We start from the raw sequence: 72089 nt of genomic DNA on the forward strand, positions 1-72089 counted from the left end.
CATAGAAAGTGGTAGAAGTAATTCTTAATGCAGAGATCACTTTTGTTCTATTATGCATTGATGAGGGAATTTGCATGATCATTAGGGGATGACTGAAGTTTGGAATCTTTTTAATGAATATTACATTCCCATCTATTAATGGGAGGAACGACAGTAAATTCTTCTTGTAGCAAATTTCTGCCATCTGTGTAACTTTTCCCTAGAGCATTACTGGGAACTAAGTCAAAGGCGGCACCTAAATAGTGCAAAGGAAGGAATTTTAGCAGAGTACAAAGTAAGACCTAACCAATTTTTCATGTAACTGGTATCTTCTCTCTTTGGCAGTTTTTCTTTTCTTTATTCTTTTTCCTTCTCTTTTTTTTTTTTTTTTCCTTTTTTGTTTTGCAAATTGCCCTATAGTTCATAAAGTTCAACTGACCTGTCTTCACACTCTTTTTGTTTCTGCCTTTCTGAAATATCATCAAACACAAACTTCTTTTATTATATTCACAGAAGCATATTTGACAGAAAAGTTTGCATAGGTAAGTAGGTAAAGAAAATCCAGTCAGTTTTGCAATAGTCTTCTACTTAGGCTCACAATTTTCCAATATCTTTATAGTTTAATTAAAGGCAGGCCAGATGGACTACTTGCCTAATTTTCAAGAGCATGGTTACAGTTTTAACCAGAATTTAATGTATATGAAAAAAAACGCAAAGTTTTTTCTTAACTGAAGTATATATTTTGAAAAGATCACTGGTCTTGATTAAGAAGGGTCTGAGCAACAAGTACTTAATGACAGCATGTGCCAACTAGACCTGTTTAGAAAATGTTTCCCTCCCTTTAATTATTCTGAATCCTGAAATCAGTGTTCTTCTCAGAATGCTTCTGAAAGCAGCTCCCAGTACAGTAGTTGTGATTTGCTTGAATTTACCTGTGGTGGGTTGACCCTGGCTGGATGGGCTGCTCTGTCACTCCCCCCCCTCAGCTGGACAGGGAACAGAAAATACAATAAAAGGCTCCTGGGTCGAGATAAGGACAGGGAGAGATCACTCAGCAATTACCATCATGGGCAAAACAGACTTGACGTGGGGAAAATTAACTTAATTTATTACCAATCAAAATCAGAGTGGGATAATAAGAAATAAAACTAAATCTTAAAACACCTTCCCCCCACGCCTCCCTTCTTCCCAGCTCAGCTCCACTCCCGGTTGTCTCTACCTACCCCTCCACAGCGGCACAGGGGGACGGGGAATGGGGGTTGGGGTCAGTTCATCACACGTTGTCTCCGCTGCTCCTTCCCCCTCAGAGGGAGGAGGACTCACACTCTTCCCCTGCTCCAGTGTGGGGTCCCTCTCACAGGAGACAGTCCTCCACGGACTTCTCCAACATGAGTCCTTCCCACAGGCTGCAGTTCTTCACGAACTGCTCCGGTGTGGGTCCTTTCCACAGGCTGTAGTCTTTCAGGAACAGACTGCTCCAGTGTGGGTCCCCCCCAGGGTCACAAGTCCTGCCACAAAACCTGTTCCAGTGTGGGCTCCTCTCTCCATGGGTCCACAGGACCTGCCAGGAGCCTGCTCTGGTGTGGTCTTTCCCATGGAGTTACAGCCATCTTCAGGGGCATCCCCCTGCTTTGGCGTGGGGTCCTCCCAGGGCTGCAGGTGGAGATCTGCTCCACCGTCGACCTCCCTGGGCTGCAGGGGGACAGCCTGCCTCACCAGGGTCTTCCCCACGGGCTGCAGGGGAATCTCTGCTCTGGCGCCTGGAGACCCTCCTCCTCCTCCTTCTTCACTGGCCTGGGGGTCTGCAGGGTTCTTTCACTCACATTCCACTCCCCTCTCCGCCGCAGGTTCCCCTTCTTAAATCTGTTCTCCCAGAGGCGCTACCACCATCGCTGATGGGCTCAGCCTTGGCCAGCGGTGGGTCTGTCTTGGAGCCAGCTGGCATTGGCTCCATGGGACTTAAGGGAAGCTTCTAGAAGCTTCTCACAGGAGCCATCCCCGTAGACCCCTGCTACCAAAACCTTGCCATGAAAACCCAATTCATTACCATAATCAAATCTGCTTAATTTATGTCTTTCTTGTTGAAATAGTCCCTCCCTTTTTATTGAGAAGCTATGTACATCATAAGACCTTTTTGTAAAGGAACATAAAGCAAGATGTAATCTTTGTAACAACAGGGCAACATGGTAGTAAGTAGAACCACAAAGGCATATTCACACCGAAAATCAGTCTTGGCTGAAAATTGAGTATTTGGAGTATTAGATGATTTTGGTAGAAAACATTAAAATTTCCATAGAGAAAACTTTTTGTTTGCAAAGTCATTTCTTTAGAAAACAAATGGAATTACTCTATTTTCAATTATTTTAACTGGCAGTTTAATTAATTCTTCAATTTATTTTCGAAATTCAGCCTCCAGCCTTTCGACATTGTTGTTACAGAATGACTTCCTATTTCTTTAGAAATCTTGCTGTTATCTGATATCTTTGTCTTTTAGATATCTTTAACCATTCTGCAATATTCTTTGGCTTTCAAAGGCTAAGTAAGTTAATCTCCTTTGGTTTCCTCTCTCCAGGTCACAAATCCTTCCAGGTCACAAATCCTTCCTGCAGTTTCCCTCTGAATTCTTTTTAACTTTCAGAATTCCTTATGGACTGTTTTCTGTGAGAGTTTTTCAAAACTTGGCTTTCCTTTTCAAGCATACTTCTAACACAGTCTTTCTTATAATGTCAATGTGCAGGTTCAATAAGACAGGAATACATCTGACTACTTACTTAAAATGGCTCACCACCCCCTCATGCACCAGAAACAGCTGTCCTCCTCAGGTCTGATGTCAAAACCGCACCAAGCCTGTCTGTCCCTTGGGCCTATGAAAATGACTGAAGTTTCAAATCCTTGCAATTCAAAGGATCAGAGCTAAGCAGGATCATGAAGCAGGCTCACCAGGTCTCCATTGATATGTACGATGGAGGGCAGACAGCATTCCTCAGACAACAAAAGTGCTCTACAATGTGGGTGCGTGAAGCTCAATACCAGTCATGCCACAGCCAAAAGACCTGTGAACATTGCCTGAAAACGTGCTGCATATTCCTACACAACATGTTTTTCATCTCTTTGGCTACTCCCCATCTTCTGGAGATGGAAGAAGTGAGCTTTGCATGACCTTGCTTTTCCTGATTCATGGAGCGACCACCACTCCCACCGGAGATTTGCTACTAACCAAACCCAAAGTGCTTTAAGCACACATTGCATAAATGCACACATTGGCTCACCACTACATTAAGGAGAAATATGCCTGCATGGAAGGCTCAGAGGAGAGAGGCCATTTCTTCTGGAAATTCATTCATACAGTGAGACAGATGGCTACTAAGATACTGGTTTCAATGCTTCTACCACAAAAACCTCCTTGGAAGAAAGGGTGATGGGATTGTTCCTTTAGCCATTCTTCCTGCACTAGGTGTGGGAGAACTGGTCACCGTGACCTCTTCCTTCAGACTGTGGCTGCTCTTGGGAAAAAAAATGAAGCAGCAAATTAAGTAAAGGAAGCAGTTGCTGTCTTCTCCTTTCTTTTGCTGATAGAGAAAATTGAAGCAACTAGTATGAATTCTGACTCGGGGCAAGACAAACTCAACAACCCACGCCAGTGGAGAGCTGGTTGACTGCAACTTCTCAGCTCTGGTGGAGAAAAGAGCCCAGGTGAAGTCTGTTTTAAGCCCAATCAGGCTGAAACTGGGGACTCCACTGTCACTGGGGACTTATCAAGATTTACAACAGAGCTCAAAAGTAGAAAACAATCTAAAAAGGAGTAGAAGATACTGTTAAAGCAGTAAGAATGGTATAACAATTCAACAAACCCAGTGCATTTCCTTGTCTATCTGAGCCATGACCCAGTAGAGGTTAAGTACTGAATTGTACTGCCAAAATGTTTATTAATCAGAGTAATTATCTATCTTGCCACTTCCAGGAATCCCAGACATGGTTTTCTTCTATTTCCGTGGTAATATTTTATGGAAACCACTAAAGTTAACAAAATGTTCAATTTAGGCTGAAGTACCTGAATCCATATGTAGCTGTCAAAATCAATGAACTAATTTTCAGACATGCTAATTATCTCTGAGTTCCTATGAGAAAAGGGAGCCCATAGCTGTCTGGAATTTGAATAGACATTTCCTATTTTTATTTGTCTTGCTCCAGTAAATCTTTATTCACTAAGAATATGTTGGTTCTTAGCTGTTAATTATTATGCTAACAGTATTCTGCTAAAGGTGGTCTGGAAACCTGTTTTCCCACTTGCTGATTCATCTAAATTTTTAAAAATTTATTAAGACTGTTTAAAATAACTGTGGCATTGATATTTTATCTAATGCCTAGTCTAACAGAAACAGTCAATATCTTCTCTTTGCGTGAGCAGATGAAACTGTATATTGCCACTCTTGATTCCCCAGTTCTGTGATTGGATTTCTTTAACCACTTAAGCTTAACAGCAGTGCTTTCTACATGGAAAGATTTAGTATCCATAAGGATCATCCCCATAATCTGGTGTTACAGGGGGAATACCTACCTCCCTCCAAGGAACATGTGATTCTTGCAGACTTCTTCAGTGATTAAAGGTAACTCAGATAAAAAAATCCTTTGTATGCAGGACAAGCATTCAGCTCAAGACTGAGGCACCTAAATTCTTCCATCCAAGAGTACTGAGGGAGCTGGCGGAGGAACTTGCCAAGCCACTCTCCATCATTTATCAGCAATCCTGGTCAACAGGGGAGGTCCCAGATGACTGGAGGCTTGCCAATGTGATGCCCATTTACAAGAAGGGTCGGAGGGAGGATCTGGGCAACTATGGGCCTGTCATCCTGACCTCAGTACCAGGGAAGATTATGGAACGGTTCAGCTTGAGTGTGCTCACTTGGCATGTACAGGACAACCAGGGGATCAGGCCGAGCCCAGCATGGGTTCATGAAAGGCAGGTCCTGCTTAACCAGCTTGATCTCCTTCTATGACCAGGTGACCCGCCTAGTGGATGAGGGAAAGGCTGTGGCTGTTGTCTACCTGGACTTCAGCAAGGCCTTTGACACTGTCTCTCATGGCATACTCCTTGAGAAGCTGGCGGCTCATGGCTTAGACCATGTGTACTCTTCGCTGGGTAAAAAACTGGCTGGATGGCTGAGCCCAGAGGGTTGTGGTGAATGGGGTGAAATCCAGTTGGTGGTGGGTCACAAGTGGTGTTCCCCAGGGTTCAGTATTTGGGCCAGTTCTGTTCAATATCTTTATCAATGATCTGGATGAGGAGATTGAGTATATGTTCAGTAAGTTTGCAGACAGCACCAAGTTGGGTGGGAGTGTTGATCTGCTTGAGGGTAGGGAGGCTCCACAGAGGGATCTGGACAAGCTAGATCAATGGGCTGAGACCAATTGTATGAGGTTCAACAAGGCCAAGTGCCAGGTCCTGCTCTTGGGTCACAGCAACCCCACGCAGCGCTACGGGCTTGGGGAAGAGTGGCTGGAAAGCTGCCCGGCAGAGAAAGACCTGGGTGTGCTGGTTGACAGCCGGCTGAATATGAGACAGCAGTGTGCCCAGGTGGCCAAGAAGGCCAACGGCATCCTGGTCTGTGTCAGAAATAGTGTGGCCAGCAGGAGCAGGGAGGTGATTGTTCTCCTGTACTGGGCACTGGTGAGGCTGCACCTCGAGTCCTGTGTTCAGTTTTGGGCCCCTCACTACAGGAAAGACATTGGGGTGCTGGAGCATGTCCAGAGAAGGGCAACCAAGCTGGTGAGGGGCCTGGAGCACAAGTCTTATGAGGAACAGCTAAGGGAACTGGGGCTGGTTAGTCTGGAGAAGAGGAGGCTGAGGGGAGACCTTATCGCTCTCTACAGCTGCCTGAAGGGGGGTTGTAGCGAGGTGGGTGTTGGTCTCCTCTGTCAGATGGCTGGAGATAGGATGAGAGGAAATGGCCTCAAGTTGTGGCAGGGGAGGTTTAGGTTGGATATTAGGAAAAAAAATCTTTACTGAAAGGGTTGTCAGGCATTGGAACAGGCTGTCCAGGGAAGTGGTTGAGTCACCATCCCTGGAGGTATTCAAAAAGCGCGTAGACAAGGCACTTCAGGATATGGTTTAGTGGGCATCCTTGATGGTTGGACTCAGTGATCTTGAAGGTCTTTTCCAACCTAAATGATTCTATGATTCTATGATTAAGGTGTCTAAATGTAAGGGCTTGATTCAGGTGCCTAAACATAGGTGCCTACTGCTTTTCAAGATGCTCCTGTGATCCCTTTGAGATGCTTGTTTGGCCTTCAGTTACAAGTCCAGAAGAGCATGGGTGTCCTGTAGGTCCTGTGCTGTATCTGCTAGTTCTGTGTAGATATCTTAGGTCCTTTCAAATGGCACTAGACACCTATGTTTACTAATTGAATAGAACCCTAATTCCTATTAGAATGAGGAACATAGAGAGAGTCAGTAGAGAGATTCAGCACTCACCAGGTTGGCAGCTGGATTGCCCTAACCCTCACTAGAGGGTACTGGCTATATAGTTTAGGCACCAAGGTCACATATAGACCTTTACTTGCAGACACCTAATTTTAGGGGTTTTTTATCCCAAACTGAGACCCACCCATGAAGTCTTTGGTATAACAAAGGATGAGTTCAGAAATGGAGGGCAGAATGTGTGAAAAGGGGGAAACCTCTGTGTGTATGCCTTTATCAGGAACTCAACAACTGATAAAAATTCTAGCCCGTACTACTCTTCCCCTGAATGTTTCAGTGGGTGCTATGTCTATAACAAAGGTGACTATGAAAGGATAACTTTCTCTTTTTGCCTTCTGCTGTCTGAGATTAAACCGTGCCTCCCCTATGGAAATTCTCAGACTTATATCAGTGAGCAGCTGTAGTCCAGAAATGATTATGTGTTTTTTTCAGTGCTGTCCTTTTATTAACACAATTGGCTTAAGCACCAATCACTGCATTAAAAATAATATGAACTTGATTGTGCCCTTCTGTTTCAATCAGGAATATCTACCATATGCTTGACAGAAAGGGACAATATTGAATGGTAGAATATTTGAAAGGCTTCCAAAATTCACCTTCCAGTTTCTTATACTATTAAAAACAATTCTCTCCTGCCACTCAATGCAATTTGCACAAGGTGCTTGGAAGAGAACAACCTTGAATTGTCTTATGACACGAACTTCCATTATGATAAATCTCAAGGTGAGAGCAAACAGGAAGATATGAGCCTCTCTTACAACCATGCTTCTGAATGACATTATAGTAAGAGATGTTCTTTATAGTCTCTGTTGCACAAAATACGCAGAATTTTATTGGCAGCATCTCTCTGACAGATGCTACTACTGTCCTTGTTTAAACCAGCATTAAAACATTAAACATGACTTGAACAAAACAGCTGTTATCAGAGTTTGTATTTAATGAAATACAAAAGTAAAAAAAATAGAATCCAGAAACTAAAAATGAAATGGGAATTTATTAAAATACAAATTCTGCATTAAAGGTGTGTTGTGTGGGATGCTGAATTCCAGATACTAATCCAAATAGATGTAAAATTGACAAAAGAAGTACTAACCATGCATGCCAAAACCCCACTTCCTTTCTTAACCACTCGCTGAGTTTAACTTGTTTAATATCTACTTTTAGTACTGTTCTTTAGAAGCATAGATAACTATTTAGAAAGAGTTTCCCAAGCCAGTGCCATACCAATAGCATGAGATATCACTAAATAGCTCCTTCCTAAGGACTACAGTCCTGGAAACAGAAGACACACTCTTAGTTTTAAGAGCAGAAAATGGTGCCCTATCTGACCTGTCACCTCTGCATGCATCAAGATAATTATCACAGCTTATTCTGTGATCTAGAACAAGAACCCCAAATATTCCCTGGTACACATGGCCAGCCAAGTGTTATTCCAAGTGCTTCAGATTCTTGCTTTACTTTCTGCATTCATTCCTCCTATGATAGCATAACTGAGATTTTCTGTGGTGATGTGCTGGGTCCTCCAGAAGCCTGATCATAGTTTTCCAAGACATCATCTTGCAATCAGGACCTCCCACACAGCTAATTGCACCAGCAACGACACTATGGGCAAGTAGTGAGAAGCTGTGGAAATTGCTGTAGAGCTGCTCCTGTGGAACTCGCTTCTGTGAAAGATAACAGCCTTCTACAAACCACCAAATCAGTGACCTGATTAGGAATAGCTTTAGATATCACAGACCCAATTCTTGCCTTACCTGATCTAACGGAGAATTCTGTAAAGTCAGTGGAGCTGCGCAGTAGGTACAACAGGAGCCATGTGTGGTCATGAAATTGGGTCCTGTTTTACGCTTGTCTCATTTGTAATGCTGTTATTAACACTGAGTTCCAACAGTGAACATCACAAGCATAAAGCAGCGTATATTACTTGTGTAACATGTTTTTAGCACATTCAGTATTGACATGCTCACTCATTATGAACTCAAGCACACTAAGGGAATGGATCCGTCTGGTCATTTGGGAACAAATGTTTCAGAATGTTTCTATTGTTGCTTTACAGAATATGAAAAATGTCTGACATATCAGTTTGTGGAGGATGGTAAAAGTGTTGCCTAAACAGATCCAATTACTATCATTCTGAAACCTCTTGTTTTAAAAATTGTCTGAATTTTGATATCTCTTGGGACAGTAATTTCCATTTTTTATTATTTGCATATTTTATTATTAGAATTAAAAGCCTACAATGAACATGTATCTTGTTTGTGCTCTGACACTTTCTATTTTCATTTGTTATATATATCATAGGTCATTGTCACTGATTGGAGTTTAGCTTGGATGCCTGGTTGTCATTAGTCAGTTATGTATATTTTCAGGTGTTTCCATACTTTTACAATCTTGTCCTTAGTAATTCTTAAGTATTCTGGCCTCCACCATCTCGTGAGGTATTCAGTAGATCTGAAGTAGAATCAAGAAAATTATACCAGAGCCTAGCTCTTACCACAAAGTATTTCTTCTGATACTCCATTAAAGACCCATACATAAACACCTCCAAGACAATAAGAGACAGAAAGCAAGTGCTTGCATCAATAAGTAGTTAGCAGCAATTAGGACAAAATAAAATTGACATCTTGCTATTTCAGATGATGATAGAAGACAAGCATAATTGTAAAAACTGTAAGAATGTAAAGAGATATTGGAAATCCATACTCAGTGAACTAATGCAGGCAGCATGAGCACAAGCTATAGAAGTCACTAAAATTTGGCAAGCCTTTTTGAGAAACACAGTTCTGAAAGTAGAAATAAGGCATATGAAGTGTGCAATGCTCTGTAAGTTAATAGCTGATAGACTGCCTAGTCTTTTCCCAGGTTCCTTTACTAGGTCTAAATAGTCAGCAGCAGAGTGAGTATAAACACAACCAGTTTCCTCTTGCACCTGTGTTACTGCACTGATGTCAGGTGAGACGCATTTTGTTAGAGTAAAATTTGGTCTATAATGAGAAAGCAAAGCACAGAGGAAATGCCATTTGACAAAATATGGCAAAGCAAGTAACAGAGGGTGGCGTTGATACAGCTCACAAATGCAAGCAGGTGGGAACTGCAGGAAAAGGGACAGGCTACCTACTCCGACATAACATAGTTCAAATAATCTCTATACTGAATTTGTGTCCCTTCCTACTAGGAATTATTTGCAATAATTCAGGCTGATTTAGACACCCAGCCATGAGTGCATGGATCTCCTGCACATATCCTGCATGCATGAAGTGGCCAAAATCCTTAAATCTGGTTGCTATCCATGGGGAGTTATTTCCCCTCTCAAAATCCGATAACTGGGGAAAACAACATGGCTTTTTTTCTGCTATGTAAATATCAACACTGGTATTTTTGTGCTTATAAAAATCTAGCAGTTTTACATGTGCAGCAAAGATGCTGGATATCTAAACTTGACATCCAAAATACTCTGAAAATCCACTAAAGTGACTGCTAATGAATATAGCTCACCAAGTCTAACATTTTAGTCTGTGTCTGGTATGAAGTTCTTCTGCTGTGACCACCCCTGATGGGTTGAAAGACAGATGCCTGTGTGGCTGGAGGCACATTATTACCTTCAAGTGCTTTCATGCAGGTTGTTAACCCATTTCTCTGCCAATCCTTATTGGAACTATAAGCATCTATCAGTCATGCATCGTGGCTGTAGCGTTACACAAGTCCTACATACAGAATTTTTTATTAATAGCATCATGTGAGGTCTAAAGCACTGTAGATTCAACATGAAGGTCAAACGATGGCATAACAAAAAAGGGATCTGCTTCAGCTCAAGCAGTCTGTGCCCTTCTGGTCTGATTTGGAGGCCACCGAAGTGGCTGGAATAAGTATAGTCATTTCCAGCAGGCTTTGGAGCTCTCTTCTGGTTGCGTCTGTGAAGTCCTGAGCGTGCAGCAGAGGAGTGTTTGTGCGGCTCTTTGTGTTTATGACTATAAATATAATCCCTCATTCAGATGCTGTGATGCTGAAAGCTGTACAAATACCCTAGGCTCATATAAAGAGTAAGGCTGTTCAGTAAAAAGGAAATTTTTTTTTCCCTTTAAAATACTGCAAAAATACATTATTTCCATTTATTTAAAAACAGCTTCTCAGCAGTCAATGGATATTGATGGATTATCCACTTGAGTATAGCAACTTCATGATTCCCAGTTGGTTTTTCTTCTACAATGCTATCAGGTTCCTTTTATCTCAAAATGTTTTCCAGAGAAGACCAGTGCCATTATTCTGCTTTTACAGCTAGAGAAACTAAAATCCTCAGAAATTCATCCCCATGGGCTATGCATGGACCTACTATATTTCAGTTTGAAAAGTTCTTTGCTGTACACCCTTGTCTCACCACACTTCCCAGTGGATGCATATGAAATGAATTCCTTTAGGTGCTTTATCTCTTCAGAAGAGCTGTAGCTGATGTCCTTGGTGATGTGTTATCTGGCCTCAAACTCTTAGTAGGTTCACACTGTAGCAGTGGGGAATTGTATCCTTGTTTGTAAGTGAAAAATTAATTCCAGGAAAGTCATAGCCACTATTTAGCTTGCTGTCTAACTGGGGAAAAATAATGAAGAAGTTAGCTTATTTTATGTCCAAAGTAGAGCATTACTTGATCTTTGATTCTCTAAATTTTCCTCAGTGTGGATCTTTTTCCTTCATTCAGAGCTTCCATTCTGTGTCTAGCCAAGAACTGGATGAAGAGGGTGATCATGGACCCCAAAATCTATTGTTACCTCCTTGGAGTAGACATTTCTATATTTGCTTATGTTATAGGCACATTTCTTCTCTCCCCCAACTCAAAATATCTTTCATCTTATTTTTTTCCCCACAAAACCTCCAAAATAAAGTGTGGCCATTTATTCTGAAACTACCAGTCACAATATGTAACCATTTCATGTGTAATTTATTTAACTTAGTTTCACAGGTGATGCTAAGAGAAGTATCAAAGGTCTCATGAGGCTTGCGGAGTTGCAAAGGGGGACCTGCAACGTTCTGAACGGAATTTTGTACCATTATTGTGTTCTCTACACTAAATATGTAGGAAAAGGCATGGGGAAAGAACCTTCAAGGATGTAGTAAAATGTACAGTTCCCCAGTCTGGGAAATGCGTGTCAGAATTAAATACAAGCAGGACTTTGTGCTTATTGCAGACAGCCATTATTGTTGGGTCAGGAAGTTTAGTTTGCATACAGGAGATGAAGTGTCTTATCTACCAGTCCTGAAACAGCCATTTATACTACAACATCTCTATTACTGCCTGATGCAGGCTGGCCATTATTAATTTGCTATCTCATCAGGTTTATGTACTTCTAAATTTGTCTAGCAAGTGAAGGTTTTAACAAAGAGCTTCAGTACTACAATGACAAGTAGAGAAAGCATAGAGGATGCCTTCTTTTAGGGAAGAGTAAAAGCACTGCCATGGAAGCTAATAAGGTGATAATTGGTGCAGAGGATGCTTGGCAGACGCAGGGCTTTGCTCTGGAGCTTAGCGAGTACCCTTTGCTCTGTGAATGTGTGTGTGGCAAAAGCCATGGAATTTCAGTCACAAGAGAGATCTCGGGCTGAAATTCAAGTTGTCCTACAGCCATAACTGTGGTGTAGCTGGGGATCAGGCCTGTGCCTGGGTGTGCACCCAGCACACTTCATCCTTAATTCCTGGTTCCAGAGCTCCCAGCCGGTCTCTGCATGCATGAAACAAGGGACCCACGCAAGACAAGAGACTGCCTTGTGACAAGGTGATTGCCTGAGCGCCCAGCTCCTGCACAGCAAAGCTGTTGGGCATCTGCTGCAGGAGCCCTCCAGGTGGAGTTTCAGCCTGGCCTGGAGATTCCCCTGGACAGCTCCTGCTGTGCCTGGATGGATTGACCGACAAGCACTATTTATGTGTTAGATGTGTTGATTAACCTGGCCAAGAACCTGGCCATCCAAGGGACTCACCCAGGCAGTTCCTGCTACAGAACTGACCAGACTGCACATAGGTAAGGTACCTGTAAATAGTGGAAACTGTTCTCGCAGATGCAGAAATGGGCACATAGCACAGCCTTTTGTTCACAGTCAAGATAGTTAGATATTTTGTGCATAATTTAGTACTATCAATAGAAACAGACCATGCATGTGCTGGAGTGGTCATGTAGGATCATGGCCGAGCTGGATCATAACAAGTGAGCAGAGTCTGGGGAGTCTCACCAGGTCTAGCTGAAGATGCTGCGGCAATGACCCTCACAACAGAGACTCCCATCACCACCTGGACAGTAAACAACCATGGTGTTTGAGGGATTGGATCATTACCCTATGGAAACAACCCCTCAAATCTATTTATTTTTAACAAAAGCTCTGTCTGTGAGTGTCTGTGCAACAAGTATACTAGTGGTGCAATGCTCCTGGGGCATTGAAAGAATGTGCATAGCAGCACCCACTGACACACTCAAGAGACAGAAAAGAGAAACATGATTTCACCTCCCTTGGAGCAGCCCTCCTTTGGTGTAGATAGCAAATAGAGCCTGTATCTTACTCTTGAAACTCCTGTTTTGGACTTCAGCTCTTTTGCTAATGCGTATTTTGTTATTTTACTGAAAGTGGGATGTCTTTAACAAAGATCTTCTGCCATCTTATAGGTATCATGGTGATTAGACAGTCTCCTGACTGGGAGAATTGAATCAGATCTTTTGATGGGTAATTAAACATGGGTCCTTCATATCCCAGGAGTCTGTTGTGACTTTGAGTAAGATCTGCAATCTCCTCTGCCATCTTGCTGGGACTTCCCTTAGCTACTACTGGGAGTCTGCTTAAGAGTTAGGAACTCATGGCTTCCTTTATAGGGTACATTTTGAAGGAGCAACTAATATCCGTTTTAAACATTTAACAAAACCTTTACTGTCAGAGGATTTGTGCCCTTGGTTAATTGTTCCATTGATTAACTATTCTTCTACCTAACCAATTTTCTTGCCCAGCTTTCTCTTTTGCTGCAAATTATCTTAATCCACTGCTTGTCCTTCTCGTCTTCCATCCCACTGTACAACCTCTGCAATATCACCTTTCTTCTGCCTTCCCACCAGTCTGCTAAGCTAAGTCAAACCCATTTCACTTCAGTTATCCCCTACAAAAACTATTTTCTAAGTGCCACTTTTCTTAACATCAATCAGAGAGTCTTCATCTCTGTGGATGTGTAACATCTAAACCAGGACATGACACTCCTTGTCAAACTTCAGAAGTGCTGATGAGAGGAGAACTACTGTCCAGTTTCCAGGATAGAAGATGCCTTTCTGGCAACAGCATGACATCTGTTCTGTCATGTTTAGAGTATGATTCCCCACAACCATCTTTTCTGCTGTGCGGCTGCCCAGTTCTTTTTCCTTTTTCGATTTGTTCCTCTTTCCAAGTGTAGAACTTTTTGTCCTTGTCTATGCTGCACTTCATCTTCCCGACTTCAGATCATTTCTCCAATGTATTGTTTTAAATTCTAACCCCCTCAAGTGCTTCAGTTCCCCTTTGCTCATTATTTTCACATTTGAGGACGTCCATGCTTTTCCATTATCCAGGTCATTAATGGGGATATCGGACAGTACACCTAATTGTGCAGGACACAGCCTGTTCTGAGTTATTGAAAATTGAGTGCAATCTTACAGCAATTTGTGCATTCACCTTTAGAGTGTTTTAATCCACTCAATTCATGCTTATTTCATAAACTTCATTAAAAAAACAGAGCTACACAGACTAGGCAGTTAAAACCAAACTGTGGTTGTGAGGAACTGGATGGCTAAAGTACCCATTTAGTCAGATTTTTAGCAATAAAACAAGTCAAGACTTTTCTAGAAATATCCCCAAATCTTTGGCAAAATGTCAGGTTTCAGCGGTGGAAAATCTATGGGAAAATAGGACTGACCTCCTCATACTTTGCTTACAACATTCTATGCCCCAAAAGCCATTACTCAGTATCACTGCTAAGGTTATGTTTTGAGTTCTCCAGAATGTCTTTTACTTTTTATTTATTTTCATAACATCTACTACAAATGAGCATCTCTCTGGACATCAGCGTAATAGAAAGAGCTGTTATCCACATACTTGTGTGAATAGTCCAAAAAAGTTTGGCTCAGTAAAATCTGGGACTCTGGCTACTGTTAAAGTTATTGCTGGCTCAGGTTACTAAATTTTTTAACTCCTTGATAAGTCATTCGAAACATAAGCTTCCCAGACTGTTTCAGTTTATTACTCTTCTTAAGTGAACTGATCTAAATTAGAATCTCCTGAGATCAATAGCTCATTTTTATCACAGAACAGTTGAACTGTACCATATAGATCAGATAAATCATCTTTCACTGCACTCGAAAGTTTTAAACTGCAAATCTGTGGTGTAAAACTACTGTAGATTTAGTGCTGGGAAAATGATATATTATGACTGTTTCTACTTACCTATGGCTCTTCCTGAATAAATGCCATGTTCCAGCACAGCAATTATTTTAATTGCAGATGTTTCCTCAGACTGCATGACATATTTCTCTCTCTTAAAGCAGGCTGTTTACTTCTACAATACAACCTGTGTCTCCTCGCTGGGTGACATAGGTGCTGTTCAGCTTATCTACACTGTGAGAAACACTAAGTAATGTATGTGACTACATGTGTGATCCAGAGGTAAAGGCGTGAGTAGATTCAAAGTGGAAGTTCAGACCACTACCATGGCCTGTCCTGGTCAGCGTACGAATAACAGGATCATGGAAAATTCATGCTGGGAGGGACCTCAAGAGGTCTCTCACCCAGCCTCCTGCTCAAAGCAGGGTCAGCTCTGAGGTCAGACAGGTTGCTCAGGGCTGTACCCAGTTGGGGCTTGAAATGCTTCCAGGATGGAGATGCTCTGACCTCACCAGGCAACCTGCTCCAGTGCCCGACTGTCCTCATGGGGAGAAAGATTCTCCTTATATCCAGCCTGAATTTCTCTTTTTTCATTTTATGTTTATTGTCGCTCATCGTCCCACCAGGCACGGCTGAGAAGAGCCTGGCTCCACCTCCTCGATGACCTCCTTGTGGGCACTGGGGGCTGCTGTTAGGTCCCCCCCACGCTGTCTCTTCTCCGGGCTGAACCAGCCCAGCTGCCTCAGCCCCTCCTCACAGGGCAGCTGCTCCCACCCTGAGCATCTCGGTGGCTCTCAGCTGAACTCGCTCCCATTGATTGATGCCTTCCTTGTGACATTTTGCCTTCCAAAGATGATTGCTCTTTGATTTTGATACAGCTTCAGTTCGTGTATTAAGCCATTATATGCTGTCTACTAATCAAGAACTGCCACAGCAGAGGTCATTACAGGGATTTCAGAGGCAGATGACATGACATTGCATAGAACCACTTGGAATTTTTTCTGAAAGGATTTTTTTCCAAAGAAAAATAACCTTGCAACCAAAACAGATGTGGTTTTCATAGCAATTTTTAATTTGTTGTTTGTTTGGTTTTTTTTTTTTTCTCCTTCACTTCTTTGAACAGAAAAAGTTCTTAAATGTGTAGGAGAGATTTTTTTTCCCCTCATTTTGCCTAATTCATGTTATGTAAAAATAAATACTGGATTTTTAATGTCAGTTTAAAGTGTAATCCTTTCAAAATAAATAAATCTCACTGCAGACCCTGTAGAAAAGGTGAAGGATCCTGTGAGTTTCAGGGCAGAAAGAAGCCTGATGTAAAAGGGAGCCCTGCGGGGCCACGCGAGCAGGAACCTGTGCTCGCTACCAGGCAGGTTACTCATGCAGAGCTGGAGCCACCGACTCCCCACAATTAATCCACTCTCGAGGCCTTGACCTAAGTCTTTGTATGTGGCAATGTGAAGGGCAAAGTTTCAGACAAATATCAGATACAGACCAGCATTTTCCCATGTTCTTGGGCACAGGTGTTAAAGAAAATCCTGAGGACTTTTTCCAGGACATCATCTATTACCCTGGCCAAAGCATGGTACCAGAAAGCATTTATACTCCTGGTAGAAAATAAGGATAACTTCCAAAGGTCTTCACTGTGGTATCATCGCTTCTGCCAGGCTTGCAGCTATAGATTACCATATTACAGCATCGCCATAGCGATCACAGGAAATGCAGGTAGGTATCCACGTCTGTGAGTTCAATGCTAAATCAATTGCATATTGTGTACTTTAATGCACTTTAATTCATTAACTCGGGGTTTCATTGTGGTCTGTCCTTCACCAGCATTATTCAGTATTTTTATTATTGCTATGGACAAAGGCATAGAGAACATGTTTATTAATTTTTCAGATGACCCCAATCTGGAAAGGGTTACCTGCAGAACTGAAAAATAGGATTAGAATACTTTTGACAAATTGAATAAATGATTAAAACAAAGAAAGAGGATGCAGTTCAATCAGAGCAAGTGAAAAGTGTTTATACACAGTTAGTGATAATCATCAACACAAATATGCAATAGCCAAAGTGGGGTAAGCACCAGTGTAACAGGAGAAGATTTGGCTGGGGCGGGGGAGGGCACTTAGTAAATCACAAGGTGAGCCAAAATCAGTAACATTATACTGTTTCCAGAGAAGTATCTATTGCCATGAGATATAGAAGCAGGATTTTGTCTATGTATGTGACACATAGTGGAAATCTTTCTTCTTTCAGCGCTGGCATGGCCCCAGCTGGAGCATGTGCTCGGCCAATGCAGCTCAGAAGCAACGCAGCCTCTGGTGAGTGTCCAGGGTAGAACAGTCCAAAACCACAGCCCAAAGGAACTGGAGCTGATTGCTAAAAGGAAAAAAACAGCGAGGCACGACTGCGGCTTTTAAAACATAAAAGGTAGCTGTAGAGAGGGAAGGAATTAATTCTCCATTATGAAATAATGGCTTAAATTACAGTGAGGTTTAAGTTAGGCATTAGGAAAAGCTTGCTAATAGCAAGAGTAATTAAACACAGAAATAGATTACATGAGGAATATCCATCATGGGAGGCTTTTAAGAGGAGGCTAGAAAAACTTGTTTAAGCTGTACAGAAATGGGCAGTCCAGCCTCGGGGCTGAAAAGGGGGAAGAGCTGTTCTGATTTTGGTGCTAGCAAGTGGAGATTTACATTTCCTAAACGCAAATCTCATGCCTGTGATATGCTGTTGTCTGTGTAGCACTAGCACACAGATGACCTGGAGCCAGTGTTTCATTACCCCAATAGAAGGCCTGTTTTTACAGATGGAACCTCAAAATGTTAGGAACACACAGAACAGGGCATCAAGGCAAACCCTCTGATTCACCCCTTGGTATGAGGGTAGCCCAGATGTTCTGCAGGAATTGGGGTCCAGCTGACACTGCAATGTACTAGTATTTATATGCAGGAAAAAGCCTAGCAGAAGAGTGCAACCAACATTTGTAATAATCAGCATGCTCTTACTTAGATGCCTTCCTGCCAGATTTTGCTTAGATCAAATTTTTAATCGGTGTTTGAAAACTCTAGACAGTGGGCGAGTGCAGAGGGAGGCTGGGGAAGTTTTTTTATAGTAGGAACACTAACTTGTATTTTACCAAATCAGCTCATATGTTGGTATCCTAAAGATATCTACAAACCCCAGATACTTTTAAAAGAGGAAACTAGATCCAAATATGTCATCAGGCTTTTAATATTAGAAAAAGCAAGAGCCAGGCTCTTTAAATGTCATATTAAATGCAAACTTATCAGTATTTACCAGCTTCATGCTACTCCTGGTATCATCAGGTAGCTCAGGGACTTGATTACAGTCATCATGACAATGCTATAATAAAAGATTATGAATAGCTTGTTGCTGACTTGGGAGCAATCTGGAAATCGCATATCATAAAACCAGCATTCAGTCTCTTTAACTTTATTATATTAAAAAAGTTATAAAAACTTACTGCGTAATTTTTACTGTGCTCCATACACAAGAGAGCCATTATTTAACTCTTCATTTAATTTCCAGATGCTGTATATGCACCATATAAAAGGTATCCAGAGAACTCAGGCAGGAAACAGGCTTATGGTAGGCAGCTCAGAAGTATGCACGTGTGGAAAATGCCATTAAAATTATAGCTTATCTAGTGTGTTTTGCTTCCCTAGAAGCCTTTCAACCAGATTGAGCTTAAGGCTGCAAAGTCGATGACCCTTCAACCTGGCTGCAAGTCCGGGTGGGCGCTGCCTGGGGATCACCGTCGTGGTTTAACCCCAGCTGGCAACTAAGCCCCACACAGCCACTCACTCACTCCTCCCCGGTGGGGTGAGGGAGAGAATCAGAAGGGTAAAAGTGAGAAAACTCATGGGTTGAGATAAAGACAGTTTAATAGGCAAAGCAAAAGCCACACACGCACACAAAGCAAGGAATTCGTTCACCACTTCCCATCGGCAGGCAGGTGTTCAGACATCTCCAGGAAAGCAGGGCTCCATCACACGTATCGGTTACTTGGGAAGACAAACGCCATTGCTCCAAATGTCCCCCCCCTTCCTTCTTCTTCCTCCAGCTTTGTATGCTGAATGTGACGTCCTATGGTCTGGAATATCCCTGTGGTCAGTTGGGTCACCTGTCCCGGCTGTGTCCCCTCCCAATTCTTGTGCACCCCCAGCCTGCTCGCTGGTGGGGTCGGGTGAGAAGCAGAAAAGGCCTCGGCTCTGGGTAAGCACTGCTCAATAATAATGAAAACATCTCTGTATTATCAACACTGTTTCCAGCACAAATCCAAAATCATAGCCCCATACCAGCTACTATGAAGAAAATTAACTCTACCAGCCAAAACCAGCACAATCACGTATGTGCTGCCCCTCTGCGATGCGGTGTCCGGGATCCTGTGGTGCTGTCTGCCTTGAAACACAGCCGGTGTGACCCGTTTGGATCCCTTACATGGGTACATTCCTACATGCCATAATGCAGTGCAAGAGGGACGGTCTTTGAAGTCCCAGCCCCGGACTTATACTGAACTTTCCACTTTTTCTTTAGCAGAAAAGAGAGAGAAAATATGTACTGCAGAGAAAACCTTACTCAGGTAACAATTTGCAGGAGAGAAGAGCAATGTGGGCTGCATTTCACCAAGAAGTTTTAGGCATGCCATCCCTGTGCGGTGACACAGGTATGCTCGTGTGCCTGGGAGCCCCCGCGCTGCAGCTGGGCTGCACCCTGCTCTGGTGCCCGAGCACATTGTACATACCCAGAAACTGGAAAGGGAGTAAAGAAAACTAGCTCACTTTTCCAAAGTCTCACCGTTCTTGAATGTTTGAATTTCCAGCTCTGGTGTCCTGACCTCCCAGTAATATTGTGCATTATTGCAAAGAAGAGTTTAGAAGTCCTGGAGGAAAGAAAAAGTGCTTGAGCAATAGCCAGTGCCTGCATGGCACGAGCAAGAAGGATGTGAGCACTGTTTAAACAGAACTGCAGTTCGACAGGTTTGAGAAATCCTGGTTGCTGGGAAGCCTTTATGCAGGATGTCCCTGCAAATGCATTTACCAGGTTGCTCTGTCCTTCTCCTAATTCAAACTGCAATTACAGGCATGATAAAATGGAAAACAAATATATATGCAGTAGCTGAGAAAAACCAATTAGTTTTGCACAGGTGAGAAATAATGCAGAACTCCTGTGTCTTTAACAAACTGGCTCTCAATATATATTGTAATGTATCTTCATGACCCAACTACACTTCGGAAGAACATGACAACAAAATGTATGTTGGAAGTGTAATAAAGGAACTAATGCAGTAAAGTTACTATATTTTATTAGAAGAAGAAAACAATTAAAATGATATCCAGGTAGTAACTTAGGAACCAAATGTCATAGCTGTCTCTTTTGCTGCCAAAATATGTGTACTCTCTTCCTAACAGTCTCTTTCCCCAAGGAAAAATAAATGTATCTGAGAAATACTTGTTAGCAATGCAATTACAGGCTTAATTCCCCAACCAACTTCAGACATCATAAAAACAAAAACAAGCAGAAGCCCTTTGCAACAGCGATGGAAAAGAGACAGAAAAACACTAAGTGTTCAGAGAAAGATAATAATATATTTTTATAACAAAAGCTGACACACTCTTTGACAATAACATTTGAGAAGTCATTAGCATTTGTTTTTCAACTGTACTGTCTTTTTCTTTTAAGCTACAGCCTAGAATGAAAAACTTCTTCTAAGGGTAGACTCTGTGCTACTCCTGAACAGGACTTTAGGGATACTCAGACAGCAAAGTAGCTTGCCAGACTCTCAGAAAAGCAAAGCAGCTGTATCAAAATAACATTTCTTGGCATTACTTACTTCTGAAGGTCTGGTCCCTCCAAGGAACTTAATGAGAGCTGAGTTATTTGGACAATGTGGATTCAGCCATGAGAGCTGAGAAGCTGGGAATCACTTCCAAAATGTTGGCCCTAAGAAAATAAGATTAAAAAAAAAGGTTTGAGTAAATAAAATAAAAAAGGACAAAAAGCGCTAAACCTTCCTTTTTTCTGTGACCGTACAGATTAGACTCATATTCATATCACACCTTGGAGAAAGAAAACCTTCAAGAAGCCTGGCACAGGCCGTGTGAAGTTTGTAGCTGTGCAAGGCTCACGTCTCTGGTGTCCTTAAGGACTCCCATGCTGCGGTCTAGATTCACTCCACATCTCCTCACATACTTACCAGTGTGCTCCCTGCCCAGCCTGGGCAGCCTGGGCTCTCTGGCTGTCCATAGCAAGGTCTTGAGCTCCTCCAGAGACACCTGTCTCGGGGAGGGCTGTCTCACACTGTTGGCTTCACCAGAAGAAATGCTGAGCTTGGACACTTCCCCACGTGGGCAGTAGACATCTGACACTCCTGACCTGAGGCTCCAGCCTCCATAGAAGCATTCCCACTTGATTTGGTAGCGGCATAGACTTTTACTGTTGGAGGTAGTGGTGTACACCACAAAATGGTACCATGCTATGTGCCTGCTAGATCTCCACTCCTAATGCAAATTTGAATTTCTTTGACAAGGGCCTGAGAAGTAAAAAGTCTTTTTTCTCCCCAACTACTTCGTGTGATTTGAAATAGCCACCTAAGACACTGCAGAGGACTTCTACCCCTCAGCAGAGACATAGTCAGTGGCTATCAAAAGTCTCAATTCTTTTGAAATATTGGTGTCAAACCCAAGATAAAAATACTGAAGTTTAAAAATTCAGTATTTTAAAATATTGAACATTAACATCCTTTTAATGATTTTTAAATTGGCTCTAAATCAGGGTAGATATTTTCCTTTTGGCAGTCACTTATAAAAGGTTACTGCCTTACTAGTTTCACAAGAAGAGGGAAGTGCTTTTTCTCTCAGTTTGTCTTGTGTCCAGCTGTGGATCCCAAAATGACAGGTGGCTGGAGAGGTTCCAGTCCAAGGCACTGGAGCTTCACTGGGTGAAAAAGCATATTGTCACTATAAATACAAAAACTGTAATAATCAAGCCCCAGAAATCACAAATGCCTGGAACCCCAGGTTGCAGGCAATGCAGTACAGAGATACTCAAGCTGATGCCAGAGGAAGGTGGAGAAGAACTTTGCAGATGACCTCTAAGAAGTCTCATGCCTGGTAAAATTGCCCGACTTCACTGGCATTTTCAATTAATAGATGCAGCGAATTTCCCTCTGTACATTTAAGCTGTCAGTATCTACTCCCATAATGACAGGATGGGAAGTCTGGGCGGGTTTTTTTTTCATATCTAAAGTGTGGCTGATTAAAGTTGAAATAGGATCAAGGATACGCTTTTTTTACTGATGGAGATTCTGGATAATAATGACGAGGAGCTTTCATTTGCAAAAGCCAGTGTGATGCCTCACATGTCTGCATTGGATGCAAATCTTGAGAAATGTCCTTGACTGGGGTCATTAGAACCAGTAGGTTTGGATATGTGACATTTTTAATGTAGACTCAGAAACAAACCGCATTATTATTGAAAGCCGAAGATGAATTTATTGAGATGGTCTGAATAATTCCTCTGAAGCAGAAATTCCACAGACAGCTGCTGTCTCTCTCTTAATGAGTTTCAGTCTGTATAAAGAGGAAACCCAAGTCTTTGTGGAAAGCGCTGAAGAGATTTCTTTCTATCCTGCCTCACAGGCTGTCTCCTGAGAAGCACTACCATCAGCACTGACTACAATAAACACAAAACAAAGGTCTAGATTAAATGCTGGGAATGATCTATGGCTTTGTTTTGCTGGTATGCACCTGAGGCTCAAGACCCTTTTGCAAAATGATGGAAACTCATCTATCTCACTAACAAGTTACATGCTTCCAGTGATGTGAAAGAGAAACAGGCTTTATCTGCAATCTTCTGAGGTGGATTTTAAATTTTCCTGAAGTTGAGGGTGCTTAGACCTGATACTTTGGCTTAGCACCTTAAAAAGACTGAGATCCATTGTGAATCTGGTCCCAGGCAAAGTTTATTTTTCAGGCATCCCCGGTCTGTGACAGGGTGTTGGTGTTCCGTAATTTCTAGAGGAAGGATGAGTTGAGAAGCACACAGAGGCACTGCAGTAACGGTGGTATTTATGGGATGGGGAGCCAGGAGAAGCCCTTGTTGAGTATGAATTGTAAGCCTGTGTCAGGTTCCAGGGTGCACAAGGCTGTCTTCCTTGTCCTTCCTTCCTCCCTCTTGGTGGCAGAATAAAATTGCTGCTTAATGGCATGTCTGGGCTGGTAAGTAATGCGGCAATCCTGTTTTGTAAGGTTTCTGCAAATGCCCTGGGTCCAAACTATTCATCCTTGGACCTAAGTCTCTTCTCAAACCAGCCTTGCCAGCCATCCACATTAAGTGTCAGGTCCAGTATGTGGCTGCAACTTTAAAAAACATTAAAGAGCAACTTTTTAATGTCCAGAAAAAGCTAGGAAGTCCCAGGAATGAGTCAGAAAATCAATCTCTTCCACCAAAGGGGCTTATAAGGGTGCGTAGGTGGGTATAAGCACCTAGGAAAAGGGTCTTGAGAAAAGGACATTAGAGAGGCAGAGGTGACAGTGCATTGTGGAAAAAACATGTATTTCTGCTGCTTGCCAGCTGCTGTTCAGAAAGGTGTTTGAGATACCATCAGCTCCTTCACTCACAGGTTCCAGGGAAGTGTTTGCACAGCTGACATAAGGGAGGCAATGTGTGGATCTCTGATGGCATAAACCCATTTTTTTTTTCATTTATATGATGTACAAATGTGCCCCCCTGCCCCCATGAATCTCATACAGAGTATGTGTTCTGCAAGCCAGGAGAAGGGAGGGGAGATTGCAGCTCATCATATACATATTAGGCTACTCATGGTAAAAAAAAGCTGCAGAATTTAAATGCAGCACCCAGCATTTGTTCACTGCCCTATTTCTAATCTCTCCTGCGAAGGCAGTGCACAGGTAGGAATCTCAATCACAGTCTGCTTCTGCCCAGAATATGGTAAAACACAGACAGCACGGGTGCAAAATTTCCCATTAGCACCGAAGAGCGTGTCTGAGGCCAGGCTATGAGAGACGTGAGGCTGGAGGTCTTCTCCCCTTCAGGGACCGTGGCTGTCGACAGAATGAACAAACTGAATAAAGCAGAAATAACAACCTGCAGTCCTTCCTGGTGAGATGAAGATTTCAATAACCTGTGTTGCAAATGGCAATAATAAGCAGTCTCTTCTGGTTTGAACCATTAGGAGAAAATATGCCAGGGCTAGCAATAAGTCTTTAGAGTGATGGCTTAGATTAAAGACGCTTGCACTGAGCTGGGGTGACGGAGGTGTACTTTCCTCCCAAGCCGAGGAAGCAGAAAGGCAAACAGTGGTTTGACTGTTTCCAGGCAAATCGGGCTGTTTTAATCACCTTCGTGCTCTCTCACATCGGTGTGCGCACTGCTGCGCTTGACCCAAGCCAGCAAGCAGGAGAGCACGCACCCGCTGCGTGACCAAAGAGCGTATCACAGCATCTAACATGGAGGGGAAAAAAAGAAAAACAGGGAAGGAGGCCCGCAACCTCCAATCTGACACGCTCAGCAAGTTGCTGGTTGGCATGTTAGTGACGCCACCAGCACTAGGAAATCAGCTTTCTCTCGCAGTGGGTTTATTGAGAAGATTATTAAAACCTTTTCATTTAAAAATATTTGGCAGAGACTTCTGCCTAAGTCGGGAGGATGTTTTTACCCAAATCCGCTTCCAACAGGGAAAAGAGAGTTTAAGGGAGGAAAAAACCCAAGCAAAACCTCACCGACTTTCCTCATGGCTGCCAAAAAGGGTCTTGAAAGAGCTTGCCTTGTGAGTGAGAGGGACACCAAGAAGTACTCCTTGGTCCTAGACAGGTAACACAACTCTCCGTTTCCTTCACTGCCACTGCTTTGTCTTTGAGAGCGATACGAGATCACCAATCTGCCGACGGGCTGCAGAATTCAACGTACGGGGACTTTCATAGTGTGCACAGGGAACATCTTTCAAAATGTTTTCTTTGATTTTTTCCTTCCCAAACTTTCTTATTAAATGTTTGATGCATTTACTAGACAGCAGCCTGATGTGTCTGCATCTGTGATGGATTGAACCAATCTAGTGTTGAAGCAAGTGTCTCCTGCTATGTATTTTATAAGCTTAGTAGATTTATTGTAGGATGCAAAACCTCATGGATTATGCTGCAGTTTTAGACTGAATTATACTAGTGCTATTGACACCATGTTTGATGTTTCATACTTCAATGTCTAAATTATCTGTTTGGTCGGAAAGAAATGCGCTTCTGTTAAGGACTTGGTCCCGCAAAACTTTATTCATGTGGATAGTCTATCAGACTTGGAGCTGATGTACCTCTGATGTGCCAGAGGTCCTGTAAGTAACTGCTTGCCTGAGTGAGGAAAGACCCTCTGAAAACATATGATATGCTGTAGCTTGGGTTAAAAAATGAGTATAAATGTCTATTACAAAATGGTTTTGCAGTTGAACTTATTTTCATTCTTCCTCCTGACTCAGACCAGCAAGTATTTTTAAAAGAAAATAGCTGCTCAGTAACAGCTTAGCACCTCTTGACATTTCCATTATCTCACTGGTTTTCAGTTTATTTATTGCTTGGCTCTCTTAAAACGCGTGGGACAGAAACTTGGCGTAAACACTGTCAGTTCAAATGGAAATCTGTGTCTCCATGTTCTTATACTGGGGTCACTGCCATCGTATTTTAGTCATTTGAGTGTCTGGGTTATTATTTAAATATTATTACATGGCTCCATAAATATACATGGCACTGTCCAAAATGACTTTTGTGGTAATATTTATATTTTAAAAAGATCCCATATAATTCTGCAATTCGTTTTAGTTACTGAAGACTCTCAGAGCTTTTTTGATAGTTTGCAATTTTGTGGGCACAGCTTCAGTGCTTGAGGTCCTTTGGCCCCTTGCCACTTCTGGACACAAGGACATCTCTGGACAAACCCTTTACACAGTGCGGGGAAGGGTGCCCTGAGACAGGGATAGTTGTTAGGCTGCCTCGTGAAGAAGCCCTCGTTTTCCCTGCATCACCGGCAACAGGGAATATCCCCAGTGAGAAGAGGGGTGGGATGCGCACTGGGGGCAAGAATCCTTCGCAGCTGATCCTCCCCTCTGAGAGCTGACTCACCTTCTAGAGGGGTTGGTTTCTTTCCGATAATTATTTCTGAATTTAGGATTGAAGTTAGTTGGGGTGAATCGCTCCAGCAACTGCAATTGTGGGGCCGACGGCTGCAGGTACGTCCAACGGGCCCCGAGCTTGAGGGCCAGTCCCAGGAGGGCTCGGTAGCAGAGGTGCTGAGGCGGCTGAGTGATGGCAGCGGTAACGCAGGGAGGAGGACGACTTGTCGTCCGGGCACGTGGCTTTTGGGCTGCACCTCCTCTCCGCTTATTTTTGCCAGGTGAAATTTGATGAACTGATCAGGTTTTCTTCCTGTTCGAAGAGCTGGCAGCCCAGGGGAAGCCCTCGCCCCGCTGCCCCTCGCAGCCCAGCGACCCGGGGTGCCAGCGGGGTGGGGGGGATGCAGCCCGCTGGGCTTGGGCTTGCACAGACCAGCTGCGTGCACAACTTCAGGTGTCTTAAGCCGATCAGTAGCAATAAGCTCATCTTAGCCTTTGGTATAAATTACCACATTTTTCCATTCCCTGTGTGTAGGCTTAATGAACAGCTCTAATGCTTTCAGCAGAATTTATTTTGCACATAGATTGCCTATTTCTTTGCTATCCCCCAGGCTCTTTGTGTTTAATAAATGCCATTATTACAATACACGGGGAACAAAACTGTTTTTATCTTAACCATGTGAGTCGGAAGTCTGAAAACAGACCCCTTTCCCTGCACACAAGGCTGTGTGGGAGAGTGTTTTGTACATGCCAGGCCTGTCTGTCGTCACTGGCGGGTTTGGATGCGTGGAGGTTTCTCATGCCAAACTTGAAGTGCTTACAAGGGCGTGGGCTTTAACTGAGCTCTCTGAAAACCAGGTCAGCTGTAGGCTTGTAGGGTAATTCAGGTTGGAAGGGACCTCAGGAGGTCTTTGGTCCAACCTCCCCCTCAAAGCAGGGTCAGCCAAAAGTTCAAACAGAGTTGCTCAGGGCTTTATCCAGTCTAGTCTTGAAAAAAATCTCTCAGGATGGAGACTGCACCACCTCTCTGGGCAATCTGCTCCAATACTGAGTTATCCTCACAGTCAGTGTTTTTTCCTTATATTCAGTCTGAACCTCTCTTGCTTCAATTTATGACCATTGTCCTCATCCTTCCTCCATGCACAGCAATAAAGCTCCGTCTTCTCAGTAGCCTCCTCAAAAATAACTGGCAGGCTGCTGCTAGGTGCTCACGAACGGGTGCTCAGGCCGGAGAAGTCCAGTTCCTACGAAGAAGTGCACCAGCCCTCAACTGTCCTGGTCACCCTCTGCTGAACCTGTGCCAGTTTATTGATCCTTCCTGTACTGGGGACTCCAAAACTGGACACAATATTCTAGATGTCCTCTCAAAAGTCTGTCCCAGGTGCAGGACTTTGCATTCGTCCTTGTCGAATTTCAGAAGGCTTCTGTTGATCCCTTCCTCCAACCTGCTTATGGCAGCCTTGCCTTCCAATGTATCAGCTGCACCCCCAGGTTGGCATCATCTGCCAACTTGATCAGGGTGCACTCCACCTCCTCCTCCACGTAACAAAGGTATTACACAGGACTGGTCCAAGGTAAGACACCACTTCTCACCAGCCTCCAGGAAGGGTATGAACCATAATGGTAACAGGTTTTGAAGCCGAGCACTCAGAACCTCGTGCTTTATGCAAAAAGTGTTGTCTGTAAGTCATAGCAAGAGAGCTTCATATAATCTCTCTTTAAACTAGGTTTGAATTAGGTGTCTAAGATAGTTTTCTATGGTCTTTCTACAGTCAATGGTGGTGATGGGAGAGGATAAGTTCTTCAGATGGTTAATCATTTGTTATGTTATTTTTTATTTGTTATTACCTATCTAGTGATCTAGATAACCACTTATCAAAGTCTAGGGAATGTCTTGGCCAAATTCCTGAAGATTCCATTAATGAAGACAGGCCAGATGATTTTATTTCTTCCTGACAAAAAACCTGTGTAATATTCACCAGAAATATTCAAAATCCCACTTCATAAATCACTGGATATGCATCAGATTGTATCAGCTACACTGTGAACTAGATTTTGGCTTGATCCAGCATGGATTTCTGGATTTCTGATTATGTTCTTTATATGTCATTATAGTAGGATTTTGAATACCATCACACAAGTGAAACTCAAGGTTTCTAGTCTCAAGGTTTTTGTCTTTATTTTGTCTCTGAGACAAGAGACAAGAAAAAAAAAGGGCGGGGGGGGGCAATGCTGAAAGCAGGAAAGATGTGTAAAAACCTTAGGGTTTATCTTCATATAAAAATTTTTAACACGGGACATTAACGTGACCCGTAGTTATTCCTATCTATCAGTGAAGCCCTAGACTTGTAACTGATTCCTGTCTGCCAGGCTTATACCATAGGCAAAAAGTTTGAAGTGAGCCTGGCAGATGATTTCTTCAGGTGGAGATTGATTTTCTGTAACAAGGGTGTAGGGAGTATTTTCTTCTTTCTTCTGCTTTCCTGCAGGCAATATGAAAACTCTTATGAGATCAAAGAGTCCTCATCAAATAAAGGCTTTCCACCACTCCTTGTGCTTTGCAGAAGTCAATGCTTGGGAAAACTGCAGGTGTTTCTTGTGACTTCTGAAGGGTTTCAGCTGTGGGCCCTGTGGTTAAGTCTCCTTCGTACTGGCTTGCCAGCTGGTCCCAGGAGCACACAGTATGTTAGGGGACTCAGGAAAACCCATCCCATTGCTTTTGCCCTCTTTGTAGGTGACATTAGGATCCTGTAGAAAGGACCGTGTCTGCCCAGTACTGGCCATACACTATCTCCATTACGCCCACTTCAGTTATGCCCACTTCATCTCAGAAAGAAAATTAGAACCGAGACAGTAGGAGGTGTGAAACAGAAAATGAATAACTAGGATACCAGCTCAGAAAATTGATGGTTCAGGGGTATAACAATGATACATAAAATCATGAATGATGTGATGAAGGTAAACAGGGAATGGTCATACATTATTTCTAACAGTACAAGAACTAATTGAAATATCAGGCAGACAGCTTAACAGTAACAAAGGATGCATTATTTTTACACAAATCATAATTAAGCTGTGGAACGCAACCCTTTCAGGGATTGTGGAAGAAAGATCTGTAAAGGGCTATTAGACACAAGCTCTGGTTCAGACACCTTCCAGCCTCCAGATAGCCAGGTTATAAACAGGGTCTTAAATGACTTGGAAATATTCAAGATTTGTACATCAGGTGAAATCGGAGTGGTGCCAGCATAAGGGAGGTGACTATGGCTTTGATAAATTTTTCTCTGAAGGCAGATTCATTATCCTTTCAGCACCAAAAAATGACTATTTTCCCTTGTGAAGGAGATGATCTCCTGTGGGAAGTGCAGTGATTCCACATTTCCACATTTTGCTCTTTTGACTGGGGATCTCATAATGGTCTAGGAGGACAGCAATTATTCCCATCAGCATGCAGATCAAGGCACCCAACAGATCAAGTGAAAACAAGCAAAAGGAAGTTGTAATCAAAAGCTCTTGCTAATGATTTGTGTGGAATCTGCGATATGTATTAATATTTTCTACTTCCCCCCTTCCAGGCATGACTCAGTAGGAGCCTTTCTGTGACATTCCCCTGACTATCTTTTTTACAAAGGAAAGAGAATTTGAAATGGAGAAAAGATTATTTTTTAATCTGGGAGTCTGCATGCAGTGTGCTGGTGCAGAGATCTGATGCTCAAAGGCTACATCTTGCTCTAACACACTCAAAAGGGGTTTATGGTTTGACAGAGCTGATCTCTGCACGTTAAGCTTTTGATTCACACATTTATAAATCTGTCTCTTAGATTCTTTTAATTAGTGGCAGGTTTCTCTTGGAAGAAAAAAATAATGGTTACGCACAACAACTGGCAGGAGTCTTCCTAACTCATCGGGCCAGATGCTGCTCTGCGAATTCAAAGGGAGCAGCAAATGCTTGCCACCTCTGACAACCAGGCCACTTTTATTTAGGTACCCTTTAGACAGACAACTGTGACATTTGTGGGTTTACGCTGTCTCTGTTTGCTTTTGCATCTGTTCAACAAGATCTGTGGACAGTGCTTTCCTACCCCTCAGTGGTACTCTGAGGTTTTGTTAGACGATGGAGAGACCTGAAGATTAAAAAAGAGAGGGGGATCACAAAGCGACCTATTTTGTTAACAGCAAGGAAAGGATTTGGTGGCTCAGAAATCTGCAGGGGTAATTTTGGCATCCCTGCCCTGACAGGCTGTTGAGCTGATCATGACTCATGTCGTTAAGATGATTTTAACGTTCAATGCCAGCTGATGAAACTTGAGTTAAAGGGAAATTAATTTTACATGCAAACTATAGAAAAGCATTGGAAGTTAACTCCAGAGAGGGATCACAAGAAAGAAAATCTTGCATGCCCTGATCTCCAGGGGAGAGTGAGAGAACTACAGTATTTTACTCAGCCATCTGGAAGGAATCAGTTTGTGGTACCTTCTGAGTCTAATTCATCAGGAAAATATTGTGCATAAGTGACACAGTGCACATGAGGAGCCCGATGAATGTAAAACTAAAGGACTGGAGAAGGACTGGCTAGCAGGGACCCCGGCTGCCAGATGGGCAGCCCATTCCCCAGACGGCCCAGCTCCCATGTATTTCTTTTTGTGGGGATAATAAAGGAAAACACTGACAAAAGAACTAAGAAAACTCTCTGTCTCCAGGCGTCAGGCATTCAATCTGACCAGTTGCTCTTTCACGCAAGCTCCTCACATACAGTCACCTCCACTGAGCACACAGAGACCACACGCTAACCTGCCTGAGAAACAGGCTGACTCAGGGAGCACGTCGCATCCTTGGAACGTCTCAATAATATTTACAAAACCAAACCCACACTGGTTATCTACAGTTGCAAGGCTTGGCTGCCAAGGTGGGTCGGCTCTTCTCCTTTCCCCAGTACCTCCGCAGTGCCGATGAACGCGAGGGACCGAGGCATCTGCAGCTCTGGGGCTGCCTTCGCCTCTTGCCCATCGACGAGGGGTGCGGGCCTGAGGGGACTTTGGGCCCACTGACCAGCTGCAGCCCACGCAGGCTGCCCAAAAAGGCACCTGGAAAAAGCTTGTGATTCCGGTGCAGTTTTTTTCTTGACATTGACTGCTGCAGATTGTCAGCCACCAGCGTGATTTCTTTCTAGTGAGATTTTAGGCATCTTGACACTTCCATAAACAGTGCAGAAACGCTACAGAAAGTCACCAAGATCCATGCACTTCCCGGAGCATGGGTCTCCTTCACGCAACTGAAGAAACAGTTCTTCCTGGTGGCAAAGGAAAGTCCTTAGTCAGAAGGGAGAAAAGGGGCTGGCATTACTGCGGTAGCGAAGCCCAGCCCCACATCATGCCCCCAGGCTAATTTCAGAAACAGCAGTGGAGTTTGCTGCGTGCCTGGGTAGGCTTGCGGGCTACAGCCCTGCACACCCAGGCCTTAAATAGCTGTAACACATGGTTATATGCAGGTTATGTATGTGCATCTGGGCAGAATTCACCTTTTGATGCCACAGGGCACTCCCACAACTCTCAGTACACGGCAGGGGATGTTTTACCAGCAGGGTTATCACATTCGGAGCAGCTGTGGCAACAAATGTTCTGTCTGGAGAGACATAATGGTTTTCAGTCAAGACTCCTGGGACAGGGTTTAGGGTTTAGGGGTGTTTTTTTTTCCATTTAAGCTCATCTCAGTTGAGAGATAAGGAGGAGGGAACATCCTTGGTTACCAAACTACCTTAGTCTCTCTTCTGGGGGAGTCTCTGGGATGCTGTAGTGAAAGCACCAGATGTCAGGGTCATGCAGGAGCTCCTGCAGTTGCAATGCAATGTGCTCGGCCCCAGACCTCTCTACCCCCATCCCATATTTTCTACGCAGGAGCCCTGAGAAGGACAGCACTGAGGTTTTGTGGCAGAGCAGATCTGGCTGGGAAATCACCTTGTGATGGAGTGATGCTCAATGAGCCACTTCTGCTGAACATCTCACCTTTCTATGAAATCAGTGGCACAAGGGGGTCAGCATACTACGGAGAATTGATTTCTTTGATTTTTTAAGTTCCTTTGAAACTTTTGGGTTAATATTTTCTATGCTCAGGCCATGCTGGAAAATTGATAAGTTTTGTACATATGTGGAAATTTGAGATAAATAGTTCTGCATGCAAAGAGAGGTGAGAAATATCTTTATTCAATTATATTTGAGAAAAAGAAGATATTTTTTTTTTCCCAATAGTCTTCCTGACAAAGCTGTTGGGAATAAAAAACTGGGGGGGGTTTGGTAGAATTGTCTCCATGCTATGCTGAATTTTGTTACTATTTGCATGAGGTGCGACTTTCTGAAAATCGTATGGTGTGCATAAAATACACAGCCTAAGAAAGTCACCCTATGCTTCATAGACTGCTTCATAGACTGATGTAGGAGAGCCCAAAGAGCTGGGAAACACAGCCAGAGCTGTCATTTCATGTGCAGCCCCCCCCCCGCAGAGCCCTGCTTGTGCAAGCAAGCCTCTTCTATGACCTGCTCCACTGTTCCTAACGCTGCTTTTATCCTTCAAAAGCATTAATTACATAGTTTCTGGGGCTGCAGGGCTAGACGCGCATATAACCAGGGTTTTTCTTTTTTAACCTTCTGTTTCTTTCGATCCCGAAGGATGAGGTGGCATCAGAAGAATTTAAATGAAGAGAAGCAGCAGCAGGAAGCAGAAGTTACTGAAGCTAATCCAGCGTATCACTGTCACGGCTACTCACAGGCCTATGAGAACAGAAAAAGGGAACAGCACCAAGCCAGGAGGAAGCTCTGTGTAGCATCAGTAATTTGCATCTTCTTCATGATTGCTGAGATTACAGGGGAGTATGTTTGCTCAAGGAGATCTCAGTTTGGTGCCCAGCACAGCCGCATTCATGCCCTTTTGTACGCACTCTGACAGCAGGGCCCACGACGCACTGAGGTGAACCCACCTGGGATAAAATAACTCTCCTTTCTCTCCAGCCTTTAAAAGAATTGTGGGTTTTTTTTAAAGTGAAATTATCAAAATATTTTTATATATCCATTTAAGGATTGCGTCTGGGTAGGAATACAAAGATCAGTTAATGGTCTGAACTGTTCTCCCAGGTCTTTAAGCTCAGCTAAAAGTGGTTAGCATGTCTTAGCATCATGTCACAAAAGGTTTCTAATAAATTGGGTTACATTTTTTTGGAAAAGATTAAAAGATTTTACATGTTTATCCAGGCCAATGAGACCTCGGCACTGATGAAGGCTGCTAGCAGCAGGATCTGATATTAAATGCAACAGTCTTTACAAAATCCAGGGAAATCCAGGGCCAGATTCACCATCTGCTTTTCTTCAGCTAAGTCAATGTATTTATATCAGGGCACGTTTATCTTTTAAACTGGCCTGCTGGTGTGTCTCTGGATCAATGGAAGATTATCCCCCTGTCTAATTAGCTTTCACTTCTGGACCCATCCTACAATATCCAATTTAAGTATTTGGCTTGCTTATAGAGCATTAGCTTTCATTTTGTCCCGCTGATCTGTTCTCTGCATGGCTTCTGTCATATTTATACCCACCTGGCTCTTTAATTTCCCCTCCTCCGCAGTGAGGTGAGGTGAGGTGAGGTAAGGTAAGGCATGAGGAATCCCACAGACTTTTGCCGCGTGTCCCCCAGGGGAGGTAACAAAAATCAGCCAGGAAGGCCTCTGAAACCCAGGTTTTCCCAGTTAAGCATCTCGGGAGCCCCATGAAAATGAAATAGAAAGGTTTTGTCTTCCCCACAGGTAAGAAGCGGAGGCATCGAAAGAGCCGCTGCATATCTGCCTCCTTCCCTGCCTGGCAAACCCAGCAGGGACTTCTCCAGCTCTTCCCTCCCACACAATTCGCCTGCATGAAGCCCCCTTGTTTGTAGGTCACGTGCATTTCCCCCATGAAAACCGGTGCATACCACTAATCTCCATGCAGTAATTTCCAGTGCCAGAAGTAATGCATTATTAACAGAACCATATAATCAGTAGGCTTAAGTTTGGTGAATGCGGCAATGCTAGAGGATAATTGGAAGGACAGATGATATGTTAACTAAATGTTTCATTTTGCTTAATGAATCATACAGCTCTTTTGCAGTGACAGCTTAAGTAACAGGCTTGAAGACCATTTTGCTTCAGACCATTAAACTTTGACAAACCAGTTATTAACTGCAGTTACAGACAGCAGTCTATGGAGATTTTTGTAATTATGAACCATACATTTAATTTTTTTAATCGTTAGGCTAGACTGCCTGTGCCTGATGATTGACCGTTGAGTGACTGACAATTTCTACCGTTTTGTGGTATACAAAGCTATAAACATCCATTGTGGGTAACAGTAAGTCATAAAGGCCTCTTGTTGGGACTATTGATACAAAACAAGAAAAGCCAATAACTATTACACAAGCTTTACTGTTGAAAATAAAGAATATGCCCCCCTTCCTTCTCCTCTTAAGGGCAAACAGCTTCCATGGGCTTTGTTATGCTAAACAGAAGAAACAAAGCTGCACCACTCTCAAAGAGGTTGAAAAGTTGTGCTGCTTTGAATCCCTAGAATTTTCCTGTGATATTTTTGCTCAAACCATCTGTGCTGGCCCTTACTGCTCTCCCAAAAGGGGCACTGTTGGCTGAGCCTAGTGCACCAACTGCCTCCGAAAGACAATTATCTTCTCTTCTTCTAATGCAGATCCATCACAGTCTCCATAGGTTTGGAGATATCAGTCAAACTGATGACACCCTGTGTACAACCCTGATATAAAAGTGCTTTCCAACGATTTTTAGTGGCTAAGAACCAAATGTGGATTTCAAAGTACTTTATATCCATTTAGGCACTAGAAAGAGAGACAAAACCCTGCATGTGTCCTCATGTCAAAAAGGAATGTAAAGACTTCACTGGGTTGCTAAGATAAGCAGACTGATATCTCAGAAACTCACCCAAGGCATTAGTTATGCCAGCAATACACAAAATAATAATTTGCCAACATTATTCAAAGACAGCAGGCTAGAAGCAAGCTTTTGTAATGCTGTCCCGCAGAACATGGAAATACAGTATCTAAAATGCAATAGGGTTTTGCAGGCAGCTTGTGCCCCACATATTTGTTTGTTGAAAGATAGCTGATGCCTTGGTTGTTAACATCTGTGCACTGTCAGACAAGCCTGCTTCCCTCTGCTATGCAAAATTGCTTCCAACTTGAGAAACAGCTACCCTGCAAACAGTGAAAGTCTAAGAACTGTGTCACGACCAAAAAGTTTATATGCATTTACACATGCACATGCTCTGGGAAATCCCTATTCTGTTGAATTTTTCATTTTACTGCAAGGAATGAGATGCACCCAAATTCTGCAGTCAGGCTTAATCCCTTTTGGGAAGTAAGTTTCAGGCAGCTGTAAATGGGATGTATAGGGAGGCAACAGAGGAAAATAATATATGCCCTATATGTGCAATATATGTTCTCTTGCGGTGACAAATCATACAGTATTAGGTATTCTAATCTAAATTCTGCATATGGGAGGAAATTAAACAGACAGTCCATCCTGCTGGCATGAAGACTTTCCATCTATAAGGAAACAAGAGATATGTCCCTTTGGCTGTGGTATCTTGTCAAAGGTTTGAATGAGGCATTTTACAATGTTTTTCAGGATTCGTTGACTCTCATACGGGTTGTGGTCAGGAGAAACAGGTGAGCTGAAATTAATTAAACAACTGATGAAGGATGGAAATGTATTTCCAAATGCAGGAACTAGATGTTTTGGCTCTATTATTTCACATGTCCATTTTTCTACATATCCACTCTGATGAAAAGATTCCCCTGCTCTAACAAGTTGGCAGGACAGCTTCCTGTCTGTGGTCCTCGTCTTCTACAGCCACCAGCAGCTGGGGTAGTTTAAAGCAATCTTTTAGTTTCTTTGGATTTGCCTTTAGCCCTGAGACATGGTTAGAAGAATTTGGCAAATTAATGATATTTGGCTTACTGGGTAAAACAAATGTGGTTTCAGATAGCCTAAAATGGTTAGGGTTTGGGTTTTTTTTCAGAATTCACATGAAACCAAAACCCCTCAAAGTAAAATGACATTCAGACTCAGTTTTTCCAGCTCTAGCAGGAAAATTAAATCATGCATTACAGATGCAAAATAATAGATTAGTCCTGTGAACAGAACATTTTTCTCTATGCTCTCACCAAAATGGTCAGTTATCACAACTCTTCTACTGGGACCTTTCCTTTTATACTTGTTTTAGTGTTGCCTGTGACAAATAAACAGTTTATCATCCAGCTATCCAAAACTCAGGAAGAACATGAATATTTTCCTATAACAAACAGGAAATTAATCCCATAAGCTAAGTCTCTGAGTTTCTGCACATACATAAAATATCAGTGATCCATGAAAAGATAGTGGGAGTATACTGGAAATGTGATCCCTAATACTGCTTTTCACGAAGAAATCTGATATTAAAATAGTCACAGTAAACCAGTCCAATAGTAATATAACCACAGCACTAATGTATCACAGCTCTTATTGTCCTTAGGACTGTCTTTCTTTCAGACAAAGAAATTTAGCTTATTTCTTTCTATTAATTCATACCTTTCACTGCATGAACGAGGTACAAAATGAAACTATCTTTAAAGAAGACTTTTGAGTTGTGTGTATGATCACTGAAAATTGAGTGTCGCCTTTGATTCACAGCAAAGCAGGTCTCGAGTTTGATCTAGTCGACTCAAACTTTTGACCAGAGCCATGATACGGACGGGTGTTTCCCACAGGTGGGCAGATTGCCGGGAGCCTGGCGGTGATCACCGATGCGGCACACATCCTGGTGGACCTGACAAGCTTCCTGATCAGCCTCTTCTCACTGTGGCTTGCCTCCAAACCTCCCACCAAACAGTTAACTTTTGGGTGGCACCGAGCAGGTAGCAAATGTGTCACAGTATGAACATGTGGAATGGGAAAGGGAAGTCATCATAGCCAGGGACTGGAAAACTGCTGAAGTCCAACAAAGGTCTGCAGATAGTTAGAGACAGCGCACTATTGCACTCAAAGCCCCCAGGATACAGGACAAATAGAGCAAGCCAGTGAGCTTCAAAGAAGTAAAGAGCACAGTCATCTATTAGCCCCAAATGTCTCTTTCAGTTCATAATTTAATATAGTTTTGGGCTGGTGCTAGCTTTGGTTGAGATAACAGCAACTTCCCTCAGTGACCCGAGTGTGAGGAGGACCAAGTCCTCAATCTACTATGAAACACAAGTTTCTATAAAAGCAGCAATACCCATAAAAATGAGGGTCTACTCAATTTATAGAATGATAAAGCAAATAATTAATTTAAAAAAAAATTACGTTATTCTTGTAGAAAAGTAAGATCCTTTAACATTTACCATTTTCTAAATCCTCTTCCTGCATATCTCTTTATCACTGCTGTTTTTTATCAGATGGAAGTACTGGCAGGTTTTTAAAGTTCTCTGTCCTCAACCAAAATCAATATATTTACAGATGACACCCAATACCAAAAGCCTTACAATCAAACACAGGTGCTTTTACAAAAGACAAGACACCAGCAAAATACTAACTATGAGAAAAATTTTCTGGGTTTGTGTTTCCGTTCAAGATTTAGACACCTAAGTATCAATGTCTAAACATACATGAACACATATAAGCACAGGGTCCAAGTTTCTGATAGGTTCAACAGAAATCTAGACTCCATTCAGCTACCTAAACATAAAAGTCCAGTGCTACATCCCTAGGGTGTCTGAGACTTACACATGGGAATGGCAGCTATTGCACGAGACCCACAGGAGGCCGCACAGGATGCCAAGCACAAGACCAGGGCATCTCAAATGCCACCAGACACTCCGTGTTACTAAACTAGGATGTGTTCCCAGTCAGTGAATGGAACAGGGAGCTGTGTGAATCACCATTAATTTGATGTCCATTGTCCAGAAAGGGAGCTTAGACACTTAGTTCGCACCTACATGTAGGCATGTTAATTTAGTTGTCTCGGTCTGGAAATGAATCCCGTGCTGGGTGTCTTAGGGCTCAATTTAGTTGCATATATGTAAGTGATTAATGCTGTTTGAAATGCCCTAACGTGTTCCACAAAGTCTCCAGCTGCCACTCTGGAAGTCTGTGGGTCATCCATACACCTTGTATCAAGCCATACATGGTAGTACCAGTGAATCTCAAATGGCTCTAGACACCTATGCAGCTGAACTGAGGACTCAGGTGATAAATGCTTCAAGGATGTTCAATGTGAAGGTCCAGAAGCAGCTTCTGACTCAGGATGTCTGTAGGCCAAGGTTGCTTGTAGCTGCAGATTGTACCGGGAAGACAGATGCCATACTCATCCTATCTTTATATCGCTCCCTAAGTATATTCTACCAGCTTTGCTGGAAACAGGCTGCTGGGTGAGGGGGAGGTTTAGTATGACTGAAGCATGGCTGGAATTATGTAGACAACACACAGCTGAATTTTGCAGCCTTAGCAAACTACTTACCATCAGTTGTTCCATAATTACTTTTTGTGCTTATGGTCTCTTAGCCTGGGAAGAAAGGAAAGTGAAAGAGAGGCTTCTCTCTTGCCATGTTGGCAGGTTCAAGGTCATGTAGCTTCACCCTCAGTCTGTTAGATTTTTTTAGGTTTTTGTCATTGCAGTGCAGAACTTCAAACCCAATCATTTATTGCCTTTTTATGCTGGTAGCAAAGAGATCCTTGCATCGAATGTCAGTGGCTATTTAATTGCATTCCATGATAGTTATGCTGCTACTTGCTTATTTTCCCAGCTACATTTCCAGTTTAATATGCAGGTGGGTGCCTTAATAGAGTAGCTGAGGGCAGTCAGGTGGGTGGCAGAGTCACTGCGCACTGACTACCAAGGTCTTGCAGCTGCAGCCCTCCATGACATTGGAAGCTGTTTTTTCACTGCCTTGCTTAGACTGATAGATAGGGTTTGTCACACAAAGACTGTGTACGACAGGGCTTAGGTTTAGCAGAAGCCATTTGAATGCCTCCTGTCCTCTAAGCCAGAACCAGGCAGCAGAACCAGTCGAGACAGCAGTTCAACGCAATCCCTTGGGTGTGCAGCTTACTTTCAGCAGCATGGCTTGAAGCACAATATTGAATGAGAGTGATAGTGTGAGCCAGACCTACTTCCATGTAGGAAAGCTCTCTTCAACCTCAATTTCTTTATCATCTCAGGTATGACTCAGAGATTCCCAAACAATCCTACACTATTATTTGCTCCACTGTGTTAGTGCTCGTGGTTCCGAAGAAATGTAACCGAGAACATCTTGAGTTAAACATTTAGGACTACTGAACTGGTCTGTAAGCTTAGCTAAATTTTTGCTAAGATATGACATTGAAAAGTAATATGTATTTTCACCTATGTAGGTAAAGATGACCTCTTACATATTCCATTGTGGAGTATGCGCACACATGCATGCAGAAATTCATACAGGTGTTCAGAAAAGCTGTTGGCTCCTTTCACGCCAATGATAGCATAGCCATCAACACATTCAGCTGGGCCAAGCTTGCAGGGTTTCAACCTGTAACTTGCAGAAAATATAAACACCAGGTATGCTTTATGTTAGCTTCTCTCTACTTTTAAGCAAAACTAGATTTCCCTGACAGTGCACTTCCATTTGTTATTTGTCAGCTTCACATAAAATGTTTATTTTGATAAGCATCTGAAGCCTGAACTGCTGCAAAAGCTGGGACCCTCATAAAAATATATTCAAAATCATACGTTGAGTTTCAGCTGCTTTCATGGACTGACAGTAGAGGTCTGTGCTTTGCTCTTTCTGGCTATCTACCGCCTTTCACTTTACTGTGAGCTTTCATTTTCCTTGGTATTGTCTCAGTTGTGCTCATAAAGTGCCACATTTACCCAGTCAAGTCACATGGCAATTACTAGTCCCACATCCTATTAAAAGTATGCTGCACGTTCATAAGAACGTCCTCGGACCTCTCCTATGGCAATGCAATAAAAGGTGGCCTTGAGGACTGGATTTATTTGAGCCCAACTCAGAGCCAATAGAGACAAAATTAAATTTTGCTGCCCCAGGGAAAAAATAACTTCTTTCATCCTCATCACTGCTGGTGGCACAAAAATGATTTTGTGGCATTGGCAGGATGAGTCCCAGGAGAGAGAAAAGAGAGTTTTTGCTGGCAGGACCTCACTGGGGGCTGTCACCGTCTGTCTGAAGTGTGAAGGGATAAGAGGTGTGCAGGAACAAGGGAGCCTATTGGAGGGGCTTATGTCTGCCGGTGGGTTTGGGTGAGCTGTGCCTCTCTCCTATCCTCCAACCTGTGCTCCTGTGACCAAGATAATGTTGTTGGGGAAGGAGGGCTGGTTCCTGGGGTCTTCACACCATACTGGCAGAGTCAGGCAATTACATAAGATGTAAAAGAATTGCTCTTTTATGCTCTCTTCCCATTACAGCTCCTTTTGCTCCTCCCAAAACTCCCCAAATGATCTTTTCCATCTCTCCAATTTCTCCAAATGCCACATGAACTCAAGACTGGAAAGTAGGAGCAGGTAGAACAGGGTCAGGCCACCACACGCAGAGGGCTGCCCTGGGCAGCCACTGGATTTGCTATGACCAGAAAGGGGTTTGGCCCATTCTTTGTGAGCATCAAGGCTGCCAACACACAAGAAGTAAATATCCTGGCTATAAAGCTCACAAACCTGGAACTATTACCATCAGTCTCTTAAAATTTCTTGCATTTCTGTTATGACTCCTGTTAAAATCAGATTGTTTTAATTCCTAGAAATTCTGGGAGCTTTGATGTCTATGGTAATCATTTGGATGGTGACTGGTGTGTTGACATATTTGGCTAGCATGAGGCTGCTACACCCTGATTATGATATTGATGCTACAGTGATGCTCATTACCTCTGCTTGTGCCGTGCTGGCCAACATCCTGTAAGTTACATTGGTTTCCTCTCCATACAAATTTTGAACCTTGAACCTGCTGCTATATTTCTATAAAAAATTATAGAGAGATATTGGCCTCAAAAATATTGTGTTTATGAGTTTCATGAGGATATAGAAAGGGGGAGAGAAAAGAGATCCTGCTTCTCATTGAAGGTTGCAGTTGCTCTCTTCCTTTCTGGCAGCTGCCACACTGGGAAGGGAAATTATGAATGCACGAACTGCAGGAAAAGATTAATTTCCATCTCACTTTTTATCAAATGTCAGAACATTCAAGAACTCTATAGAAAATGAGGCCTCATTAATTCCCCTGTTCACAGACTTTCTTGTTTGTGTAAAAAACACTGAATCACCTAGGAATTATCTGCTTATCCACTCTTTTTTTACCTAATTTGCCTGCTTTTACTGTTCAGCATTCAGAAGTGAAAGAATTGATGACATGTGTGACATCGCTGCTTTCAGAGATGCAGCAACCCTGCTGATATTTGCAGCTTTACATCTCTTGCAGATTAAGCCTGATCCTGCACCAGACTGGCCACGGGCACAGCCATGGGGCACAAGCCAGGGAACGTGTGGCGGCCCCTCCAGAAAAGGCAGCTCTGAGCAATGCCAGTCTGCGGGCAGCCTTTGTGCACGCCATCGGAGATCTGTTCCAGAGTATTAGTGTGCTAATTAGCGCACTTATCATCTTCTTTAAGGTTAGTTTTATTAGTTCACTTGCCTTCCTTGCAATTAAGGATAACAGTTATTTTCATAGCATTGTGACACTAGGTACTATGTAAATATTTTCTCTGTCTTAATGATATACATTGTAATTTAGTGAAAGACAATTATACTTATTCTTGGGAATTGAAATGGCTGTTGAACGTGCAACACTTGCTTCTTGGTGTTTCAACTGCAAGGAGGATACTTTGGTGTCTCTCCCTTTCTTCATCTGCAGCACTTTCATTCCCTGTGCTGAGGCTCCCTAACAGGCAAAGGAGGCCAGCACTCATTCTGTACTAGATGAATGGAATATATTATTCTTTGAGATTAACTAATTAAAAATGGCAATAACCAACAATAATGAAATTAACAAAGTGATGTGTTCATATTTTTCTAGCCAGAATACAAAATAGCTGACCCAATCTGCACATTTGTGTTTTCCATCTTTGTTTTGGCAACCACCATCACCATTTTAAGGGATATTTTGATTGTGTTAATGGAAGGTAGGACCTGATTCCAGAATCAATACAGTTATACTTTGGGTTTTTTCTCTCTTTTTCTCGATAATGCTTATACCCGCTGACAAAAGTATAATAGCACACTTCTGTATCCGTTTCCAATATTCTTATAATTCTGATCATACTTTAAACCTAATTACAATTTTAATCAAAATTGTTTTCCACCATTGCACCAGAAGATTTATACATATACCAGTTTTTGTAAAAATCTGTGTACTGGTGTTTTGCTAATGAACTCCCAATGTGTTCCTAAAAATGAGTTGCTTTTGTTTGTTGTATGTGTAACATTGCTTTTTATCACCCCTTTGGCATATGAGATGTCTACTCACTTTGTTCATTGTGTAGTTCCTTTGCCCATGTGAAATTCAAGTCTTTGCAAAAAAAAAAAAAAAAAAAAAAAAAGAAAAGAAAAAGATTGTGCTTTAAACTGTGTCTATGAAATAGGCTGAGTGCAAGAGGCAGAAGTTTAAAAGATTTTTAGTTATGCCAGTCCAGAAAAGCAAGCTGATGGAGCTTTCCAGTCACGTTCAGGTGCAAGGGAGTAGACAATTCTCAGCACATCAGCAGCAAGAAGGACTAGGCTTAGCAATATTTAATCCTGTCAGCTACGGGCCTGAACATTTGATTTGCAAGGCCAAATGACTTGAGCAGTCATAGATGCATGGTTTTGCTTTCCTTACACTGAATAATATAATGCAACCTCTTTCTCAGCTATGAAGACATAAGAATTAAAGGGAAAAGTAGCTCTAACAGTGTAGGTTTCGAATTGATAAAAGTTACTCTGTGACTGTCTGCATGGCTATTTACTTCTCTCTTTCACTTTGCACCTATTTCTATTTCAAGAAAGAAAATTTCCAATATTGTTTTACAGTAAAGCTTCATTCTGGGGTTGGTTTGCTTTCAGTGATTCTGAGGTAGAGATACATTCGTGTAGAAGTGTACCTAGACAGAATGCGGCATCTGGCTGTATCTTGGCTGCCAAAAAATAAGAAGATCTCTTGATTACTGAAAAAAATCAAACTACCAGGAAGGCCTGGCAGCCCCTGACACTCGGAGGTCTCTTTCTCAGAGCAGTGATTCCCAGCTTCCATAAGCAGTGCTGACATGCCAAAATTGGCAATGTTCTGATCCCCTCTGCAGCAAGCCCTTCTACACTGTCCTTCTGGGGAGGTGTCTAAAGCCAGTTTCCTACCTCCTAATACCATATACTGCCCTGAATTTTCTAAAGAGAAATTGGATGTTTGAGCTGGTATGGGAGGTGGCTATTGCCCCATGCATCCCGTCTGTCCCGGGGTGCCAGCCCTACAGCCCCTGCAACTGGCTGTGTCATGCAGGCACTGACTGTCCATGGTTTTCTCTAAAGAGCATGTGCATGTCAGTGCCATGTTCTACTAAGTCGGTACTCCATATAGCATATCATTCCTGTAACGGATAGGTCAAAGCATACAACACTGAGGTCATTAATGATTACAAATAATTATCAGACAAAATTAACCAATACTGTGCTTATCATTATTATACTTCATAACTGGTGGCATTAAAAATATTTTTTGATTTACTGATCCAAGTGAAGCATGCTGACCATAGCTGTTCACGTGGGCATAGAGTGGTTTGCATTTCCAAACTGCCAAGTCTCACTTCAGGGAAGATCTGTAGTTAAATTCCTTGGTCAAATCTGGATTTACATTAAAATCTGAATTTCATGTTGCAACTCACCCTATTACAATTGTCCTCACCCTGAACGAGGGTCATCACCATCATCATCTTTTGTAAATAGGCTCATCTAGGAAAACAGTCACTGATGTACTCAATAACTAGACCTGGGATCTAATCTCATCAAAGATTCCTGAGTCAAACCATTTTAATCTTTATGTTTGTCTTTCCCTCTCTGCTAAACAGATGCTTCTCTATTGTGTAAATGTATTGAGGACAGAATCCCTCAGAGGTGCTCAGGTGATGCCATAAAATCTACACTCACAAAAGTTGTTGGTGCAAAACTAGGACATGATCTAGCTCACTTCCCTATGTAAACTGGACTCTCCTAAGACATGCATGAGTCTCATTCTTCTGTGGAGAAGTATAAAATAAGGGATAGGATTAAATTTCACAGTGAACTCTGAAATAGACAGGTTTTCCAAAGCATTGAATATTTTTATAAAATTTATACTTCTAACTGAACAAAGGTTCATGACGCATTTTTCCTCTGATAATCATCATTCTTATCTCTTCAAAATATTTTTTTCCCATCAACTTCTCCTTTTAAGGAATATCAAAAGGATTTGCTTATGATGCAGTGAAAGCGAGAATTTTAGCAGTTGAGAAAGTGGAGTCTGTTCACAACCTTCATCTTTGGTCTCTGACAATGAATCAAACTATTCTATCTGCTCATGTTGCCACAGGTCAGTAAATTTCTGCAAACAGGGAGTAAGTATTCAGCTGCTGCCTAGTAAAGGTCAGTCTCTCCTGATTGGGATACAACTGACTGTATATTTGTTGCTTGTTAAAACAGATGTCATCATTTTGTTGGAAAAAATAACAACAACAACAAAAGCTCTCAGATCCTCCTCCCAGAAATCTTGCCAAAACAACAGGGACCTCTGTTTAGCCCCAAACTTGAAAACTGCAGAGGTTGTGGAGCAAGGGAGTAAACTAAAAGATATTTTAAATAAATTAGAAGAATTAGACCCAGGATGGATTTTTCTCACAATATTAAATAGATGTTGGAGTGGCTTTGTCAAACTTGAAAACTCTTGTTCCCTGTGAGAAAAACTTACAGGGCAAATCTGCATTCCTGATGCATCTCTAGCTGTAAAACAATCTTTAACGCGTAGCTCGGAGTGTGGAGGTAACTGCAGGGGAACAGTCCATCCTTAAAAATATTATTTTTTAAATATAGTCCTTATCCCTGTTGAAAAACTGTCCACTACCCAGATCAATTTTCTTGTTTATCTGTTTGCTTTGTACATGTTACGATTTATGTAAGAAAAAAATTCCACCTGTGTTTGGCCAAGAACGGGTTCAGAGACGAAGTCCTCCATGGAGTCCTCGCTTCTCCAAAAAAGTGGGTCTATCAGCCACCAGAATCACTTGGCACTGTTGCTACTCCCTGACTGGATGAACTAATCTTTATTAAGTATTCCTGCTTTCCTCCAGTATTCTGCCAAACTGAATTTCTTTGGTGATTACTCTTAGCTCAGCTCTTGCCAAAATTGCATATTCCGACCACATTTGAATGAACAAACTTTTGCTGACATGCAGGTTCCTGAAAGGAGGATAAGAAGGACAAGAAACACTTCTCCAAACAAACTTCTTGTTAGAAGTTTGTGAATAGTTTCTGTCAGTAAACACTTACTGGTCTTTGAAGTATTATATTATATGCATTTTGATTATTTTCTGCTTGCTATCTATAGCAGATGCAGTGGACAGCCAGAAGATTTTGAGAGATATTACCCAAGCCCTGTTTGAGCACTACAGCTTCCACTCCATCACCATTCAGATTGAATCAGGAGAGGATCAGAAACGAGACTGCTTCTTCTGTCAAGAGCCCAGGGATTAAAGGGAACAGTTTGCTATGCAAAATAACGATCACCCCTCTTACAGGTCAATGGAGGCTGTATGTGCTGGTTGCATGTGACTGATTAACAACAAATGGTAATTAACTGAACTAAAAAGCCCTGCCACTGCAAGCAGTGAAGGGACCTTGATTTGTTGGTAACATCTACCAGGAGAGAAAACGTATTAGGCCCATCCATCAGCTAGATTACCTGTCCATCAGCGGCTACTTTCAATTACAAGAGAAAGTATCTAAATTATTCTTGACTAGAGCAACAGATTGGCACTAAAGCAACATTTAAGAATGCCTGTTTGTAATCACAGGTAACAAAAAACTAATCAACCTTCAAATTACCAGCAGACCAATTATCACAAAATGTAATGAAATGTAAGTTTCGTGTTAGCAAAGCTCAACACTTACTGAGGATAAAAGACAAAATTTAAATTAGCACATGGGATGAAGAGATCTGGGAAAGAAAGAGATGGTGGCATGTGCTTTCCCTGCCTTTTGTCAAACGCTCCTCCTCCTGCATATTAAGGGAAGTATCAGACGTGCACCATATTCTGCAGTGTGGATCGCAAGAGGATTCACTCCATTCACATTTGGCGAATAGCTTTTTGGTTTTTAGCTAACCCTATCTATTTTTCAGCTAGCCCTCAGCCAAACTCTTTTCTGCCAGACACGGGCAGTATTTTCTACTATCAAGACAGCCCGTAACTTGTATTGCATTACATCATGATATGTTGTGGTGGAACATTTGTAGTGGATTTTTGGGTGTCTGTGTCACAAGTTACCACTGGGTAGTGACAGTAAAACAGGCCAGGTGCTTCTAGAAAAGGAAAAAATAATTAGGACAAGGAAAGACGGTGGGCCATTGTGAACATCACATCTAGTGTCCTTCATGGTATGGCCTGTGGGGAGTTACCCAGTAATGCTACATCCCTGAAGTTATATCAGATAATTAAAAAGCCCTTTGGCACATCACACAGCCATTCACTGTACTGGGAAGGGACGTGCCTCCCCTTCAGTCAGCTAATTCTCAGATTCCTTAACAGGATGTGTTAAATCTTCCTCTTCTGCATACCTGGCAATGGTTACTGCAGAACTGGGAGCAAAGAGTCAGGTCTCGCTGCAGTGCCTCTGTTTTTGTCCAATCAACCGAATTAAACTCTCACCTGTTAGCAAAAACAAGGGTTGTACTTCAAAATGCATGCTCAACTGCTTCTTCACAAAACAACTTCAATCCTGCCCTTAGCCATTATAGTGCAGCTTCACTTTCCATGCAGAACTAGATGTAATGTTTTCCCACTCCACAATCCTCACTCCCACAGCTATAGGGCTCATTTTATTAACAGGTTTGTTAGAATAGAATAAAGTATGCAATACCTAGTGGTACTGCGTTTCTAGGCTGACAGCTGGATGGAGCATTGTGTTATTAAGGTATAAAAAGGCCTTGCTATTTAGAGAATTCTGTTTTATTAGCAATAGGTTCACATTAGTTTTCTACTTTATCATCCTAAGGAGATTAGAATTTATTATTAGGGGCTTTTGGTTATGGATACTACATAACTATGTGATGACAGATTGATGTATTAAGCTTGCACTTGTTATCTAGTAGGGGTAACAAGAAATTATTCTGCTATGTGGAGGCATCCCAGAAGATCTTAGTCAGGTAACCTCCCACTGAAATCAGATAAGGTATTAAAACACAACATGCGCTAAGAAATTCATGAGTATCTCATTATTTACTGGCTTGAAAGAACTGAGAACATAGCAGTGGTATTCAGTACAGCGATAAAGACAATTCTTGCCCTTTACAGCTGAAGCTCCAGAAGATAAGACATATAAATCAAAATACAGTAAGAAACCCTTAATGAAGGAATTCACTTGTATTTTGGCCAGTTTCTCTGATGGTATAATTTTGCATAGTTGCCTCCTACCAAAGACAATTCAGCTGTGCTTGTTAAGTAATCTGAGCATCTTTTTCATTAGTTGGGGAGGACAAGTTAATAGTGTTGCCTTCATATGAAAAAAATGACTTTCAAAATATTTTGAATAAGATGAGGACACAGATCTGGATACAATAGGGAATTTTGAGGAACAGTTCTATGGTCAAGGGCAATGTAAAAGATAATGAGTGGGTGACAGAAGCGTCCCTATAGGCCACAGATTCAGTTCTGAGATTTAGGCTGAGGTGGAGATAAAGACCAGAAGTTTAAGACCAAGTGTTGATCTTGGAAAAAAATAGAAACAGATAAGTGACATGATCTACCAAGAAAGCTACACTAAGTAGCAGAGCTGTGGAAAGCTGGATGGAAGCAACACCAGAGGGGCTAGAAAAAAGAAGATTCAGTAGCCAGGACCAAGACTGATGAGGCTATTGTGCAAATGAATTGAAAGGATGGGGAAGCCTTTCATTACGTTTTGGAAAAAGGAGCAGTGAAATATACAGACATGAGGAAAGAAGGAGGTAATCCAAAATAATGATCCTTAACCAAAGGGAGTGGGGGAAAGTTGTGAAAAAGAAGGTTTAAGAAAGAATTGAGGTAGCAGCTACCAGCCACAAATAATCCAGGTGATCCATCAGACTCTCAGAATGGTAGCCTGGGTATGTGAGTAGTAAAGGTCAGGGCAGGAATGGGGAGGAAGAAGAGAAGTTTGGGTTTGTTAGCAGCAGTAAACCTTGTATTTTATGTGAAAGAATTTAACCACGTACCTTTAGCAAAAGCTAGAGACAGTGCGATTGTCTCTACTTCCCGTGGTGGCATTTACTCTAGCAAACCACTATAGCAAAACTAATGCAATGGCTTATGAAAACCTAAGGAAATTTTACCGAAATAGAATAGATTGAAGATGAATTTAGAGCAAATATTTACCTGTTGTTATGAATATTGATATAAGGAGCTGAATCTTTAATGCTCCCAGTATGTATATGAATGTAAAATGTATATTTGTTCTTCATTCCTGTCTAGACTGATCCTCAGGGATATTATCTTGGTACAAGGTTGTTTTCTGAATACTGTCTGACTGGCTGGGAAAGATTTCTGCAGAAATACTACTGTGATGCAGAGAGGCCAGGGCTGAGAACTTCAGAGACAATTTCTAGTCTTCTCTGCTTTTATTAACTTTACATCCTTTTGATTGTCTGCAGAATAACTATAGGAAAATTAACAAAAAATTGCTGCCTCTAAATTATTCTTGGAACTACTGTGAAACAGAAAAGTGTTTGTCACATAAGTGATCTGTTTTCCATGTCTGACTGTTTTTTGGTGGAGTTCAGTTCACATGGGCAAGTACCTGGCTTTACTGGCTAGCACTGAAATTTTATGTACATAAGTGTATTAATCTTCCTTTAAATTTTAATGTAGTCATTTTGCAGCTTGTAAATTATATAGTTCTCCATTCCCCAGAAAGCACTCTTTCACTTTTCACAACCAAAATTTAACACATTGAGCAGAGCCTGAGTTTAAGGTGTATGTAGAAGCTCAAGACTTTTTGGAGTAGAAACCATGAAATGGGCAAACCAAAGCTACACTTTCCTCGTTCAGCACTGACAAAGGGCCTAAGTGCCAATATTATGCTGAGATGATGGCATGGTTTAACCCCAGCCAGCAAATAAGCACCTCGCAGCCACTCACTCACTCACTCCTCCCCCCTTCCCTGCTGGGATGGAGAGGAGAATCAAAAACAAGTAAAACTTGAGGGTTGAGATAAGAATGGTTTCATAATTGAAATAACCCACACACAGACATAATAATAAAACACAATAATAATAATAGTAGTAGTAATAATAATAATAATAATAATGAAAAGGAAGATAAAAAGAGAGTGAAACATAACCCAAGAAAGACAAGTGATGCACAATGTAATTGCTCACCACCTGCTGACTGATGCTCAGCCAGACCTGGAGCGGTTATCTGCCCCTCCTGGCCAACTCCCCCCAGTTTATATACCAGACATGACATCATATGATATGGAATATTTCTTTGGCCAGTTTGGGTCAGTTGTTCTGGCTGTGTCCCCCACCAACTTCTTGCGCCCCTCCAGCCTTCTTGCTGGCTGGGCATGAGAAGCTGAAAATCCTTGACTTAGTCTAAACATTACTTAGCAACAACTGAAAATATCAGTGTGATATCAACATTCCTCTCATACTAAATCCAAAACACAACATTATACCAGCTACTAGGAAGAAAATCAACTCTGCCCCAGCTGAAACCAGGACAGATGGCCATCAAACAATGACAGGAATATTTATAATTATTCAAACTGGAAACGGTTAAGGCACAAATCTGTCATTAGCATCAATGGAATGGTCCCTTACTGTAACTATAGTTGTAGACATTATCCTGTGTTCTCCTGTTTGAAATGGGAAGTGATTATGAGAGTTGTGCGTGCAACCAAGGATTATATTGCCCACTTAGTGAGAGACATCGTGACAGTAATTCATCATCTCCAGAGGAAGGCCAAACAAGATGTCCTTGTCCTGTCCATGGCAGCAATTGGTGGCCTAAGCAACAAGTACTGTGTAGGTCTGCAATATCATTCTTACCAATGTCAAGAGGTTATATAAAAAAAATTTGGCTCTGAGTGTTTTCTCCTTTACTGTAAAAGATAGCATGCTCCGACACACCTTCCTCAGTGCCTTCTCTGCAGCCACAGCAGATGTGCTTTCCTTCCTTTTTCATCCCCTTCAACTATTGTCTCCTTCTAGTCTCTGTTCTTCTATTTTTTTCCCATTTGTTTTTTTTCAGCAATCCCTCAACTGGCCGCCTATTCAAATTTCAATGCCAGAGTGATATTTATCACGTATCCTTTCAGCCCCTCCCATTCTGCTTCAACCTGTGTAGTTAGATAAAAGGTCCTCAGAAAGAAACTGCCTTTTGCTCCATGTTTGTTGAAAACATGGTATAGTGAGCCATCTTTTTTCCTTTTTTTCATTTGACAGCACAATAATAACAGGGACTTAATAAAAACAAAGAACAGCCATTCCAGACATCACATATTGGTCCGTGTCAAGCACCACTATATATTTACTTTGTATTAAAGTTACTTAGAACTTTTGCAGCCAAAAAATTATCTGAGCTGGCTCCAGCTTAAGGTACTCTTTCACGTTCTCAAGCCTGCTGATAATCTCTTTCAGCTAAGAAAAATAAAATGCTTTCCCACCTGAGCACACACAGTTTAAGCAAGACAGGAATTAGAGACACCCAGTTGCTTAGCTGCCTCCTTCGACTTCTCTCTGCTTGGACTTTGTGTCAGACAGTCAGTGTCTAGCAAGAATGCACTGCAGCAGAGGAAGCTTTGGAGAGCAGCCCAGGTTGAACAGTGGCTGGAAAGGAAACACAACAGAGGGGGTTTTTTACATGGTTATTAGTGCACATTCAGAATTTTCCATCCCAGGTGTTATGTTGATGAGAAACATGTCTGCTTTTCACTACAGTCTTGGGGTTTGACTTTTTATTTAAAAAAATAAAAAAGGATGAAACGAAACGAATGAACAGAAGTTAGAAGGGTTGTATTGTGAAACATTCCTGGTGGCATCAGAGGCATTTTACCCCATGGCTTGCGCTCCTTTCTAACAGCAGGGCTCTGTAGCTTCATCTCCCAAACTGCACTGCCGCATGCTCTGCCGTGATGTGCTCTCTTTCCTTACCACACGCCATAGAAACTGCCACGGCATGCAATGAAAGATGTCCTGCTGTGACACATGCCATATGACTCCTTGTATGCTATCGCTACGAGCTTCTCAGCTATGGGGGCTCCTCCTGAATTTCATGGGCAGAGCGATCATCCAGGCTTTGGTGAAGCACTGACTTCTTTTTTCCTGCCGTGTACTTCTATTCTGTACTGATTTTCCTCTTGGAGACTGAAGCTGACTGGAACAGTTCATGTAGCTTCTGTCTAAATGAGAAAGAGCAGGAATTCATTAATCATGGCACAACCTGCTAATACACAAAGAGGCACAAGGCACTCTGGGCTAGCTCCCAGTCTAGGCAGTAATTCTGATGTCAAACGCTAGGAACCAGCGTGCTTCCCAGCAGCAGTGTGCAACCTGGATCTTTAACTTTTGGCTCCTGCCCTGCTTTCTCATTTGCTGACAGGCAAGTGTTAGAAGTGCTTTGAAGGATACGCTGTGCTTTGAAGGATGTGGTGCACTTTGAAGGAGCAGCAGAAACTGCTGATGAGCTTATGAGGACGTCGTATCCGGCCCTCTTCTGCCACAGAGACGGTTTTTGCAAAAGCAGATACTTTGTAGGAAGCAAGAAAAAATGATAAGGGCATAAATGGGAAATACTGTGGGCTTCAATGCTATCTCAGTGCCAAGCATCTGGGAAATGGCTGGGAATGAGCTGCAGAGCTGTACCCTGCCTGCAAAGGGGTGCATCCCCCCTCAATATGCATGAGCAGCAGTAACAATTCCACAGGAGTGCCAACGGGAGAAGAGTGTGAATGTGAAATGAAATTTAACAACTCCCTCTGCCCTTTAAACTACTCTTACAGAATTAAATGCAGAATCAGGGATCATAAAAAAAAATGTTCTCTTAAAAAGGATAGAGTTTTGACTTTCTCTGAGTACTTTCTTCACTGTGAGTGTTTCTAAGAATTGATCAGGCATGCTCATTTCTACTGTATATTAGCAGAAAATAGTTGGTCATCCATTAGTCCCCTGCTGAGTTTCAATTGTAAAGATATGACTGAAAGCTGGTATTAACTGTGACAGAGAGGCTTAAGAACCATATAGGCTTCAATACTGTATTAAAGACGTGAGTCAATAAAGCTTTTCAACAGTAGTTTAATGTCATTAATTTGTATTCTGCTAGCACGTAGAGTTTGTAGCAGGCACAGCTCAAGTTCATGTGGAAAGAGATGGTCTTGGTCCCCAGAAGGCTCTGCTCTACCAGGACTGGACAGAGGAGAGGTGGGAGAGGCAACGCAATGGGGAAAATCAGAGTGATTTTTCTGAGGACACATCTGAGGTCTGTGGTGGAGGCTGTTACACAAACCAGCTTTCTCTGTGCGTGCTTTAATGCCCTGCCCAGGAACTGACACACAATCACATGCCTGTTAGCACTTACCTGTACACACTGGGTTGCATTAAACAGCTACTTTAATATTATGGGAAAGAAGAAAAGAAAATCAGAGAGGACCCATCCTTAACAAAAAAAGACACCAAACACAAGACACAAGGAGAAAAACAAAACAAAACAAAACAAAAGCTTCTTTTAAAGCTGCTACTAGAAGTGTGTATTGGAACACATCACCTTCATTTTCTTTAAACTCTATAGTTTATTCTTTAGTAATGTGTCCACTTAAGCAGGCTGACTTTGAGGACAGCCAAAGGCATGCCTTTTTGCCTTGGGAGAGAAGATTTGCTTTCCATGAGCTCTGTGCTACATCTCCTGTATAAAGTCCAAGCAAAGGAGTGAGCCTGCGTAGTGACAACACAGTTAGTCAAGGAGACAGACAGGAATGAACACAGTACTTGTCTTCATCCAAACAATATAAAAAACATTTCATATTTACCATGGATTTGTCCCTTCCCTTCTCTACGAAAAAAAATGTTGAAGACCTAACCAGCCAGGCACATTACTGAGCCCGGGCTGCAAGCATGAGTAACTTTTTTACTAGAAACAAGAAAAATGAAGTTTTCTTTTTATGATCCACTAAGTGGTGAGAGGAGACACCCTGTCATGGAACAATAAATTCAAGCTTAAATCCTGAGGCTGGAAAAAACTATTTTATCTTTCCTTGTGTAATTCTTCAAGCAACTTCTAAATTTCCCCAGAGTATTTTAAGCCTCAGCTAACACAGTGTTATTCCATACAGTATTTGCCTGTGGAATACTATATTTTGTTTCATCTTTTCACTTCTGTAATTCCAATTCTTCTGTAACATAGAAATACCTTTTAATCAGGCCTGGGTTACTGTAATGGACGTGACCCCCTACTGAGCACCTTGGCGTGAAAACCCACATTCCCTGCAAGGGAGAGCTGCGTGAAAAGGAAATATTGCCACCATTTTAGGGCAAGGGCATGGAGGAAATTAGTCTGGCTTTCCAGGTGCTGTCTGTGCAAACCTTGCACATGGACAGGTCTTGCTTCTCTGGCATGGCTGCATCCCTGAGGAGCTCATCTGTTGGTGATCATCAGTGGACGGTGCTCAGGCTGTCTTCAGTATCATCCCCCAGTCCCCGGGGTGTTTTCTTTTCCCTGTTGGTGGGTTATACAGCTGGGAAGTCCCGAGACCGAGGCAGCTTTCATTCCTCCTTATCACCCCCTCCTTTTGTGGTGACCCTGCTTGGAAACAACTTGGGCATCAGCTGTGGAACAAGATTGCAGCTTCTTGGAAAGCCACCACCAGGACCTGGTAAGGACTTCCTCTCATGCAGCTGTCATTTACAGCGAACCCCAGCGATCAAATATGTTCTGCATATCCACTGCACCACATCTCGTTTACACTTTTCCCTTCTCCAAAATACTGACCTGGGTTAAGTGAGCAATGAAACACTGAAAAAACCCATTCTTTAAAAAAATCAGTGGAATTATTAACTACTAAAAAGCAGCAAAGCACTAGGAAGCTTCTTTGATTATTTTTCAATTTATGTAACAAAACATTATTGAGAGGAAAGAATATAATCAATACTGAGTAGCATTATAGCTAGCTGTGCAGCAATTTAATGCTAGAAATGGATTAAGGTGACAGGAAAAGTCAATACAGTCTTAAATTAAAGGTGAGGAAAGTCAATGAAAAGTCAAAGTTGGTTAGGAGTCCGTCAAGTAATAGAGGCTAAAGCTCTGGTAAGTACAAAGTGTCTCAGTAACCTTACCTTATCACTGTAGCGCTGTTTTACATGTCCATTCAAAAGAGTAACTGGGTATATGTTTGTTCTCAGTTTGAACCATTAAACCATTTTAATTCACTGGGTTGTTTCAAAGACAATTTGCAAAAGGGGAGAAGTCTGGGGGTTTTAACTTTTTTGTTTAGGGAATAAAAATGTGGATTTTTCCCTCTTGGTTTTATTTTTACTTTAGGAAAGTCTTTTTCCCTGAAAGAACCTACAAGCTAAACTCACTGGAGAATAAACAGGATTATAACATTACTAGTACCAGAGGAGGCATCTTTGGTTAAATAAGGGGGAGATATTTTTTACTTGCAGTTTTAGCTTAAACTGTGGTTTAGCTTTGTTCTATTAAAACAAATGATAAGCAGAAAAGTCTGCTGCATTCCAGCAACACCTCTGCCTTTAATTCTCTGGGGTTTAGAAACCCTCTGATAAACTGAGAAAGCACAACCTAATATTGCTGTTATTTCTTAAACAAAAAGTAGCCTGTGTCTCTGAATTCTGTCACACTACTCAAAAAAATAGGTATTCACAACCCTGGTGTGCTGTTGAAAAGCTCTGCTGATGAGTCCTTGAATTCTCATACTCTTAATAGAATATAAGGCTGACCAGATGAGACTGAAAATGTCACGACTAATTTATTGTGATTTAAACGTTAGAATCTTGAATAGCTGTTGAGATGTCAATATTTCTTAAACTTCATCCAATTCGTAGCAGGAACGAGGTCTGGGTTTTGCTAGTAATGAGGAAAAACCATACTGATGAGGAGGGTTGAGTTCTAGATCTTTGGTTGCTCAAAGTGATGTTTTTGTAGCTTCACTTTTGGTGATGCTGAAGCTTCACGTTATGTACCAAGCTACCTTTTAGTGTCCAGTCAGAGATGACCTGGAAAATCTGTTTTGCCTGTCTCACAATTGCCAGTACCTGAGACATCAGGCAGAGCTTTCTCTTGCTTTTAGCATCCCCCAGGTGTGTAAAAGAACTTGAAGGAACTTGCACCTCTTGCACCCACTGATGCCGGAGGACAGGCTGTTGTTTCAGAGCAGGCTTTGCTCCCTTGATGCTTAACACTTACCCCACTTGGTAAAAGAGCTGTAGTAGTCACAAATTATATGTTCTCTGCTAAAATACTGTGTTTAACAAAGCCGCTTTACCTCAGCACAATCTGTAGTATGAAGGCATGCGAATCTGCCCTCAACCTCCAGGACCAATAGGTGGTATTTCAAAACGCAGAACTTTGTGACACGACATAATGGTAAATCCACACTGATGTATGCATTATGTCTGTCCCTCTCTACAGACGACCAAACTTTCTGACAAGTAGGGGAGATTGAAATCTCTGCCATCACGGAATACAGATAACGAGGCAAAGCAGTTAGCACGCTGGGCAGAAATTTTGGGGCTGCCAACGTTCAATTCCAGTTTACAAATAATTCCTTGCACCACAAAAGCAGGAGATAAAAGAAATATAACAGATCTAACATTTCACTGTAGTGTTGCCAACTTCGCTGACTCCTCTGACTGGCGTGGTTAGAAGTGCAACTGCAAATGGTGCTGGTTTTTATTCCAACAGCCACATTGCTCAATGCAGTGTTTGTGTGTCTAGTTCCCACAGAAACCTAGGAGAGAAGGTTTGCAGGGAGAAGACTTCGGGACTCAGTTTGCTTGCTAATTGTTTTTCCATCATTCTGTTGATTAATAACAAGAGTACACACAGGAAAGGCTATGGGCCACCGTCAGGCTATAAACATTGATTTATTTATTCACTTTTCTTGTGGTGGAATATGTGAAAGATGTTTGAAGTCTGTTTCAGTGGTAGTGTTGCTCTCTAACAGAGAAATGCACGCTGCTATTTAGAGGTAAACACCTAGGAGAAAGTAACTTAAGTAGCAACAGCCAGCAGGCTGGATTCATTGATGCTGGTTATGTTCAAGGGCCGCTTTAAAATGACCTATCCATACCTACTTCTTTCTACAGTGAAATCAAATCCAGACTTTCCTCTAATTTTAGTCAGTTCATCAGCAGACTTGTGAGGAATTTAGTCTTAGGAAAACACCCCAGCTGACTCGTTTCTGAGTCTGAAAACACCATGAATTACAGTGTGGCAGCCTCAGTGATTACACTGATCTCCTTTATAGACATGAGATTTGCATGGGAAGCGTGTTTCACTCAGTCGTACATGCCCCACTCACAGTTGGCCCTAGTGGCCTCTCAATGCTCAGGGTGTCTTTGGTCTGGCAATGGCTGTGGGTAACAAATCTCACGGTGGAAAAGCGACATTAAGCCTGTCCTCCCTGGCTTGAGTTTCTTGACTGCTCCGAAGGCAGAGAGAGGAGCCAGGGGCTGGAGGGCATTTTCAGCGAGCTTCAGACTCACTGCTGCTGCATAGCCCCTTGCACCAGCCTATGTTTTTGCCACATCCAGGCAAGACAGCAGAGCATGGAGCACTCCTCGGGATGTTTCGGCGTGCCTCTGTGGCAATGGTATCGTGGACACCTAGTCGTGGCATCAGTGAGAGTTTTGTCTTGCTGTCTCTACTCTTCCAAAAAGTGCACATGAACCGGGGAGTACTCTGCTTGTGAGGGCATCCAGAAGACTTGGCCTTGAGAAAAATAAGTGGGGCTATGAAAGCTGATTGCTGAAGTATTTAGTAATTTTAGTTGCTTAAGGGAAGAAATAGAAACTAAGGAGGAAGGACATGCCAACTTTAATGAGATGTTGCTGCACCAAACACAGTTTTGCAGAGATTTTAAAGTTCATGGTTTTTGAAGAGTCAGGCCTATACTTCTGCTAATATTGTTCTCATTTAACCTTGCCTTCATAATCAAACTAAAATTGAATGAGTTTTTAGTCCACAAATCCATCACATACACATGCTGTTCTAATCTTACTCACACACCAAGGGAATTTGTTTCTCTGGCTAAATCCCTAACACAACATTACACAGATAACGTGACAGCTTATGTAACAAACACAATTTGGGCTGGTGAATGTGCATGGGGAGTGTGGAAAAAAAGAATAGAATAAGAAGCAGGTTCATATAGAAGGGAAAAGAGTGCTGTGAATTATTCTGCTGTATAAATATTTCCTTCAGCTGCAAGCATGCCGGTGTGGAATGAGATGAAGCACCAAGGTTAACCTGAAAAACAGAGCATTGCTTAGTTCTTAAAGGAAAACCCAGGTGAAATGCTCTCAGGCCTTATCTACTCCCATTTACCTCACTGTTATATTTCCCTCAGACTTCAGAAGAAGTAGCTGTGGTCACAGAAGAGTTTTTATAATTTTTTATTTTATTATGGTTGCCCCAAATGGCCTTAAACAGTTTCTCTGCTCCTCCTAAGGGCCTGAACCAGCAGCTGCAGCTGAAACACACAGCATTTCCCAAGACCTCCGAAGACCTTATCCTTTCACTTGAAAAAAACCCCAAACCTTAAGGAGCATAGCACAGAAACAAAGCTTTTATGCTCCAAATGCTGTATTTAGCCATCATCAATGGTGGTGTCATTCAGTCCCTTCCTTCTGCCTGAGTGTGGTCCAGGTATTGCTCAGGGCTATGAAGATTCAAGCAGGTCGTGATGGTACACACTGTAGCAGAAGCTGGGAACAAGGCTTGCTTCTTCCCCCTCTGATTTCCTCTCGGCTGATACTTCAGGAAGACAGTATCTCAAAGTGTGGAAACCACAAGCTATTGAATCAACCAATGAAAACCTCTTGTTGACCTGACTCATAAACTCACAGAATAATTTATGTTGGAAGGGACTTGTGGAGGTCAACTAGTCCAACCTACTCATCAATATAGGCTTAATTAGAGTAGGTTGCTCAACTCTGGTTGACTTTTAGGTCTCTCCAAGGATGGATGTTCCACAACCTTTCCGGGCAACTTATTCCAATATTTGATCACTGTCACAGTAAAAGTTTTCTTTATATCAGAAAGGAAATTCCCAAATTTCATATTGGGTCTGTTGCCCTCTGATCCTGTCCCTGTGCACCTCTGAGAAGACTCTATCTCTGTTTTCTCTGCACCCTCCTATTAGGCAGTTGCAGACAGCAGTAAGATCTCCCTAAGCCATTTCTTCTCTAGGCTGAACAAACCCAGCCCTCAGCCTCTTTTCCTACATCACATGCTCCAGCCCCTGACCATCTTGGTGGCCTGTCCATTGAGTTGCTCCAGTCTGTCAATGCTTTTCTTGTACTGGGGAGTCTGAAATCACAACCACAAACAAGCCCTTGACCAAAGGAATCAGCCATTAAAGAAAAATGAAATTTCAGCAGAAACTTTGGGGACCCATGTCAAAATTTTCTTTGGTCTTCTATCAGGACATACCCATCTTATCACTAACATCTGTACAGATTAAGATGAGTTTGTCCCTCTGGAGTACAGACTTTCAAGAAATACCAACCTTACCCATGAATTCTCACTTGGAGCTGAAATTAGGGCCTTAATGTAAAGTTTAATATAAACACGAATGTAACCCACATCAATTCACTGAAGTAGTTTCTCTAATCCTCTTATGCGAATCAGCCCTTCTCCCTCAGGGGACACAACATGCATGCAGAGCTTCATTATCTCTATTCTTCCAAGCTTAACTGAGGCAACCTATTCACAGATGACGGCAGAGTCTTTTCCAGTCACAAATTTACTGATGGGACTAGAAGGAGCCTGATGCAGCATGCATGCTGTGTCTGCTTTTGTAAGGCTGATTTTGAAGGGTACTTGTTCAGAAGATGCAGTTTTGATTTTTCTCACTAATACTATGAGCAATTTCATCAATGTACAGCTTACATGCAAGTAGCAAGGTCACTGTTGTGTTACAGCTGCAGGAACACAAAAGGATGTAGGGATTGCCTCTCTGAGAGTCCTGGCACAGGTTGGAGCTGACCAAACATCTCATTCACCCTTGGTAAACTGTGCTTGTTAGTTCATATTTGGGTTTCACGACCTTTTCTTTTACACTGCATTCTGTAAATCTGAACAGTTTCAACATACCCTTTGTCCCCTTCAATGTAAAAAACCCTCTCCATGGAAGTATTTTTCTCTTTAATTTTAAGGGCACGTTTAAAGACTTCCCCTGAGGCAGACCACGGCAGTGCCTCAGGACAGCTCTAAGCTCTCTGTTTCCCTTTATGAATCCAACAAAATGGGATTTTGATTCTATTTTAAAAACTTAAGCTGCCAGTAACAAACAATTATTCATCATGGTTCCCATTTCACGATTAAGTACGCTTGACACAACTTAAAAGAATGGTGCCTATTTCTTGCCTAATATATCTTTTTTTTAATCTTTGTTTTCATTTTAAGATAGTTTGTTTCTCCAATAGAAAAGATGGTTTCATCTGAGATAACGCAGACAGAACTGGTTCCTATTTTTCTTTTTTATAGTTTGCCAGCTATATTCAGTAATTCCAGTGCTGCTCTCTGCACTGATCCCATGTCTATTGGGAATTTTCTGTGTACTTGTATTCAAAAGCTGGCTGGTGGATTCAGTATGACTTTTGCTTTTTTTTAATTTTATTTTTCTTTTTTCTGGCATTAAGAGAAAGGCAACTTCACTTCAGTCCAGAGTGTGGTGATTTTAATTGCTAGCACCTCAGGTAGCATAAGGGCTGACCCAATGGGTAACCAGAGTGGTTTGGCATTTGTGATGGAGAGGAGATGGCAATTACTTTGTTCACAGTATCAGAGCAGCATGTTTCTTGCTGCCTTGGATGCTTTCCTAGGATTTTAAATGCAGAACACAACATAATATTATTTGCTTTATCACTGCATCTAACCATCACTGATAGGCAATAGCATATGGCAAATCTGGGGGTTTACTGTGGCTTGTACCATGTAGCTATCATGTGGTGGGAGTTTAGGACCCTGGCGCCACAGAGAAATTTTGCTGATTTTACCCAAATGCCTCTTGGAACATATCCATTGGGGAAGGAGAAAAGAAGCAATCTGTACGAGCCATTTGTCAAGTATGGGGCAAGAAAGGGAGAGAAGGGCACAGCTATGACCTTTCCTAGGTCTCTTCCATGCCCTGTGACATACTGACACTAAACAAGTCCCGTGCCAGATGCATAAGATCATGAAAACAACTTTGTGTAAAGGGGGGGACAGATGAGCCCGCAACAGCTGTAAATGGCAAAGAACCACACCACAGCACTGAATGCATCCTAGTGATTACGTATAACACACCACAATTATACAAAGGCCTTTTGATAATCTTTTCAACAGCAAACTGTTGGCCATCCAGAGTGTTCTGGAAGGTGATTAAATCTTCATTGTTAGCAAAACATAACTGAGTTATGTGTTTGCTGGCTACCTTGGCCAACTGCTGTGCAGATAAGCAGGTACTCATGCCCCCTAGCATGCTGTAGCCCAGACTGAATTATGTAAATCATTATCAATGTATAATGGCCCTCAAAGAAAAAACAACAAATTCTTTATCCAGGGTCTTCTTTCCCTTCCAACTGTGCCCTGTTACACTGATGAAATGAAGTCCTACTACTGGCTGTGTGGCAACGGGGGTGCCCAGAAAGCCTTCAGTTTCTGAAATGAGTTAGATCGAGGCAGAATCTGGCTTAATGTTTAGGAAAGTAGAGGGGACTCTGCACCAAAGACAGGACAAACAAACAGGGGACTCCGCATCAAAGACGCGCCAAAGGTCTTCAAATCTATCAGGGTACAGACTGAGCATTTTGGGAACCGTTTCAGCCCAGTCACCATCTTTGACTGTGTATGAAATTTAAAAGAGCAAGAAATTCACTTTCGGAAAAAACTGTTGGTGAAATACAATTTGATCAAATCCATCTTAGCTCAAGGCAGAGGTAGGACCCTGAGCTGAATAACCGTGTGAGTGCCACATGAACGCTGACATATTCATTCTCACCTTTACAAAGTGTGCTTTACCTAGTTCAGCTTAGAGAGAAGTGACAGGCAGGGAGAATAAGTGATTTGCCCAAGGTCACAGTCAAAATCTATGGCATGGATAGGAACTAAATCCTGATCTATTGAAACCAAGTTCTGCATCTGAACTGCAAGATGACCCTTTCTTCATTTTATGGACAGGTAGGTAGAGGATGTACCGATGTGAAAACACTTTAATAATCCTGGCAAACATGCCACAAATCCATAGCTGTTGTATATAAATACCTCTCAGATACCACTGCACATCCCAATCTGTCCTCCATTCCTTTTGCTGGCTCAGCAAGGTGTCACATAAAATTAGACTTAGAAGTTAACACATTAAGCATTTATTGATCTCAATAAGTTACAGTCAAATATGACCGGTGTCTTAATGAAGAGAAGTAAAAGGTCATCTACAATGCTCATACAGTAACTGTGATGCAATACAAAATATTAGTTATTTATTAGAACAGAATAAAAAAAGTATTAAAGTCTTTAACTCTTACAATACCAAACAACTACGGTCAACATCCAAGATTATCCTAGCTTTGTCTGATCTACTTCTAAGACATCCCAAGTAACTAGGTACGTACTCTGTTATCACTATAAAAATCTTTGCCTAAAGTCACTTACTTCTAACAAAAGTTATTTCAGTTCTAAACTAGCAGCGTTAAACAGACAACAGTCACTGCTTTGTCCTTTCCTTGGACAGGGTATCAAACAGGAGACTAAAATTAGCTTTATAAAATGAAGCTTTTTTTTTAATGGAAAGCCTTTCTTCACTTTGATTCCCCAGGAAGCCTACCCTTGCCCTCTCTGCACACATTAGCAGAAAAGAAAAGTCTCAAACTCTGCAGGTGAAATCTTTACTTTCCTCAAGGTGATGACAAAATATCGATCAATTTAAGGCTGTAGTTTCACTCCTGGCACTTAGTGAGAAACCAGAGAAAAGAAGCCCATAATGAAGACCTCCGCCTTACAAGACCCGGTCTCTGACATCTGTATTTGGATGGCCATCTGCTGAAGCTACATGTTTTTGCCAGCAGCTTTCTGTGACTGGGAGCAAGAAGCATCTTTTGCTAGAGACAAGGAAACTCCTATTAGTCCTCAGATGTCCTTGCTGTGATCTAGCAAAAACTTTGGAGCTCGGAGTGATGTGGTACTTACTGACTTGCAAACCCTTGAAGAGAGAAAGCCTGGGGGTAAGGCAGGAAAATTCCTTTTCGGCTCCTGAGCCTTAACAGAAAGGCAGATTAATTTCTCTTTCACAAATGCTCTATTTAGTTCAGAGGAGACATAGCCTAAAGGCCATTCCTGATGACCTCAATTTTATACTTCTACCTCAGAAAGCTTGACGAATGTGTTTGAGCACCTCAGGAAACCTCTTGGTAAGGAACTGGATGAGAATGAGGTAACACTACAGTAACCAAGAATGTGGGGAAGTGTAAAAAGGACATGAAAAAACCCTGACATTGTTTTATACTGTCACAGTTGCAGTCAGTCTTTTGCAACTCAGTCCTAGCACTGAGAATTCAGGTCTTGATCCTCAGAGCCACAGGTTTCAGTGAGAATTAGGGACCAGGTTGCCTTTTGGAGAGCTCATTCTCTCTTGCTTGGAGGCCCCCACCACATGCTGCAAAGTTTCCCTAATGAGGGCACCTTGGGGACATCAGTAGCGAAGGTCTCTTCATGTACTTTAAGCTTCCTCTTGGCAACCCTTGCCTTCCCCATTCATTAACGTTTGCCATAACACCATCAAACCCTGTGGCTCTTCTTGACTGGATGCCCAGCTAAACCCTTCCAGATTTCAGTTTCCCTCAGCCCTAGAGAAAGCAGGTGAGTGATGAACACTTTGTCACTCCTCCTGACAGTGGAGATGTCAGAACAAATAAAAGAAATCTTTACAGCAACCGGGTCGTTTAAGCTTTAATAAACCTTTTGTCTCAGCCCTGCCCTTTGACTGACCCCATCCACAGCAGCTGGGCAGAGGGAGCTCAGCCGGCGTGCGGGTGGACCTTAGTGCCTCGCTGGGCTCTTCCATGCAGAGCTACTGCTCTGGTGAAACTCCTGCTGCAGCACATCAGCAGGACTCTGCTAGGGCCGCAGTCACGCTGACAAGCATCCAAAAAGAAAAGAACAAAGAAATGTAGAAACAAGAGATGAATAGATGAATGGGAAGCGAGTTGAAATGCCTTCCTTCACACCAGCACATCACTGCATTTCACTTCAGCAAAACTGTTTTGGCCTCAGACCATCATCATTGAAAATAGACCTCGGCCTGTATCTGGCCCTATCATAGAATCTTAGAATGGGTTGGGTTGGAATGGACCTTAAAGATCATCTAGTTCCAATCCCCTGCCATGGGCAGGGACACCTTCCACTAGACCAGGTCACTCAAAGCCCCATCCAACCTGGCCTTGAACACTGCCAGGGATGGGGCAACCACAACCTCTCTGGGCAACCTGTTCCAGTGCCTCACCACCCTTACAGTGAAGAACTTCTTCCCCACATCTAATCTAAATCTACCCTCTGTCAGTTTAAAACTGTTACCCCTTGTCCTATCACTACATGCCCTTGTAATGTAAATAATGGGGACAGAAAAAAGTATTACTCTGTCAGGGCAGTCTTCTGTCCTAGAGGCTGTAAAATGTCATTATTGTCGGATTACTAGACACCAAATTAAGTCTAAACTCATAAGTCTATGGTAGCATTTCTGTTAAACAAAACATCTTCCTCTGTAAGATAACTTCTGTAGACACAGAGAAACTTTTAGATTGCAAAAATTCCTCAGCAAAAGACACCTGGCCAGAAAAACTTGCTGATAAAGCAGAATATTATTCTTCAAACTACCCTAACAATCCTGTGACCAGTAGAAGAGTTTAAGACAGGCATTGGGAAATGCAGCCACCTGAGCAGTGGGAGAGAGCCATAGGGAAATGAGAACATGAATCTGACAAAAGCCTTTCTTGCCCCCAGTCCTGCTTGCTTTGAAATTGCTCTTCGTATTATTTATTTCTGCAAAGCCAAAGTCAGATTACTGCCACTTTTTAGTATACCTGGTGCTGACAACTGTCAGTATCTCACTGATTCTTGCAATACTTTATGGTTTATCTCTGGAAATTTACCTCTGGAAATAAGTGACTTGGTGCCAAGCTCAGCTCCTTTTGCTAAAAGAAAAAAAGGCAGCCACAAGTTCCAACTCTAATGGTCATTGGGAAATTTGAAAATACAACACAAATGCCTCCTTACTACCAGGCTCAGGAACCGGGTAGTAAATAGAATAAATCTAACCTTTCATTCAATCTTGTGAGTTTCAAGCCAGTCTCATATTATTTGGAGTTTGAGTGTGACCTTTGAATGCTTGGGGATGGGCAATAATAAAGTCTTCTTGTCTTCTTTGACAAAAGGTGGTGCCCTTCTGTCCTTTATGTTCTTCTGAGGGCAATTCTCTTCCAAGCTGGCAGCTTATCCTTGTCCCATGAGGCATTTAATGCAACAATTATATTAAAAAGAAACAGGAAAGTCCAAACAATTGCACTGGAGATACCCATTTCTTTCTTCTGATTTAATTTCTCCTCTCTTCTTGTAGTTTCCTTCTTCTGGTAGTCATGCAGCTCTGCTTACACACATAGCCAGACCAGGGTAAGGGGCTGCTCCTGCTGTGGTGGGGGGGGGTTGTCCTCATCTCATTACTTCCATCTCTGCTCCCACCCTTTGCACCTGTGTAGATCCCTGCTCCAGGGCTGTGTAACACTCTCCTTTGGGGAGTGTTTTGCACGCCTCTAAAAAAAAACATCTAAACTATTTTGGGAACCTTCCTCATAAGACGACAGATGGTTTAGCCAATGTTGGACACACCAGCTTAAAATTAGCTTTGGGAGAGACTGACATTTAACTTTACTGAAAACTGACAGCTGTGATTCTGGGTATTGATGTTTAAATTTATTGCTGCTCATGGGTTTGGGTTTTTTTTTTTGTCAATTTCATATGTTTGAATGACACATATTTACCAAAATTGGATTTTATCTGACCAAATAATGGCAGACTTAGTCATAAACTTTCTGAGAGGAACTGATGAATTCCTGACATGTGTGGACACCATGGGCACAGGCAGACCACTTACTGGCAGTTCAGGAATTGATTGCTTTCGGGAAACAATGCCTGCTTATTTTTCCAGTAATGAAGTGCAGTTTTCCCTTTATTTTCTGGTGCAATTTCTGCCATGGAGATATTAAATGTAATTTTCCTTTCTGATAGTTGCATTAAATTGTATTCATTAGCACTTTGTATAATTAAGTTTCCTTCAAAATTTGGATTGAGGCTCCTTTCCAAAATATTTTTCCTCCAATTCGGGAGACATTTTCATCTTTATGCTGTGTCAAATGCTGTCTTCAAGATTGTACAGAAGCTGCTTGGTAGTCTCTTTAACACTTTCTGTTACTTGGAGGACTTTGCCTTTCCATTTGCAGCTGTACCTGGAAAACTATAAACTGAGCAAGTATTTGCTCTACTAGTGATGATGTTGTCCATTAACTGTAACTATGAGGAGAGTGCCTCCTGATTTCTCATGAAAAATACAATAATTTTTAATAATAGAAAGTAGAAAGCAAAGCCTTATCCCAATATAACTTTTATTTTTATCATCTCTGAGCAGGTGTTCAAGCTTCCTTGCTTTTTACATGCATTAGCTGATGCCTCTGAAGTAAGAAAAACGGTAAGTCTCCTCATTGTTGTGCATGCATCATGCTGACTACAATCAGGAAAACCTCCGCTACGGTAGGGAATATGCAAATCCTTTGCGGCAACATCATTCCCCAAACATCAAAACAGGAACATTTTGTTGCCTTAGCAGTCCTGGACTACATCAATGAAAAATACAACAAATATGCAACAAGGGAAGATGGTCTTGAAACAGATCTTTTGCGGGATCCTATGCTCTGGGATGTTTTTTTCCTATGCTGTGGGACTGACCAATTAGGCAGTTTAATAGTACAAGTCTCTGAGTACAAGAAAAAGCTGCTCAAGATAAGACACTCAAGAGCACAAATATGCATTTGGGAGAAGAAAAAGGACACATTTTATACCAAAATATAAGTTAAAAAAATTCTCTGTGGTTTTTTTTTCATCAAAGAATGTAATGAAAGACATAACTATACTAATTGACTATGAGTGATTAAAATAGAAACCCTCTGAGCCTGCTTGCATATCCCAGGCTGTATAAACTTGGTAGAGAGACGGCATCCATGCTGTTCCTTCACCAAGGAATTCCCAGCTATGCAAGGACACACAGCCACTTCAAAAGCTAGACCATGCCGTGGGATATAGCATGGTTACCTCCGCGTCAGCTCTGTTCATGCCTTGAATCTGACTTGCTTTATCCTACTTTATGTATGTAACTCGACGGTTTTGTGCATACAGGTGTGTGGGGGGGTGGTTGCACATATGGGAAAAGATGAAAGCAAACATACTGTTTCCCAGTTTAAAACATGCTGTTTAAAACTGTTTTGACGCAAACTAAGGAAAACTCAGGAGAGTTAGCATTCACAGCACCATTTTGCTGGTATTTACTGAGAAATCAGACCTAATACAGACAGCGTGATGCATTCCTGCTAACTGTGGTCCACCAGAGTAAATAAAATCATGTTCAGTTCTTTCAAAAGGTATTCCTTAATAAGAGATTGTGTCAAAGCTCCAACACAAGCATCGGAGAGAAATCAGAATGACCAAAAAGACAAATCAAAACAGACAATCCATAAAAAAAAAAAAAAAAAAAAAAAGTAAAACCAGGAAAGGTAAGAGTTTTTTTCATCTGCATGCTTATCAGCTCCGAAGAACAGCCTGTCTGTCCCCTTGCACTTGAGCTGCTAGAAATCCCTACTGCAGTGGGAAGGTTATTCCACACGCAGGATGTCAAGCTGACAGTGTGGTCTTGATGCAGGGGCCCTGGCAATCATCAAAGCAACGGTGATGGATGGAATGTTGACTATAGATGACAGCAAGAAAATAACAAGAAGATACGGCAGAAAGCAGCAATCAAAGTTTACAATGACAGAAGCTGCAGAAGTAAAGATGCCTCATTCCCATGTGCCATGAATAAACAGGAATGAGGCTGGTAATTCCATGGGACATGTTAATATTGAGTGCTTATGCAGTGTCTTAAACCTACGTATATTAACTTTGTGTAAATATATGCCAGCATAAATCAGATGAACTTTGGATTTCTGTATTAAAGGTTTCTGAGTGTGGATTTCATTTCCTGACAAAAAAACAGGCTTTGAGGGAAAGCAGATGTTTTCCATGAATGTTTCTGTTGTACTAGAAAGCTGTTTTTGTTAAAAAAGGAGAAACATCAGAAAGAATCTTCTCAGGACTCTTGGAAAAAAAATAGGCCAGGGAAAAAGATTATCCTGCAGATGCTTTTTTTGTAGTGTGCAAGGAAACAGCTTGATGAAAACATTCACATTTGCATAGAGGAGAGATGCAATAGAAGCAAAGTAAGTTCACATCCGTGTTCAATCAGTTTTCTTTTTCCAAGATTTCCAATTATTTCACATGTATTAATACTTGTAACACTGGAATGAGAACACCTCTGGAGGTGTTGTGTCTGCATTATAACCCTGGAGTTTTATTAGAACTGTGCAATTTTTTTCAAACCTTTGAGTGAAGAGGAAGGTAAAGACAGACAAATTTTCCTTACACCAGCATGTTATATATTTCCTCCACTGCATTGCAGTATAACAACTGCTTTGGTTGGCAGAATGACATTTCATTACCTAGACATATGGGAATTGATTTTAAAAAATAGCTAAAGAATGAAAGTATCCAATTAATAGTAATAGTTGAGCATTAATTCCTATTGACTGAAATTTTTTACTAAGCAGTGTAAGTATGAACTGCATACAAATTTATGAAGACTACTTGCCTAACCTAATCATATGAAGGAGTTTCTAACCTACTCATTTTGATTACTAACTCAGGATTTAGACTTTTTGTTCTACCTCTCACTCTTTTCAAATGTATCTAGGGGGCTAGGAAAGCAAAAGTAGTATTTAAAAAGGAAATAGGTCTTTTGTAGAAGCATTGTCTAGGAAAACAGGGATTGGACAAAATTATTAACTAAAAAATCATTTTCTGCACATCTGCCATGAATTTGCATAATGCTATCTTAACTAGTGTTCAAATCAAAGCCAGTTCAAGCAAACAGAAAAGTCCCTGATGGAAACAATTACAAATTTCAGAGACAAGAAAGGTTAAGCAGCAAGTATTTGCAAGTTTACTTTGTAAGCATATAGTAGCTCACACCATAGTGCGGTGAAAAATATTCTATTCATGCACCGTTGTGTTATCATAATTGCCAAAATGGTTCAGTATCATTTTAGTTATTAAGGCACTAATGAACCTTTAAACGCATGCCGAGTCCCAATGATGTTATAGATTTACTTGCAGGATAAGGAGTGAAAACCTTTTGCGTGTTTGCTTTTGCCAAAGTAGAAGTGTTAATACTTTAAGGAAGAGTTCATATAATTTAACCTTATCTAGGACTAAAGCATCTAGTCTAAGCTAGTCACTTCAATGCCATATAAAATCAATGGAAACGGATAGAAATCCCAAAGGTAATTTGTAAGTAAATGAAAATCTAAGAACAGGGAGAGGCAAACAGGCCACCTAGTCCTGTACTGTCTCTCCAGAAGTGGTCGGCATAAGATGCCAAGTGGAAAGTACCAGAACAGCTCGAGCAAGTGGGCAAACCTGCCCACAATACTCCCCAAACGCTGCAGCCAGGAGGCTGTGGGGCTCCTGAGGCCAGGAGCAGCATCTCATTCCTCCCCCCCGACGGCAGGGGTCCAAGAGACAGGGCAGAGCTCAGCCTCCTCCAGTGCTTCTGTCTTGCCACCGGCCATGGGAAGAACACAGCTGCCCAAATGCCGCATTTGTAAATGATGCAGTCTGTTGTGATATTTGTCCGTGCCCGGCAGCTTCTCACCAGGCAGCGTCCACACAGCTGAGGAGCTGCTTTTGCAAAGTCTGGGAGTTACTAATTCAGCTGACTCAAAATACAACTGCACCACAAGCCCTTCCACTGCATTGCCTGCAGGGTGGTCACCACACTCCTCATCGACCCTGCAGCAAACCAATGCAAGAAGCCATCCCAAGAGGCCATTAATCCCTGAGCACAGCACAGCAGGTGTTCAAACTAGTTAATGCACAGCTAGCACAAGAAGCTGCTGAGCAGATCTTTAGTGCAGCTGCGGATCTGCTCCCCAGTACGTGATCACTGAATTGGCATATTATTTATAAATCCTTGGTCGACAATATGTATCTTTTATTTTTGGATGACCAGAGTGGCTTGTTATTTTTGTCTTGTACATCTTGTACAGATGAATCTCGGTCTGCAGACACAACATCTATGGTGTTGTATATCTGCATGCATGCAAAAAATCTTACCAGATGTAAGGGAGATCAATAGAAAGGTGCTAGATTCCACTAGACTTATCCAGACACCTGACTCTCCTTGTGGGATGTCAGTCTTCCATTCACGGATGACTGTTGTGAACTGACTGTATACATAACTTTAAGTCTGCTTTATTCTGACAGAAAGCTGGAGTCTTTTAGCAAATCATTCAGGGTAAATAACAATCAGACAAGTTGTTTTATTATTAAAGGATACATAAAAATGACCCTCCCTCAGATTGTAGTTATTTTTAAAGGTATTTCCTAATACGGCTGTCTGCCGTATGAATCATGACCTGATCCTGGTAACTTGGCAACTGCATTAGTTATTTTATATTTGGCAACTCACACCGCTTGAAGAGATTGAACAGATCTTCTTTTCTGTAACTAATCTCATTTTCTAGTGCTGTTCTAATTGCCACACATGTGGAGCCTATTGCTCCCATCACTGACGGGAACCTAGCAATTGCAAGGACTTTATACATTCCTTGTTGCTGATGTTGTGAATTTTGGAGGAAAACTACCATGAAACAAGAATTTATTCTGTTAAGAAGCACATCCATGAACTGTTTGAGGCACTGGGAGAAGGAGGATGAGTAAATCCAGTAATCCCCAATTTGTGATTTAGGAGGAGTGGAAGTTTAAAAAGAGCAATTGAACAAAAGGAAGAAAAAAGAAAGAAAACAGATGTTCTTTCCCCAGTCTCAGGCAAAGCATTGCCCCTGTCTCCAAATCACTCTCAAAACACTTTTCAGGCTATCACCAGGAAAAAGAATTACTTGTCAAATACAGATCTGAAAAATCTCAGATCCTCTTGTTTCTCTGTTAAATGATGAACGCAATAGAATGGAGATTAACTGCCTGTAGCTAAGAATCAGGCTGGAAGGAAAAGAAACAGAAAAAAAAAAAAAAAAAGAAAAGCTTAATGTTTTAGGAAACATGCAAGGTTAAATAACCTGTTAACTGTCATGAGCAAATGGCAGTCCTGCATTTAATCAAATCTGAGGAAGGGACTTAAATGCATTGACTTTATGACCCCCCTACTAATTAGCTGGTTCTACCTATGAAATAGAAATATTTTCTTATTAAAATCAAAGTTATATCTACTAACATTACATCTGATCTAATATTAGATAAAATCTAATTATTATCTAAATAATAACTACATAATCTCCTGGAAGAAAGTTAGAAGGAAGATTAAATACTGTTATACCAACTCTGGAGATAATATAACTGAAGCAGACATGGAGAAGAAAAAAAAAGAAAAACCATCTAGACACAATACATCTGGACACAGTGGGGTGTATGCCTTTCCCCTTCTCTTACTCTAAATGCTAAGATATGTTGTATTTTTTCAAATAACTTAGTCTGCATTGGCTAAGTCCATACTGCTAAAATAAACTGTGCCAAAGGTCCTCGGAATGATAACTCATTCATTTACAGTGGTAAACTCTTAAAACAAACCCTGGCATGATTTTGCCCCAAGCCAGTTAGTTCCCTTCTAAATATTTCCCGGGCAAGGTTCAAAAGTTGGCATGGCCAAACAGTCATTCCCATGGGCGGTCTGCATATGGTTAACCTGTTTGGGGACTAATGGGTGCAGGCTATGGCGTACCAGTTGGCCTCAGTGCTGGAGAAGAGTCCTGGACGTATTTAATTTACCTGTGTGGTCACAAACTTCTCAGGGAAACATGTGTCTCTAGAAATAATACAAACTGTAAATTTGGCTGACAGCAATAAGCAATTTTAGGGTCTTCTCACTTGCTGCAGAAGCTGCAAACACATTAGGGTGACAGAAAGGACTGAATTGTAATGGATCCCTATTTTAAATCTCGTTGAAAGTGAATGCCCTATTTTTTTCCAAATGCCTTTCTTCGCAACGCTGCTGTTTTACATGCATAATTACATCTGCAGCACAGAAACTGCTATCAAAGAGCTAGTGGCTTTTTTCCCATCCAGAATCCTTGCTTCTTTCTGCCCAGTAGCCTTTGAATCAGACAGTAAAGACAGGTATTTTTCTGTTGCCAAATGCAATCAACTCTAAGTCTAGACCTGAATTTATTTTATGACATGGAGAAAATGTATTAATTTCCCCTTTATCTCTGCTTCTGGAAATGTATCTCGTCTTAAATTAAAGTGTCTAAAATTTGCTAGTACTATTTGATTTATTCCCCTGGAAAGAGAAGGGGCACCCTGATACATTTTTA

At 41.9% G+C, this 72089-nt stretch overlaps 1 protein-coding gene across 1 annotated transcript; it reads left to right on the plus strand.

The window, feature by feature from the left end:
* Positions 1-24611: 24611 nt before the first annotated feature.
* Positions 24612-45700, plus strand: SLC30A8 (solute carrier family 30 member 8). Its single transcript, XM_049824873.1, has 8 exons — positions 24612-24691; positions 32636-32840; positions 36770-36908; positions 40759-40912; positions 41430-41619; positions 42024-42129; positions 44409-44543; positions 45555-45700. The coding sequence occupies exons 1-8, from the start codon at positions 24612-24614 to the stop codon at positions 45698-45700; spliced, it is 1155 nt and encodes a 384-aa protein (XP_049680830.1).
* Positions 45701-72089: the final 26389 nt, after the last annotated feature.

This window comes from Accipiter gentilis, chromosome 2, assembly GCF_929443795.1.
Source record: "Accipiter gentilis chromosome 2, bAccGen1.1, whole genome shotgun sequence".
Taxonomy (NCBI): Eukaryota; Metazoa; Chordata; class Aves; order Accipitriformes; family Accipitridae; genus Astur; species Astur gentilis.

What these genes read in the sequence shown, in the direction of transcription:
- SLC30A8 (XM_049824873.1), top strand. Translation starts at nt 24,612, where the DNA reads ATGGCTGCCAAAAAGGGTCTTGAAAGAGCTTGCCTTGTGAGTGAGAGG. An exon ending in GCCGTGCTGGCCAACATCCT is followed by an intron (nt 40,913 to 41,429) that starts GTAAGTTACATT and finishes CATCTCTTGCAG; the next exon opens with ATTAAGCCTGATCCTGCACC. An exon ending in CACTTATCATCTTCTTTAAG is followed by an intron (nt 41,620 to 42,023) that starts GTTAGTTTTATT and finishes ATATTTTTCTAG; the next exon opens with CCAGAATACAAAATAGCTGA.